We start from the raw sequence: 72089 nt of genomic DNA, 5'->3' as shown, positions 1-72089 counted from the left end.
TACCTTTCTGTCCGGCAAGTGTACCAACAAGATAATCTGTTCCAGCTCCTCTATGGTAGACTCGTTGCGTTCGAATCATTCGGTAATACGAACGATCTGGGCACACCGAAATAATCTTCTTCGAAGCTCAGGATCGTCTCTTCCTTTTCTTCATCCAAGCCTACATTCTTTAATTCCTACTTAGTGACTTTGTCTTTGGTTGATTCAACAGCTTTTTGGACCCCGTTCCTTCAGAATGAGGGGCGCTTCTTCGACCGCGAACATCTCCCTTGCCGCTGGTTGTTCACCACGGACCGTCTTTATCCCTTTCGGGGTTGGGAATTTTAACATCTGATGCAATGTCGATGGTACTACTCTCATGCTATGAATCCATGGTTTGCCAAGTAGCGCATTATACTTCATATCTCCCTCGATGACATAGAACACCGTTCACTGAATAGTCACGTCGATGTTGACCGGCAAAGAGATTTCTCCCTTAGTAGTTTCGCTTCCCATATTGAATCCGCTGAGAACCCGAGCTACTGGAACAATTTGGTTCAGCAACCTCAGTTGTTCTACTACTCTCCATCGGATAGTGTTGGCCGAACTACCTGGGTCAATCAAAATATGTTTAACTTGAGATTTAAAAATAAGGATAGAAATTACCAACGCATCATTGTGTGATTGAATGATGCCTTCTGCATCCTTATCGTTGAAGGAAATAGATCTCTCCGACACATAATCCCTGGTCCGCTTCTCTCGTACAATTGAAGCCTTTGCTCTCTTCATCATCGGTCCTCGTGGTATATCCGTTCCTCCGATTATCATATTGATCACGTGTTGTGGATCCTCGGGCTCGACCTGTTTGTGATTTTCCCTTCCTTTATAGTGTCCATTGGCTCGTTCACTCAAGAATTCACGAAGGTGACCGTTTTTTAATAACCGAGCCACATCTTCTCTCAATTGGCGATGGTCTTCGGTTCTATGGCCATGAGTATCATGATACTCACGCATCACGCTTGGATCTCTTTGAGCTGGATCAGATCTTAATAGTCTTGGCCACCTGGCATCCTTGATATGGCCAATAGCCGAGACATGATCTGTCGCGTTAATGTTGAAGTTGTACTCTGATAACCTCGGAATGTCCCCATTATTGGCTGACACACCGGCGTCACCTCTAAATTGCAATCTTCGACTGCTTGATCCGCTATCAACTCGCCTATCACCTCTACTCGAAAGATGACCAGGGCCGCTTCTTCCCTTATCCGACCTAAAGATGGATTTCTCCAGTTGAGCATACGGTCAATACCTTTCCTTTGATGGCCTTATCTCCGGTTTGAAATTCCTCGTCGGGACAAAGAAGCTATAAAAGAAAAATAAAAGAAATAACAAAGTAAACTCTTTTTGAAAGTTTCTTGGTTTTTTTGTTTTTTTTTTTGTTTAATAAGGCTACAATATTTATAAAAAAAAATCCTATGGCATAATCATCATTGACCTCACAGTATTGGAAGTACCCCCACCCCACACTTGAAAGTATGTGTTGTCCTCAATGCATGGATAATAGAGAACAAATTAAAACAAGGGTGAGAAATAATCCTTGAGACCCTCTAGGGCCTAGCTCATAACATAATCCTCAGCATCAAGGGTCAACACGACCCCACACTTAAGTCCAAACATGCTCCTCAGCTTTAACTTCGGGTACTCACACTTCCCCTAATCTGCAAAATAAAAATAAAACAAAACGTAACACTATAAAAATAAAATGAAATAAAAATTAAATACAAGCTGGGTTGCCTCCCAACAAGCACTTGACTTAACGTTGCGGCACGACATGAACCATCTTTTTCCTCCACTGTGAACTTATGAATTGTACCCCAACTTTTACTTCAAGCTTTCGGCTATGATTCAGGGTGGTGGTACATATCCAATTGAGCCATGTTCTTTTTCACCTCCTGGCCTTTTGATGAGGGATGTAATTCTGTCTTTCTAGTTTAACAAATTCAAGAATATAGGCACTTTGTCCCTCATCCCTTGATTCCACCAAAGGTTCAAATAGATTGATATTTTATCTCACTATCCAAACACAATGTGGAAAAATGATTGGAATGAGTTCCAATGTGCACAAACTCATGAATTGCATTAGTATTTAAATCCTCACATATACACAGGCTAGAGTCATTAAAAATAATACTATCTACTTCCTCACAGGACTCTAGTGCACTTGTCTCAACATTGGCATCATCAAGACAAATATGGTCTAATGATTTATACTCCATCTTTTAGCTCCTAAATTTACCTTTTAAGTTCTTTTTTAGCTATACTCATCACTAAACGTTGAGCGTTAAACGCATCAATCTTTGCACTTAAGTCCTCATTCAAGTAGCGAACAGCCAAACAAAAAATTTCAAACTCATCTAAGAACTCAGTCTTTTCTTTAGCTGTGTGAGTAAAACCCATTGAGAGTATATCATGTTGAGCAGCATATATTTCAAAGTTGTACTCCAAAGACCTCGGTAGATGTACCAGCTCCGGATCTATTGTCGTTATCGACTATCCGGGCCTCCTCTCGGCTTGGTTCGGTAGTCCGATTTGGCTTTGCCGATGCTGTTCCATCGTCTTTCTTTTGAAGTTGTGCTATAGCCACATGTTGTTCCTGCAATGTTTTAAATATCAAACGTAAGCTAATTTCATTCGCCACATCCGGCATCTTTCGAGCTTGTGCCTGAAGCAAAGTAGCTGAATTATTACCATTTAAAGGATCTGTGGCCGGAAGGGCGACATTTTACTGGTCAACGATATTCTGATTAAGGCCTTCGGTCGTGTTGACAACATTTGGGTTGGCTGGATCAGTAGGGGGTGCATTTTGGTTTGGCAATTCGGTGTTGTTGTCATTTTCAGCAACTATTTCATTGTTGTTGACGTATCCGGATTGACCACTGCTCACCATCTCAAACGGGTCCGAAACACAAACCTTCAAACAACAAGTGAAAGAGGGAGTAGTAAATTAATCACCACTATCACCCTATGCCCTACGGATGGGCGCCAAACTTTTTACCCTCGAAAATGGATAACAATAAAATTTGTAGGTGGTTGATAAGATATGTGGTTAGATCAATTTATAGCGTAAGACAATAGCAAGTAAATGATAATGTGTTGATAAATAGTAGTAAAAAACTTAAGAAACCAAGTTTGCAAACTCTGAGAATTGGTTCGGTTTTGGGATTGTCTTCTTTAACCGAGCCAATCACTTAAGAAAATTCCGCTGCCACCTTTTTAGATTACAAGTGTGAAGAATAATGAAAAGCTAACCTGAAAAAGAAGGGGTTACATCCCTATTTATAGCTAAAAATAGATGAGCCTTAGTACAATCTAAGAAAAGCCTTTCTAGAAAAAACCCTAAAATAGATAAGGCGGTGTCCGTACGGTCATTCTGACACCCGTACTGTTGTCAGCGCAAATGGTGGAACGGTCTGATGACACGTGGCCTATCCCATAACGGATACTCCTTAACCTATGTTGAGTGTGTTCGCTTCAGGCTCGGGTTTTCTGTGCCCATCAATGTACCCTCGGTTTCGACACTGAGTTGAATGAACTCACAACCCCTCGATCTCGTGCCCTTTGATGGCCAACGATCTTATTTCTCTTCGATCTCGTACCGGACTGCTGTAACCTTTACCCCAGTTCTTACCGAATACAAATTGCTTCGATTTTTACCATATACAGAATCAAAGGTAGTATTCGATAGTTGATCAGACAATCAAATAATTAAGCGCAGGATTAAATAAATAAAGCAATATGATAAACTAATTAATTGAAATCAATATTCGAATAACAACGTTCATGAAAGAACCATAACTCTAGAACGAGAAATTTAGCTCCACATAGACATCAAGGAAAAGCAACAAATCATCCAAAGAAAATATAAAACCTAGTAGTAAGGAGAAGAAAAGATAAAACCCAATAAACTCCGGCCTCCAGGGCGGCTCCTACCTTTCTCTAGGTCCAAAGTTCTAAACTCGCGGTTACAAGTTGTCCGAAGTACTTGTGTAAAAATCTGTCTTATGAACTATTTGTAGGTGTAGGAAAAAGCTCAAACGAAATAACCTAGTTCAAAATACATTAGAATATTTTTGAACTCCAGACTCGTGGCCTCGCTGAGCGAGCCACAAAGCAAGGCAGTGCCTCGCTATGGGCTTCGCCCAGCGAGGGTTGCTGCCAGGTATGTAACTTTTCCACATCAATTCCTTCTCTTTTGCCTTGTATTCTTTTAGTGGATTTTGCCTAGCATTTTCATTTCAGGTGCACTTCTCATCTCTTCAGCACAACAACTCCGTCCAATCATTTCTTATTTCTTCATGTAATCCATTCTTTTACTTTGTATAACTTCAATCATTACCATCATAATTATTTCAATATCAGCCACTTTTCCCAAATGTCTTCCACGTGACTTTTCTTTTGCCTTTCTTTACTTCATTCAATTTTTGCTCTAATATCTTCATCTGTGCAATGCTGTAGTTTCCACGTAAAGTACCTAAATTCAACAATAACATACATTTTAGCTCGATATCGAAAAATCAATATTAGTTAGGTGTATTTAATGCATTTATCCCTCCAAAGAAGATAGAAATATGGGTAAAACATGGCGGTTAGGAGTATAAATACACCTAACATCACCACCCCACACTTAAACCTTTGTTCGTCTTCGAACAAACACTAAACATACCCACTTCACTTACGATTCGCTGAATGTTACCAAATTGAACAGGTCTGCATCAAATTAAAGTCACTACGACAGTTTAAACATATATGAGCAATAATCTCAAGCACAACATCAATTTCAATCGTGCCAACGACTGTCTCAAAACATACTAACATCTAAAACTAACTCGTTCATATGAATATAGGCAAAAACGATCCTGCTGCCTAGCAAAAGAGTCAAACATGTCACCAATCTCTTACCAATTATGTGCCCTCACTTCAAAGAGAGTTGTCCAAAAAAATTCAATCAACACACAATACGGGCAATGAATAAAAAGAATTACGCTCACTCTCACAAGAAAATTCACATGCTCATACGACATACCATAGGCTTTCCTTTAATGTCATACTCTATTAACAAAAGGATATTAAGTATAGGATCAAATAGGACTTTTATGGTTGTAATGTCGGCTAAGGGGTGAGTAGGAATTATTTGGACAAATAGTGACTAACCTCTCTATGCACTTTAAGACATACACTTTATCATCCTGATGCGCTTCCTATGATTTCATCAATATTTCAACCATTCTTTTTCACTTCACCTTATGCACCCTTTAACATTAAGCACTCTCTTTATTTATGCGTACGCCACTAGCAAAGAGTAATTCTTTATTGTCCATCTTTTTTCAAGTAGAACAAAATTTATTATTATATCATTTTTTTTCCTCTTCTTATTAACAATATTCAACAAGTGCACCCTCCACCTTATTTTTTGTTTCTAGTTTCCACCTCAACTGCCCTTTATATCTACTTCCCAATTACTTTCAAGAGCAAAATTTCTAAAGTGCTTTAGGAGTTCGGGATCAAATATTACAAGTTATACCAACAAAGGGAATGGTTAAAGATGTGGCTATCAACGAAAATAGGTTAAAGGCTTAAAAGGGGTTACAAAGGATATAACATATGGGTAGGCAAATAGATGGTCAAAAGTTATGGCTAACAAAGAAATGTCTATATCATCTCCTAACTTAACACACCTAGTTTCACTTAGTAGACATACCAGGCAAGTTCTAGACATCATATGAGACATGAAACATATAGAAAAATTACTCACTACACACGGCACACTCATGGTTCAAGATGGATCCACATTGACCCTCTACTTAACAAACAATGACACGAATTCAAGTAAGCATTTTTAAACCAACAATTTTATCAAAGAGTCAAGCAGAAGAGCTTAGGTGTTCTGAAACAAGTTAGTATTTTTTAAGCACAATTTTACTTTCAAAAGTTTGAGAATTGCTCATGTTGTCAATAGTGTACCTAATCCCGAGCACCTAGCATTCAATTGGTTTCAAGGGCTCTCATCTCCACCTTCTCCTAAAAAAAAACTAATCCTAAAAATTTTTAAAAAAAATTGACCGGTTCAAAGGCCCCCCTTTGGAAAAGAACCGAGGCTATAAGAAAAATCAAGGGGTGGATAATCTATGCCTCTAATGAGGGACAAAGAAGCTATAAAAGAAAAATAAATGAAATAACAAAGTAAACTCTTTTTGAAATTTTCTTGGTTTTCTAGTTTTTTTTTTTTTTTTTTTTTTTAATAAGGCTAAAATCTTTTTAAAAAAAAAACTATGGCATAATCATCATTGACCTCACAGTATCGGAAGTACCCCCACCCCACACTTGAAAGTATGTGTTGTTCTCAATGCATGGATAACAGAGAAAAAATTAAAACAAGGGTGAGAAATAATCCCTGAGACCCTCTAGGGCCTAGCTCACAACATAATCCTCAGCATCAAGGGTCAACACGACCCCACACTTAAGTCCTGCTCCTCAGCTTTAACTTCGGGTGCTCAGACTTCCCCTAATCTGCAAAATAAAAACAAAACGTAACACTATAAAAATAAAATTAAATAAAAATTAAATACAAGCTGGGTTGCCTCCCAACAACGCTTGACTTAACGTCGTGGCACGACATGAACCATCTTTTTCCTCCACTGTGAACTTATGAATTGTACCCCAACTTTTACTTCAAGCTTTCGGCTATGATTCAGGGGTGGTGGTACATATCCAATTGAGCCTGGTTCTTTTGATGAGGGATGTAATTCTGTCTTTCTGGTTCAACAAATTCAAGAATATAGGCACTTTGTCGCTCATCCCTTGATTCCACCAAAGGTTCAAATAGATTGATTTTTTTTATCTCACTATCCAAACACAATGTGGAAAAATGATTGGAATGAGTTCCAATGCGCACAAACACATGAATTGCATTAGTATTTACATCCTCACATATACACAGGCTAGATTCATTAAAAATAATATTTTCTACTTCCTCACGGGACTCTAGTGCACTTGTCTCAACATTGGCATCATCAAGACAAATATGGTCAAATGATTTATACTCCGTCTTTTTGCTCCTCAATTTACCTTTTAAGTTTTTTTTCAGCTACATTCAACTTATCACTAAACTTTGAGCGTTAAACGCATCAATCTTTGCACTTAAATCCCCATTCAACTAGTGAAGAGCCAAACAAAAAATTTCAAGCTCATCTAAGAACTCAGTCTTTTCTTTAGCTGTGTGAGTAAAATGCATTTAGAGTATATCATGTTGAGCAGCATATATTTCAAAGTTGTACTCCAAAGATGCCAAGTCTTGAAAATATGAAAACTCCATATAAAAGAAAATACATAAAATAAAATAAAATAAAAACTTGTAAAGATAAAAAGAAAAGTCTAATCCAGAGAAACAATTAATTTCAAAGTCCCCGGCAACTGCGCCAAAAACTTGTTGCTCCCAAATGCACACGCAAGCGTACGTGGCCGTAAAAGTAATATAGTGATTTTAGAAATCGGATGTCGAACCCACAGGGACTTATGAAAAAACGTCAACTAAATTAAATGATCCGAATTATCAATACAAGAGATGAAAGCTGTAGGTAGTAATTATAATCTAACTAAAAATAAAATAAAATAAATAATGAACTTCAATCAAGAAAGAGCGGGGTTTTATATTATCGATGATATGAAATTGAGCTAGGGCTATGGGCTATCTAACAATCACGTTGTATTCTTCAATTGATTCAACTTCTTAATTTATCTAGTTTACTGATTGACAAGGTTGATATTACGACTACGATTCTCTCGAGTCCTCTAGCCACCTATTTGTATTACTTTCACACCTATATCTCTATGGTCATGAACCTTAACACAAATGCATTTATATTTCCTGTATATCAACCAACCAGGGCGAACTAAGTATATCTCTATCCTAGTCGCAAATCAGCTCCCTGATGCCCAGGGTTGAGATCCTACTCTATTTAACCCTATTCCTATCTCAGTATTCCTCTCTCGAGTTCAATCTAAGAATCAAAGATAGTATTAGATAGTTGATCACACAATGAATTAATTAAGCGTTGGATTAAATAAATAAACCAATACGATAAACTAATTAATTGAAATCAATATTCGAATAACAACATCCATGAAAGAACCATAACCCTAGAACGAGAAGTTTAGCTCCATATAGACATTGGGGTAAAGCAACAAATCATCCAAAGAAAATATAAAACTTAGTAGTAAGGAGAAAAAGGATAAAAGCCAATAAACTCTGGCCTCCACAGCGGCTTCTAGCTCTCTCTAAGTCCAAAGTTCTGAACTCGCGGTCACAAGTTGACCGAATTTGTGTAAAAACCTATCGTGTGGACTATTTGTAGGTGTAGAAAAAAGCCTAAACGAAATAACCTAGTCCAAAATAAATTAGAATATTTTTGAACTCCGGACTCGTGGCCTCACTGAGCGAGCCACAAAGGAGGCAGTGCCTCGCTTTGGGCTTCGCTCAGCGAGGGCCGTTGCCAGGTACGTAACTTTTCCACATCAATTCCTTCTCTTTTGCTTTGTATTCTTTTAGTGGATTTTGCCTAGCATTTTCATTTCAGGTGCACTTCTCATCTCTTCAGGACAACACTCCATCCAATCATTTCTTATTTCTTCGTGTAATCCATTCTTTTACTTTACATAACTTCAATCATTACCATCATAATTACTTCAATCATTAGCCACTTTTCCCAAATGTCTTCCACGTGACTTTTCTGTTGCCTTTCTTTACTTCATTCAATTTTTGCTCTGATATCTTCATTTGTGCAATGCCGTAGTTTTCACGTAAAGTACCTAAATTCAACAATAACGCACATTTTAGCTCGATATCGCAAAATCAATATTAGTTAGGGGTATTTAATGCATTTAGCTCACCAAACAAGATAGAAACATGGGTAAACCATGACGGTTAGGCGTATAAATACACCTAACATTAATCAGCTACTTTTATGTTGTCCATGCCTAAGGGAATAGGGCCAAGGATGCAGCTTCTAATGGTTCCTATGCTAGGGATACAATTACTGTACCAGAATTTAGTGCCCTTGCCATTGTGGATGACATTTGTGATTCCCTTGCTGCAGATACTCAACCTTGGAGGATAGCTTTCCAAGGTCTGGAGTGGATGATTTTGGGGTTCTGTCCCACTCTACAGTGTTTGGTAAGGAGGATTGAGGCCTAGTTGGAGTTAGGACTCTTAAGAAGTCTCCAAGCAAGGCTTGCCAACAGAGCTTTATTTTTAGATTCAGCTTTTTGGATTCCCATTCACTACAAGGTTCTATATTTTCTCCCTAATCAATTAATTTCCAACCTAATTGTAACACCCAGTACCTTTAAACTAGGCTACGTTCATGATTCGGGACTTAGAAACCAAGACGAAGTTCGTTGAATGGAGAAATCCCCTGGAACGGTAATTGTACAGGCTTGCGACCATTGTACAGGACGTACATCATTGTACGGCCCGTACCTTAGAGTCGTACATTGTAGGGGAGAAGTTAGATGATCACCGGTAATTACCATCGATGTACGGGCAACCAAGTACGACTCGTACATTAGTGTACAGGATGTACCATAAGTCCGTACTTTACTCGTTGTAAACAAATGATCACTGGAAATCACGTTAAATGTACAGCCAGCAAGGTACGGGTCGTACATTGCTCGCGTGCCAGAAACTATAAATACCTGGGATAGTTTTATTTTCCCCACTTTTCATTCTTCAAGCCCTAAGGACGATGTTCTTCGCTCCCAACTGTCAAGATACGTTAAAGTAAGTCATTCCGAGCCATTCCAAGTTAATCCTAACATGTGTCCATGATTTCTAAGTAGGAATTCATCATTCTTAATCCAAGGTTTTCAAGAAAACCCAATTAAATTGATTCAAGACTAAAGCTTTGGGATTCTTCTACAAAGTTCAGATTTTTATTACGAGTTTGGAGTGTTACCAGGTATGTAAAGCTTCTATCTACGTGCGGGAACATCTTTGTTCTTCTCCACGCCATGTTCTTCCATGATTATGCCAGAAACCATCAAAATTAGCATTTTAGCCATGTTTGATAACCCTAGATTCATGTACCAGGTTATAATATGTCTTGAATTATTATTAATCCATTATTGTGTTCTTGATACATCATTTTTATTATTGAGAATCCGTCTGTAATCCATGAAAACTCATACTTTACATTTCATGGGTTCCAAAATGCAATTTAATAAATGTTATGCTTATTTTCATGAAACATCCTAAATGTCTACTCATTTTCATGCAAGATATGTTATGTAATTACATCCATGTTATATTACACTTGTAGTTTATGTTTACAAGTCATGTTTATGAAAATCATGGGCTCAAATGCCACTTATATTCATGTACATGTTTTTGGGAGTTGCACAAATTACCGAGAAGACTCAAGTAGCCTAAAACTACGTTAGCCACCGTAGGATAAGGGTCGCTCCGCCCAGTTAGGACAATTCCTTCATGTTATATTGATTGGATCCTTTAATGCCACATTTATATCTTATACCCCTGGCAAGGTATGAGAGCTCTACTGGTCAGGTCAGATACCAGATTCCACGTACTCACATAGTGATTCATGTTGTCAGTTATATTAATGCTCTCCCTACTAAATATATATATATATATATATATATATATATATATATATATATATATATATATATATATATATATATATATTCATGTTCATGACCAGGTTTTAGTTTCAATTTCAGCTCTTATCATGTTATTTCATGTGCTATGTTTTCATTTAGTTGCTTTACGTACCAATACATTCAATGTGCTGATGCCCCTTTTCTATTGCCCGGGGGCCTGCATTTCACGATGCAGGTACGGATTTACAGGATGACGCATCTGCTCAGTAGGACATTGCACGTATTAGCTTTTGGTGAGCCCATCTTCTTCGGGGTTTTGTCATTATTTATATTCATGTCAGTTATGCAGTTAAGGTCTGTTGGGGGCCTTGTCCTAGCAGTTATGTTTAGCAGTTCAGACTCATGTTAGAGGCTTCATAGGCTAGTCAGTTCAGTCATGTTATGTTAGATATTCAGAGTCGTATAACCATCTTTGACTCCTTATTTTATGACAATCCATATTTATGTTGTAAACAAACACTTCATTTGGTATTTATGATAATCCATGTTTAGGCTCATCATGTTTAAGTCATATTCCGCCCATGCTCATGCCTCATGATGATTCAGCAAGCCATGTGGTTTGCTCGATGACATGTAGTAAGGCACCGAGTGTCGTGTTAAGTCCAGGCCATGGCTTGGAGCGTGACACGAACAAAGTCAGCATTTATGTAAATCGTTTTTTCTTTTTAGTTTGTTAAAAAAAATACTAATTCTTCTTTAAACTTTATAACAATTTAATTTAAATTTGGTATTTACCCTTAATGAAAAGCTTTATTTTCATACAAATATAATGGAATATGTAAGAAAACAAGTTTCAAAAGTTATATGATCACACAAATGTTATTGTATATTTTATATCACAAATCTCAAAAAAAAAAATCTTTTTTAAAAAAATATCATGTTTAATAAAATATGTTCACGTAAATTAAATCTAAGAGAATACTTTTTTTAATCAAAGTGACATCTTCACTTTCTAGAGCTCCGCCCCAAATAGAACAAAGAATTATTTTCCCTATTTATTAAAATCTATATAGCCGTATGGGGTAATATAAGTTGTCTGACTCAGCTAAGTTGGGTTATACAACCAAAAATTAAATTATATGATAATATCTTCGATCGGTAGCTGGTGCTTGTGGAAATAACTTAATATCCTGATTTGTTCAATCATTAGCTCTTGCAGCTACGTTCTACTTAATTACATTAACTTACATGAAGCAAATAATAAATGTTTTTTTCTTGTTAGAAGGTCGGACCATCTCCCATTTTCTTAATAGAAGGGTTAACGTGACCTAGTTATTAAGTGAATAACACCTCGAAACAAGGCAGCTCGAATTGAAAGAAGAGTCGTTGAAAATAATAGGCGGTCAAGATCAACACAAAGGGCAATCAAGTGCGATCAACCTACAAGCATACAAAGAATTCAATCACTTATTAATTAGATAATTACAAATATATTTTTTAATAAGTATTAATTGGTAATATGTTTTAAAAGGTACACAAACGTATAGGCTATCACATACTCCCTCCGTTTTAAAAAGAGTGTCTACTTAGCCATTTGTACACCACTTAAGAAAATATTAACTCCTTGATAAAAATAGATAATTTGACTAAATTACCCCTAATTAAATAGATATTGGGATTTGGTCACTTAACACATAATAGGACAAATTTGAAAAAATAAAGTTAATTATTTCTTGATTTGGCAAGTGAACACTCTTTTTGAACAAAAAATAAAGGATAAGTGGACACTCTTTTTATACCGGAGCAAGTATTAAACTATTTGATAGTGCATAATGTTTTTTACACTATTGAAATATACTCCTTATTTCTTATTCTACTACTTGGTTGGAAAATCTGATTTTAGAAGAGAAAAGAAAACAAAGAGTTGAGAAACTGTATGAACTGTTATGGACATTAATATTTTAGACTTTTTTAATTATAGTCTCTTATGCAACAAAATTTTGATTTAGAGCCTGTTTGGAAAGCCACCTGGTAATTGGAATTGGTGTAATTACTACCCTAGTAATTACACAGCCTAGTAATTACACAGTATTGGAATTACCACGACCTGTTTGTTTGTCACAATGTAATTACAGTGTAATTACAAGCGTGCTGTTTGGTTGCACATATGTAATTACACAGTTAGTTTAATTTAAAAATAAAATTTAATTATAAAAAATTTAAAATTAATATTTAAAAAATATGTATCTTTATAAATGATATTAAATTAATTATTTAATAATACATTATTTCTTGAAAATATGCTAATTAATAATCATATATTTGTAACTAATATTGTAAAAAATAATTGATATATAATTTCAAATTAATAATATTTTAATTTTAATTGATTATAAAAATTAAAAGCATACCTTTTTTGTGAGAACATCATGGGACAAAAAAGAAATATTTATAAATATAATGCCATAACACTATTCAAATATTTGACAATAATTCTATCAACTGTAAGTGAAAAATAAACAACATGCAATGTGAAATAACAAGTCAATAGTACTAAAGCAAATATTTTTAAAATCGGAAATATAACCTAAATGTAAAATCCGAAAGAATATTTTTAACAATATACTCTTATGTCAAATTCTAATATTACATAAGTAAGTTTCAACGTAACATAAGTAAATACTCCTATAATTCAAAAGAAAGGGAAAATGAGCCTGTTTGGATGAGCTTATGCCTATAAGTTGCAAACAGCTTATAAGCTAAAAAAATAAGTTGAGGCAGTCTAACTTATTTTTTTGGCTTATAAGTTGTTTTCAGCTTATAAGCTGCTTTAGATAAACTAAGTCAAATGGGCTCAATTATTTTTTTGAGCTTATTTTAAGCACAAAATGACTTTAAGCTGGCCAGCCAAACACTCAAAAAAGCTGAAAACAGCTTATAAGCCAATCCAAACGGGCTCAATATAAGTCAATAACCTCATTCACAACGAAATTCTACTTTAATAACTTCACTTTTTATATGCCAAGTTTGCTAATGACTCATTCTTTCTATTATTAAAAGATGTAGTTTCAAAAATTAGAATATTAACACCGTTATGCTAAATGAATAAAATAAAAAACTAAAAGAAATATGAGCAATTACATGGAACCACAAGAAGTAAAGGTTGGGAATGAGAAGAAATGAAATGAAATATAAATTCTATAAAAATAAAAATATATTTTAAAAAATACAAATAATTAAAAAGTAAAAATAAAAAAGAAATTAAATAATAGAAATAAAAAATAAATTATAAAGAAAAGAAATTAAAATAAAATAAAAAAGAAATTAAATAATAGAAATTAAAATAAATTAAAAAAAGAAAACAAATTAAAATAAAATTAAAAAAATAAACTAAAAAGTAACCATATAATTACAGGGTATAATTACACCCAATTCTCAGCCCCTCCTTGAGAATTGGAGAGTGTGATTATACCCTCTCAATTACACCCAATTTCCACCTAACTGTGTAATTACCTGATCAAACAAACAAGTCAAACTGTATAATTACACTCAATTACAATTACCTGGGTAGCTTTCCAAGCAGGCCCTTAGTGAATTTCGATCAATACAAGGTCTGGCCTAGACAGTCAATGCCAGTCTCTACTGCTGCATGTTCGCCTCCCTCCTCAGTGCCATGTTCGTAAATAAATCCATAACAATTGGCAAAAAGTTTACACCAACATACTCAAGCCAGCTCATACTAGGCGTTTGACAAATAAATTTGAGACTCCAATTTCTAAGTTTTGATTTGAAATTAAGCATTTGTTTATGAAACCCAAAATTTCAATTTCAAATCCTAATTCTCAAAGAAGTAGGATTTCAAAAAAATTTAAATGTAAAATTTGACTCATAAGTATATATTTTGTAAAAGAAAAATCATTATTTTAAATTTTACAAAAAAAGGATCAATTATTTTAAATTTTGTAAGAAAATGATCCATGCTTGACGTGAAGAAATTATTTATATCATGTGGGAGAGTTATATTAAATAATAGTTAGTTACTATTGTTGTTGATTTATTGAATTAGTGGGTCTTTGTAAAAGTATATGTATTTGAAAGTTTGTACAGTAACATGTAATTGCAAACATTTATTTATAAAAAGGAACATGGAGATACGTAATTTTTTAGTGCTATATCGTAGGATATCATGATACATTATTTATGAACTATAATTTACTCATTTGTTAAGATTTTATAAAAATTAATTTTTTTTTAAATTTTCACAAATTATGGAATCTTCATATTTATGGGATAAAATATAATTTAAGAAATTCAAATTATGACTGAAGTTTCAATTTCAAATGTAACACAACATTATTTCAAATGCTGATTGAAAATCATGTCCAAACATTTATTACATACACGACTACGTTCAGCTTACTCAGTCGGCCCCCACTGGTCCTCTATATTTGCGACTTCCAATATATCCTTTTCTTCTCTTTCCTTTCTGCTTACTGATTACTTCACAAACACACTGATATAGTTGTGATTGTTAAGTAAAAGCCGTGTTAGTATTAGATCTGTACACCACATTTCCCACAAAAATAAACCCTACACTGTAAGCATTTCACCTCTTCTTTTTTCGTTATGAAACAAGTAATGAGCTTCGTAATTCCTGCTTTTTTAGTATTCTCTAGTAATTATATAGCATTCAATTGTTGTATAAAGTACTTATTTTCGTCTTAATTTTGAATTATACGTTTGTGTATATAAGAGGTCGATGTTGGAATTTTCATCACTGCATTGCTATGAATTATTGTTTTGCTATCACAGTCTAGCATTTTAAACTAATTTTGTCTTTCAATTGTTATTAAGAAGTAGTACTATTTTGGTCTTAAATTGAATTTCAGCTCTTTTCTTCTTCTTTTCGTTGTATAAAACAAGCAATGAGCATCTCCCTTATCAGTAATTACTGCTTTTTAGTGTTCTCTAGTAATTACGTCATTTAATCATTGTATAAACTACTTATTTTGGTCTTAAGTTGAATTACATTTGTGTATATAAGGACTCGATGTCGGAATTTCATCAGTGCATTTTTTTGAGGATTTTTAGGCTTGAGTCAAAACTTGCTATGAATTGCTCTTTTGCTATCACGGGTCTAAGTAGGCGTTTGGCCATAGATTCCAAGTATTTTTCGCTTTGTTTGAAATTTCTGAAGTTGGAATTGCGTTTGGTTATACTTTTTGCAAAGGAGAGAAAATAGCACATTTCCAACTTGGAGTTGAAGATGAGGAGTTTCCCAAATTTGATATATCCAACTCCATGTTGAATTTGGAAATTTTATAACCAAACACTGAAAATTCTGGAAAAAATTGAATAATTCTTATGGCCAAATGGGTACTAAAACTACCCGCAAGGGTGACTCAGTTGGTTGAGCATGGGGCTTTCATAATGGAGGTCTCAGGTTCGAAACCCCCTGCCTACAACAGCAGGGGATTTGCCTTCTGGGTCGAGCTCGTCGCATGGGGCTTGCCTAGTGCGGGTTACCTCTCCTGTGTGGTTGCGTGGTTGCGAGCTATTGCACAGGAGCTGGGTTTACCCTGTGCGCACCCGAAGGGTAGCGGCTCCGGGTTCCCATGTCATAAAAAAAAATGGGTACTAAAACTGAATAGACGCGTTCAAATGATTTTATCACTTATTTTGTGGCTTAACAAGGAGAGGAAAGCTCGATGGTCAATTGTAGTAGCCTTTTTCTGGTTCTTATAGTAGTAATGCGCTTTATTCTAGCATAAGGTTGAATCAATTTCATCGATTATTCACACAGTATATATCTGTTAGCTCAACAAAAAAAAATGATTTTTACATGCTGTTTCAAAGAATTCATTTTTTCTTATGCTATAATGCGGGTTTCAATGTGTATTTTATGTGATATATGACGTTGTGCTCTCAAATTAAACTTGGTTATATATATATATATATATATATATATATATATATATATATATATATATTTGTTTCAGGTCTGATCCGAGTGACTGAAGATGGCAGAAGTGGATGCTCAAAATCCTCTTCGTGGAGAAACAAGTTGTAGTTTTCTACTACAACAGTTGCAGGCATTTTTTTATTCTGAATTTATTCTTGATATTAAATTTCTTGTTTAAGAAATAAATCATGCATTAGCACTGAGAGTAACGCAGTACTCACTCCGTCTCAAATTATCTGTCGTGATTTCTAAATAGTCGGGGTTCAGCCCTTCCCTAGGCCCTGCTACGCAGGATGCTTTGTGCACCGGGCTGCCCTTTTGGATTTTAAATAGTTGTCTCAAATTATATGTCATTTTAGAAGTTCAAGACAAAATTGATTAATTTTTCCCCATTATATCCTTAGTAGTAATTGTTTTGAAGACTACAGATACCTCAACAGAATAAATGAAGAGAAATTATATCTTAAGACATAAATGAGGGTAAAAGAGTCAAAAACCCCATCCTAATTTTCTTAAGGGGCGTGTAAAAGAGAAACACGACAAATAATTTGAGGAGGAGGGAATATTCTTTATAGTATAATGACTGATGGTTAATATATATTTTCTGTTAATGCAGCAAATATGGGATGAAGTTGGTGAAACTGATGATGATCGAGATAAGATGCTTCTTCAGATAGACCAAGAGTGCTTGGATGTCTACAAGAGAAAGGTTGATCAAGCAGTGAAGTCACGGGCTCACCTTCTTGAGGCTTTGGCAGATGCCAAAGTTGAATTCTCCAGGCTGCTATCCGCCCTTGGAGAGAAAACATGTGATGGAATTGTGAGTGGTTGTATTTCAGTTTGGCTATATTTGTGGGGGGGGGGGAACTATTTAAAATTCTTGGCTGAAAGTCATTGACTATCTTTACTATTTTTGTTGTCAATGCTTTTACTTGGGTTATCTTTACTAATTTTGCTGTCAATACTTTTACTTTGGCTATCTTTACTGTCAATACTTTTCTTTTTTGGATACTTTCATCGTACCTTTTACTCTTGCATCTTTTGAACTTGTTTTGGAAAACGCTTTTCTTGAGCCGAGGGTCTATCGGAAACAACCTCTCTACCCCACAAAGGTAGGGTTAAAGTCTGCGTATGCCCCACCCTCCCCAGAACCCACTCGTGGGATCACACTTAAGTTGTTGTTGTTTTTGTTGGCTGAAAGTCATTAGACTGTTACCTTTCTTAATATTCACTTTTTTGTTTTGGGGTTTCTTTGCAGCCTGAGAAGACTTCAGGCTCAATTAAAGAACAACTTGCAGCTATAGCACCAGCGCTGGAAAAACTGTGGAAACAGAAAGACGATAGGGTAAAAGAGTTCTTGGATGTACAATCACAAATTGAGAAGATTAGCAGTGAGATAGCAGGGACTAGTGAACAAGTAGAGAGTCCTAAAGTAGACGAGTCTGATTTATCTCTTAAAAAGCTGGATGAGTTTCATGGACAGCTTCAAGATCTTCAAAAAGAAAAGGTTTAAGCCATATTTTAGTAGGATTTATTCCTTTTTCAACTGTTGAACTAGTTCAGCCTCCAATGAGCTACTCACCTTACATTCTTGTTTAATATTGCAGAGTGAGAGACTGCACAAAGTCCTTGCATTCGTGAGCACAATACATGACCTATGTGCTGTTCTAGGCATTGACTTCTTTAGTACTGTCACTGAAGTTCACCCAAGCCTGAATGATTCTACTGGTGTACAATCAGAAAGTATAACCAATGACACACTATCAAGTCTGGCTAGAACAGTCTTAGCATTAAAGGAAGATAAGAAGCAAAGATTGCAGAAGGTAAATGTCCTTACTGTTTTAAGTTGGTCCTTTCAATTAGCCTAACACTTCATATCAAATTAGGATGTACAGTCAGTGAACTGACTAATGGACTTATATTGAAAATACCTAGACGTTATTTCAAATTCCGTTCTACTGTACTTGGATCCTTAAGTACTGGAGATTTTGTCATTGCTGCCTTGCTGGATATGGAATATGCTTGTCCATCCTCTGCACATGTACAAAATTTTCTCCTCTGAATTGTTTAATCATTATTAGCATCTAACTAGTTCATTCAACTGCCATTATATGGCTTATTTGATGTTCGACTTGCTTGCCAGTGCTGATTTGCTTCTCTGTAGTATTTCACTATTATTTGGAAATCACATCAAGATGGAATTTAAGTGAGCCCTTCAGATGTGTCTAACCAGTGGTCTCTCACGTCTAGATGATACATATTTTGATCAGTCCTCCATTTCTTCGAAATGCACTCTCTAACATATATCCCCTCTTGCAGCTCCAAGAACTTGCAACTCAGCTTATTGATTTATGGAATTTGATGGATACAACCGAAGAAGAACGAAGGTTGTTTGACCATGTCACATGCAACATATCGGCTTCAGTTGATGAAGTGTCTGCTCCTGGGGCTCTTGCTCTTGATCTGATTGAACAGGTATTTGGAGATGATATGACTTTTGAAATCCAGTTTGAGCATTTACAGTAGCTTGTCCGTAATTGTTTTTCGCTTGTTATCATCCAGGCTGAAGTGAAAGTTGAAAGACTTGATCAACTTAAAGCTAGCAGGATGAAGGAGATTTCTTTCAAAAGACAGGCTGAACTGGAAGACATTTATGCTCGTGCCCACATAGAGATTGATACTGAGGCGGCTCGAGAAAAAATTATGGCACTGATCAATTCTGGGAGTGTTGATCCTGCAGAGTTACTAGCTGACATGGACAATCAGATTGTAAATGCAAAAGAAGAGGCTCATAGCAGGAAAGAAATATTGGATAAAGTTGAGAAATGGATGGCAGCTTGTGAAGAAGAGAGCTGGCTTGAAGACTACAACCGGGTAAATATATCTTGTCTTCTTCATGCTGTCTGTTTATGCAAATATGAGATGAGTTGAACTTGATCGTTAGTATGCTACTTTCAGTGGAAACACCACATCATTGCTCTTTTACTTCTTTCTAAGACATTTCTCTGACTAAAATAGTTAAAATTCTTCTTTGCTACCATATAAATTGTACTCCATCAATTCCAATTCATGAGAGTCTCTTTCTATTTGGGGCTTTCCAAAATGTTTTGCACACTTTATTTCTCTGCAACTTTCACAACTTTGAAGAATTTAAATTCATTAAAAACTATTCACATTTTAATTTCGATTAGCTTTGATGTCATTTATTCTCTCTGTTCAACCACTAATTCAATATTTTCTTCCATCATCATTAATGTATATTTTAAGTCATTAACATCTTAAAATACCAATCACACTCAAACGCTGTCACATAAAATGAAATGAAATGGAGGGAGTAATTGAGATCACTGGGATCTATCTTGAAAAAGAATCTGGGCATTCATGGTTTGTGGTTTTCATACATATCGCCGCAAAAGAGATCAAATTGAAGAGACCGGTAAAGCTTTCTTTGATGAGAAAATAAAAGATTATTGGAAGTGTAATGAAATTTTAGCTCCTCGCATTACAAAATCTACAGTATGAAATTGTGATTGATTACTAACCATAGAAAATTTAGCTGTTGTGGGAGCAATAGTGAAAATGGGCTTACTGATGCACTCATATGTGGTATATGATAGTTAGCAGTATGGTCTATGATAGTTAGCAGTAGAAGATACTAGAAACATACGCTTCTAATTCTGGCTTCATATATACTATCTTTGTAATTTAAAAGTGATAATGAGCAAGTTTTGATTGTTAAATGTGATTCAGACCTGTAAGATTTTGGATTTTGGTTAAAATTGTGGTTCTATGCCCCTCGTTTATCAAAATTAACCCAGAGGTTGTTCTCCTGATATTATTATATTAAAATGTCATCATTTATGGTGAAACAGGATCATAACCGGTATAATGCAAGCAGAGGTGCACACTTAAATTTGAAGAGGGCTGAAAAGGCTCGGATATTGGTCAGCAAAATTCCAGGTAACGCCAAATGGTGATAAATATCCTTAGATGGAGGTGTGCATTATTCGGACTAAACTGAAAAACCAAACTGAATCGAAATTGTTTTGTTATTAGGTTTGGTCTCAGATGAAAGATTTAAAAATTCTGCTTTCTTGGTTTGGTTTCGGATCTAAAAAGAAAATAAAAACTGAAAAATGAATAAACCGAATTATTATACATATATACATTTTTTTTAATTATATAAAACACATTTGATTCTTGGTGTATGAAAAGTAAAGTAATCAACTAACATTAAATAAATAACTAGGAAAGTTATACATCTGGCCGTTTTGCAAAAATTATTAGCCATATATACAAAAAATATACACTAGTAATGTATAAAATATGTATATTATATGTATATATACATTAATATACAAAAAAAATTCATTTTCTGGCTATTATTTTGGTGGGCGGCTATGCAGTGTAAAATCCCTAAATAATACTATCCATTTAATGCTACTTGACATGTTTCTGGGATGTTATTCATACTGCCATTACCATTACAAGGATTCCTTGTATGCTGTATCTATTGTCTTAGGTTATTAAATTTACCCTTCCACTCAAGGAGCTTTGATATTGTTTGCTTTCCGGAGGAAGTCCAACAATTTAGAGCCCGTTTGGATTGGCTTATAAGTTTCTTATAAGTTGCTTATAAGCTATTTTCAGCTTTTTTGAGTGTTTGGCTGGCCAGTTTAAAGTCATTTTGTGCTTAAAATAAACTCAAAAAAATAATTGGGCCCATTTGACTTAGCTTATCTAAAACAGCTTATAAGCTGTTTTATAAGCCAAAAAAAATAAGTTAGACTATCCCAACTTATTTTTTTTAGCTTTGCAGCTTATAAGCATAAGCCCATCCAAATAAGCTCTTAAGTTTTCATCAATATTCATGCATATTGCTAAGTCTGAATATGTAATATCTTAATTTGTTAATCGACAATGTTGGTTATGTAGCTCTTGTGGACTCCTTGATTGCCAAAACAAGAGCATGGGAACAAGATCGCGACACCACATTCGCATATGATGGTGTTCCACTGCTTGCCATGCTAGACGAATATATGATGCTCAGGCACGATAGAGAAGAAGAGAAAAGAAGGTTGAGGGTAAGTGCATTATTTTTAGGGGTGAGGTCAATTGTCTGGCTAATTGATCAAGATAATCTATCTTTGACTTTTCATTAATCTTGTGTTCAAGTTCATATCCATAATTCTTATTACTATATAAAGGGCTTGTTAATACGTATGTATTTTTGGTGTTGGGCAGGACCAGAAGAAGTTCCATGAGCAGGTCAAAGAACAAGAAACACCATTCGGATCAACACCAAGCCCTGCTCGACCGCTTAGTACAACAAAGAAGGTGGTGGGTCCACGAGCAAATGGGTCAGCCAACAGAAGGCATTCTCTTAACTCACATCAAAATGGTTCCAGGTCAACAACTAAAGATGGAAAGAGAGACCACTCAAGAACGGTTGCTCCTGTGAACTTTGTTGCCATTTCAAAAGATGACGCAGCCTCTCACATTTCCGGAACTGAACGTCTTCCCAGCACACCATAGTAACTACTGAATTAGAGAATATGTGCAATATCTTCTGTTATTAGTAGTCCGGATCATGTAGCAGGATAAATATTTTGACTTGAGTAATCACATATGGAGACTGATTGTATTATAGTGGTAATAGTAGAAATTCCTTTGAATCGTTTGCATTCATCTGAGTTCTGCATCAAGCTTGTTTAATCTCTTCTACAAAAACACATACCCAGTGTAATCCCACGAGTGGGGGTCTGGCGAGGATGATGTGTACATTACCCCTACCCTGTGAAGGTAGTAAATCTGATTAGCTTTTGCCACGGGAATTTCCAATCGTTTGCTCTAACAAAGCTGACTAACCATTTTACTATTAAGCAAACGACCTTTTACCAAGTACAGAACGCCTAAGTTAGGTTTATTGCTCAGATGCAACAAGATTTTTTTTATGAAACAGCATATTTGAGCGTAAATTGGTTGGATCACGCCTATCCATCAGCCGATTAGCCTCGATGCCACACTCACTAGAACTTCTCCTCCTTCCTCTTTTTTCTCCATCTTCTTCTTCCCCTTCTTCCTCATTTGTCTAGCAATAAATTATGAGACAACAACTAACATTGAAAATTCAAGAAGACCATTTTTGGGTTTTGTTGCTGCTAAAGAAAACAAAGTGGGTCTACTGGCTTTTGAAGGTTTGGGTTGAATTTAACCGTTGAAAATGTTGAAATTGGTATTAGAACGTTTGATATTAAATTTGGAGTCATTTGAAGTTGTGTTGGATCAATTTTGAAGCCCAAAATTGTTGGTAAATTTTTTGTGCAAGTTCCGGTGATCCACGGGACTTGTGAACAACTTATTCCAAAGTTACGTTACAATTAGTGCTATGGAGCTCAAGTTTAGCGTTTTTGGTAGCCTAAATTACAATATAGATATTAATGGATTCGTCTGATCTCGTAGAAGTTTTTTTTTTTTTTTTTTTTTTTTTAATTAGCTTGAGCTTGTGTGGTTGGATTAGAGTGAGAAAGGCAGTTCGTGAAGGTTAAGACATCTTCAGACTGAGGTAAATTAGGGTTTTGATTTCAGTAAGAAAATTCTTCCAAATTAACTTGTAACATTTTATATACGGAAAAGGGCCAAACATACCCCTGTACTATTGGAAAAGGATCAAATACACCCTTCGTTATACTTTGAGTCTAAATATAGCCCTCCTGTTATACTTTGGCCCAAATATACCATTTCTGCGTTAAAATTGTTTAAGGTGGACACCAAATCTAACGTAGCATTGACAACTAAGTGAGGTAGACACCGCATGACATGCCACCTCACCACCCAACTCATTTACCCCTCTCCTCACCTTCTTCACCCACCACTATCATCTCCTCTCCCTTTACGACCACTCCCGACATTAGCACCACCGTTTCCACCTTAAGTGTTTCTCCCTCTGCTCATAAAATTGCTCACAAGCATTTCCAAGCACAAATCGACATACTGCCCACTGGATGTAGCCTACAGCATAGGGGAAGAGTCATCATCATAGAGACTATTAGACCAAAACATTGAAGATAGTAGCACTAGAGCCACATACCAAGGATATAACTAATTCCATCAAAGCATCCATTACATCAGTCCCATAATTCCACATGCTCATTTTTAAAACCTGCAAGCAAATAAGACATTCTAAGTATCATTCTTGACAGGTAAATTTTGGTTGATTTTCAGAAAAACCCTAGCTTTCAACAAACAATTCTTGATTTATTTCCAAAAAAAAAAAAAAAAACCTTTTGTTTGTATTGTTTTTTCAACATTTCAAAGCAAACCATCTCATAAAAAGCCTAAAAATCTCATTCTTTACGGTTAATTTCACAAAATCCTAGCTTTTAACATTCAATTCTTGATTTTATTTCCAAAAAAAAAAAAAAAACTTTTGTATTTGTTGTTTTTCCAACATTTCAAAGGAAACCCAACTCATAAAAATCCCAAAAAATTCAATCTTTACAGTTAAATTTTACAATATTTTAAAATAGGGTTGATGCAGGCCGAGAGAGTGAAGGTGGAGATGGTGGTGCTAATAGCGGGAGTGGTTGTAAATGGAGAGGAGATGGTAGTGGTGGGTGAAGAAGGTGAAGAGAGGGGTAAATGGGTTGGGCGGTGAGGTGGCATGTCACGTGGTGTTCATCTTACCGAGTTGTCAATGTCACGTTAGATTTTGTGTCCAACTTATACAACTTTAACGGAGAAAGGGTATATTTGAATCAAAGTATAACAAGAGGGTATATTTGGACCTAAAGTATAACGGGAAGGGTATATTTGGACTCAAAATATAACGAAGAGTATATTTGTCTCTTTCCTAATAATACAGCGATATATTTGGCCCTTTTCCGTTTTATATATATAGGGGTAACATATATGCAAGGGCACAAGCGTATATGAAGATACCGTAGGTTGTATGCTGGGGTGTTTTTGTTTGTCAAGTGCGTAAATCTTTCGTCTCTCTAGAAACTTTGGGATTAGATCAAATTATCATTTTTTTTTGTTAGAAAAGGCGGGTTCTCCTAATTGAAAATATTATTTTTGTAAAGTGGGATTTTCTTATTGAAAATGTCATCCTTGCTAACGTTGTTAGTAGAAGCGACGTTATGTTTACTAAAAATGTAGTATTTGTTTGTCTTCCTGTTAGACGAGATGTCTCATTTTCATATATGCGAATCAAAAACCGAATAAAGAACGGAAAAGGTTCAAATGTACCCATGAAGAAAGGGGTGAAACATATCTCTGTTATACTTTCGGTCCAAATATACACCTGTCGATAGGAGTGTTCATGGTTTGGTTAAAAACCGATTCAAACTGAAATCCGAACCAAACCGATTAAATAAACTGACATTTTTTTGGATTTGATTTTAAATTTTTAAAAACCGATAATATTTGGTTTGATTTTGATTTTATTAAAATAAAATCGAAGAAAAAATCCAATCGAATCGACCAATTATATACATAACTTTTATAATTATATATCTAAATAATATATTAAAAATCGAAATTAACATGAAATTCACAAAGTTTAATCACATTTTTTCCTTTCATTAGGATTTACCAATCTTTCTTGTGCCTAGGGCTGTTCACGGTTTTGGTTAAAACCAAAACTAAATCGAAAATTTAACCAAACTGAATAAAAAAAATCGACATTTGGTTTGATTTGGTTTTAAATTTTAAAAACGGATAATATTTGGTTTGGTTATGGTTCTATTAAAAAATAATCGAATAAATAACCAAACCAAACCGATAAATTACATACATAAATTTTATAATTATTTATATGTATAATATTAGTTTTTCATAAATAATTATAAATATTTATACCTTTTAATCACTAATTTGATTTTTGGTCTACTTATTTCACATGATTGTTTAAGGCCCATGTTTTTAAGCATATGTCCAAGCCCATGTGTTTAAGTCTTTTAAGTCTTTTAAGTGTTAAGTGTAAACCTACTAACAGAAGTTCACGTTAGAGTCTAATGTCTTTAACTTAAATTTTTAACCTTTCTTTGTCAGCCATTTGATTTTAGGTTGTTTTTTTTTTTTTTCGAATTTATACCTTTCTTTTTTCTTGTCTGAATGGGTCCTAAACTCCTAATATTTTTCATATGAAAAGGACAGAGGTTGTAGATTGGGAGGTTCCTATAGAAGATACTTTAGTAACATCAACATTTACTGCAACTCAAGCACATGGTAATGCCCTAATACTTCTTCCGTGGGTATCCTCCTAAAAAGCAGAAAAGAACAACTCCTTGTAGTCGAGATCCTAGCCTTGAGGATAATGATAGAAAAACATCTGAAGTTTGGGATCATTACACAAAGTTTTTTTAATAAAATGGGAGAAGTGAGGGCAAAATGCAAGTACTGACCCAAAGTTTGGGATCATTACACAAAGTTTTTTTATTTCATATATTTTCATTTTAATTTTAGGTAGTCTTTGTGTTTAATTAATATGTAAGTTTGTAACAACAACTAAAAGCTCCTATCCTCTACTTTATTTCCAGGTATGTGTATTAAGATGACAAAAATGGTGCAGCTACTACTGAGTTAGTTTTTAACTCTATATGTAATAATTTAGCAACTTTGGATAACTTGAGTACTACACTATCACTAATAGTGAAAATGTTTCTATGATGTATGTTCCGCCTTAAACTATAAATGAAAGTTATCGTTTGAACAAAAAAAAAAGACATGGCTTTTTCAACTTTTTAATGTTTTACTGATAAGTCTCATGGCTGCTAGTCATAAACCGAAAAGTTGAACCAAACCGACAATAACCAAACTGGTGGTTATTATATTATTTGGTTTGGTTATGGTTTTAGACATTTAAAACCGACTAAATTGGTTTGGTTATGGTTTTAATCAATAACCGACCCAAACCGAACCATGAACACCCCTACTTGTGCCATAGGAAAATAAAGTTTCAATAATCTTTAGTTTTTGAGTATTCTAACTTACATATAATATATCATAAGACACTATATAGTTAAATATCTTTGACTTGTTCAGAGTATATTTTAACAAAACGATGTTACATTTACCAAATAAATATTTTATCTCTTTATTTTTTTTTTAATGTGAAGAAATAAAAGTAGAAAAAAGAAGGAAAACATATATTTATGTATTGTTAAAAATCAAATAGCCGAACAAAAACAGAACAACCAAACCAATAAGTGTATATATTTGGTTTGGTTTGGTTTGGTTTTGGTTTTGACCAGAAACCGATCCAAACCGACTTATGAACACCCCTACTTGCTGTTATACTTGTGGTCCAAATATACCCTTCCGTTATACTTTGGCACAAATTTGTCCTTAATTCTAATGGAGAGACACATGTCAAGCTCAGAATCAAATGATTCACCCCTAATTTTAAATACCCGATTTCTTTAAAAAAATCACTCGTTTAATCCGACCTGATATATTTTCTTTTCATTTTCTTCTTCTATTAAGACCCAAATATGAGTTTTTTTGTAAACTTGTAAACAGTAATTACTACCTCATCAATTTCTCAATCTTAGTTCATCACTTCATGTCAGCTAGAATCTAAAAGTGAGATTTCAGCCTACAAATTAACCTTTCATCAATGTTGGAAATATTAACAATATTAATCAGTAGAATGAATAAAAGGATAGAATCAATTTATTGAATTATTGGTGCGTCGTGGCAAGCCACTACTTTGAAAGCGATTTCAGCCCCACTTCAGTGCAAATCGTTAAAGGCCGGTTACTCCCCAAGGTTCCACAACACTCCCAAACATTACTGATTGGAAGTTTAGAGTTGCACAAATACAATTGCCCAGAAACTCATGAAAAACTAATATTTGAGAGAAAGGAAATTATAGTATCTGATATCTCTCCATCAAAAGAAAGGATGTATGCTTATATAGGTGAAGGAAATCAAGAGTTACAATGGTGGTCAAAGAGGACTTAAAGAGCCATTAACTTGGCCACTAAACAGAATTCATATCAGCAAATTCACTCAACAATTAAAGGAAAATTGAAGAGTCGGTTACAACTTACAAATATGAAATAATGACTCATTATATAAAATAAAGCCATACTTAATGTCAAGAGAATGAATCAAGACATTTTTTATAGTAACCATTGCATTAACAATGTAGGCATTCTACAATGCATATAAATAATTCCAACAATTCCCCATCAATGCAATAGTAAAAAATAAGTAGGCGTTTGGACATGCGATTTCATCTTTGGTTTCATCTCATGAAATCCCAAATTATCCAAAAAGGCATGATTTGGGATTTGAAATTATGATTTCAAAAAGTATAAATGTAAAATTTGACCCATACATTTATATTTTGTAAAAAAGACCCATAAGTTGGTAGATATATTTAACAATCATGTTTACCAATAATAAGTTGGTAGATATATTGTTCGTACCATGTGGGAGGATTATATTAAAGAGTAATTACATTATTATTCATATTAAATTTTCCTTTTTATTGAACTAAAGCTTGATCAATTGATGTTGTATTTTTTAGAAAAGCCTTTTAGTAGCGTATTAATTTTATTATGAACTATGATTTACTCATTTGGTAAGATTGTATAAGAATTGGAAAAAATTTGACCGGTTTTCACAACTTGTGGGGTTTTTATGTTTATAAAAAAAAACTGCAACTTAAGAAATCCAAATTGCATGTCCAAACATGATTTCATCTCATGAGATGAAATCATGTCCAAACGGCTCCTAAGAATAATTTCTGGGCATAAGGAAGGAACATGTGCTTAAGTGTTAATATCTTTCGATTTGAATTAACACGTAGTGAAATGAGACTAATATCCACAAAATGAAGTACTCTTGAACTGAATGGATATAAGTTGAGACCCCCACAACACATATTATATCCTTAATTTTATGAAAACTCCGCGATACTAACACAATGCTTTTGTGGCCATGCACTAGACCTCGAGTCTCATGAACAACCCAAGTTTTTCATAAAGGGCGGCAAACATTTACAGTTACGTAGGTGATTCCATCAAGTCAATCTTCAACATAGACTACCATAAGGCTATGGAATCATTAAGAGAAAAAATAAGCTCAACCTTTCTCATATCAAGCAGTGAATCTATTCATACTTCTCAATAGCATTACCACAAAGGGTTATGGGAACATTAAGAGTAAAACTCAAGTAAATCCATCAAGTGCCTCTCAAAAGCACCAATCCATCAAGTCCGTCTCAAAAGCACCACCATAACGGGCTATGGATTTAGAGTAAAACTCAACCTTACAAAACACTACAACACTCCATAGGGATAGGAAATTTAGTGTATATTGACAGCCTATCTGAATTTGTTTGATCACAAACAGGTATCCATCATATTACCTCAATCCATGGGCTTTAACCTACCCCTCTCGACGTTTCAAGGATTATTATTTTTGCCAAATTTTTGGTTAAAAGATCCGTCAAATTTCTCTCAAACCTTACAAATTCCAAGCTTCAACAGTTGCTTGACAACATCATGTCTAACGCAAATGTGTCCCTTTTTCCATTTTACGCACTACTCTTGGCAGTTTTATGTCACGATCCAAATCGGAGGGCCATGACGGGCACCTGCGCCCTACTTGCCGAGCACTGCTAATCGTGCTCTCATATCATAATCATAAACAAGGATGGACCACTAGGGTCGTCTGATGGAAACCTGCTAGATCATAAGAGAAAGATACTGAAAGGGAGCGAGCCCAAAAGACATACATATATAATCATACTGAGCAAGACTGTACTAGTCGACAAGGCTATTTTAGATCCTTATACGACAAAGGATAGGCCGACAGGGCCATACGACATCTATTTATACCATGACTGTGTAACGACCCTTCCAGTCATTATGGGAAATGTAGGATCACCCCACCAAATATAACCTTTCCAAGGGAAGAAAAAACCAGTAGAAACTCAATTGTGTGAGCTTATGAGCTGAAACTTGACTTGTTTGTGGTTGTTACTTGATTTCCTTGAGTCCGTCGGGGGTGACGTAGAAAATTAGAACTCTGTTGGGAACTCTGAGGCCACGGGTGGATTCTTAGGGAGACTTTATGTTTATGTACATGTTTGTTTTGTGTTTTTGAGGCCTCGGATGAAATGTTAGATGATAAGAGAAAAAAGTCGAGCTCACTGCCCAAAATGAACCGCTGCGGCGGCTTGACCGCTGCCAGCGGCAATCCATGTCCTGGGTGGCCGCTATGGTGGGTTGTGGACATCTATGGCGGCACCGCTATAGCGGTCAAATGGGACCACTGCAGCGGCGTAGTGATCGCTGTAGCGGTCAATGGAAACAGTAGCCCGATTTTAATATACTTAGTCTCATATTCTCTATTCACAAAACACCAACACACTTCCCAAAAAGCACCTAGGGTGAAATTCCAAGCTAGGTCAAGAAACACTTGAGAGGTAAGTTCCATCTATTCCATTCTATCATTCATTTCTCCCTCAAGATTTTTATCCCCTTAGTGGGTCTTTAATGGTAAAATTGAAATAGGAACCCTAGAATATTAATAAACCTTCTAAACTTGATGGGTTATGGTTATTATCACTTAGTTGTCATCTAAATGCTTGGGTTAGTTCTCCTAATCATGAATTGAATACTTAGAGACATAGACTAAGTGAATTGAGATGTAGGGTTCTATAAAAATGGTGTCTTGACCACATAAACTGCTTGTAGTGGAAATGTTGATAGGATATGATTATGAATTGATGATTAATGATTGCTAGGACCCTTGATAGGTTTCTTAACACCTAGTAAATCATCCACTCCTTGGAGTGGGGTAAAGGGAAGGGTGTTCTTGCATGGGTACTTGTGATTTGAGTAATTGTGATTCATTGAGCCTTCTATTTCTAGACTTTGAGCGTTCTGAGGCTTTAAGGAAAGGAAAGGCTGTAGCGGAGTGACTTGCATTGTCCCAGCTCTACATTGAGGTAGGTTACGGTCTACTTGAGTTAGACTTTTGTTAGTTGATTGTATGTTTGTGAATTCTTTAGGAGAAAGCATGTCTAGTTTTCATGCATGATATTGTGTGGCTAAACTCCTTTGTGATTATGATTGAGTGATTGTGTAGGCTTCGTGCCACTATTCCTGTGTGTTGATTCTGCAGTGGATGTATTGTGACGAGAAGCTAATATGATCTTCTTGACGGTAATGTGACATGGAATGATGATTTGAGTATTGATATTGAGAAGGTAAGAAACACTGTTCTGTAAAGAGGTATGGAAAGGAACATATGTGACCTAGATTATGGGCTCATGGTTCGAGGTTAGTTCCAGAAACGAGAGGTACGTTGATATGTCCAGCATTCGAGGTTCGTTCCGGAGCAGAGGTTTGTGCTCGGGTCCAAGGAGTATTCCGGAAAAGTGGTACATGGACAACATGGGTCCTCTGCAGGTCATGACTACTGAGCAATGACATCAGTTAGCATATGTGTACAGTAAGTGTGGTCATTTTGGTAAACTTATTTCCGTTGTGGCTTACGTGATTGTGATTCTTGACATTCTTAGTGATTTGATTGTGATTATACTTGGTTGACTTGCTGTGGTTTATTAATATTCATGTCAGTTGACTGGCTTGTTTATTCTATTAATTTTATGAAATATGCATGATGCTAATCTTAGTCGGCCTATGATATCTACCGGTATATAGTGTTTGTACTGATACTACCTTGTTGCATTCTTTTGAGTGCAGATTATGATACAAAGACAGCTCCATTTGCACCAACCGAGGTGGTCGTCAGGCAGGTAGAGGCGGACAGCAGCCCGGCAGGGGCGGGGCTCAGACTTGTAATAGTAATCTCGGTGGTTCACAGGTGACGGGAGGGCGCAATCATTTATATGCTTTTCCAGGTAGACCCGAGGCTGAGGCCCCCGATGCAGTTATCACAGGAACTATCTCAATTTAGGACCGGATGGCTTTTGTTTTGTTTGATCCGGGCTCTACTTTTTCTTATGTATCTACCTATTTTGCTGTGGGTCTGGATATGATGTGTGATACCCTGGATGCCCCTATTTATGTATCTACTCCTGTTGGGGACTCTGTGGTAGTGGATAGCGTCTACCCTTCGGGTGCGATTACTTTCATGGGGTATAGTACTTGGGCGGATTTGATGATCTTAGACATGGTAGATTTCAATGTTATATTGGGTATGAGTTGGTTGTTCCCGCATTATGCTATACTAGATTTCCATTCTAAGACTGTTACACTAGCCATGCCCGGGGCACCTAGACTCGAGTAGAAGGGTAACATTAGTTGATAGCATCCATGGTAGCTCAGAATTATTGAAGGACGTGGATGAAGATTTGGAAGTTCCAAGAAGACCCATGACAAGATCTCAAACGAGGAAATTGCAAGACAAGCTTAATGGGTTGCAATTAACAATTCAAAAATGTCTTGTGATGGAAGAAGAGCTCCAGCCCAATTCAGATTTTTTCCTCAAGTCTTACACTTATTTGGAGGCCCAAATTAAAGTCCAAAGTGAGATGGAATGAGGCCCAAATCAGCCCCAAAAGAAGAAGTTTCCAGCAGCCCAAAATTAGCCCAAATATTATTTTCTAGAATAAATATTTAATTGTTGTTTTAATCTATGTTGACTTGCATTGGTCCAAGTGTGGGTAGTCTTCTAGGTTGTTTTAATCTATGTTGACTGCCTTGGTCCAAGTGTGGAAGTCTTCTATGCTTCTAGGGAAGATAATTCTCATTTATTTCTATTTTGACTAGCTCCTTCTTTACAACTATATAAAGGGGTGATTGTCATTCATTGTAGATCAGATTTTGAAGAATATATTATATTGAGAGTTCTTTTGAACCTTTGTGGCATTACTTTAGGATTTATCTTTCAACCTAACTAGTTCCTAGTTCAAGGTAGTAAGATAATTTCTTCCTTCATATCTTTGATTTCTTTTTGGTATTCTTTCGAAGGCGGTTAGTTCTAAATACTAATTGTTGTCTTAAGTTACTCACAAAGCGGTCAGGATCCTAATCTACTGTTTTTGATTTGTTATCTCAAGTAAAGACGTTAGATTTCTTCCTATAAATCTATACGTTGTTACTTGGATCTTGTCAAGACTTTAGAACTAACGTTCTTGGAAATTCGTGGATTGTTCCTTCGAATTTCCCATATCTTTTATTTTCTAGTTTTTAGACTCTTTTCTATATTTGCTTCCGCACTTCTTATATTTTAATTATAAATTTGGGATCTCCCTAACCTCGTTGTTATCAAGTGGTATCAGAGCGGTTCTATCAAGATTCCGTTCTTGATAATCTTGGGAATTTCTTGGAAAAAAAAAAGGGCAACAGTGGACGTGAATTTATCCACTCCTTATGGAATTTTGATTGCAACAGTGGACATGAATTTATCTTCTCAACCAAGGGCTGTGAGCGTAATTCTTTCAAACCCAGCTATTTACATATTCTTAAGATTGTGAGCGGTTCCAGAATTAGGCTGTGAGTGTAATTCTTTCAAACCCAGCTATTTACATATTCTTACTACTAACAGTTGTTTTAGTTCGTGGCATTTTCTCGAGGGACCAAGGGCACGTGATCGTGGAGTTAACCTTTTTCAAAGTGGATACGGACATTGTCACCCGTTATCGATTTAAATTCCTCGACTTTATCATCATTTCATACATATTTATTTATTTCAAGTCGCTAACAAGTTCTTTTTAGAATGTGGTATTTAATGAGATGACGGGATCGAAATCTTGCATCATATGTTAAATCGTGGGGACAATTGTAGATTTAACTTCCGTCACAACGGGACATGGATGTGGAATTATATCTCTCCACGAATGGTTTTGTGGACGTGGGTATAAACGTGGATATACATTTCTACATTACAAATCATATATCTTTCTGCATTATGAGATTGTGGACGTGACATGGATTTATCTTTCTCGCATTATACAATTTGTGAAAGTGGACGTGGATTTAAATTTCTATGCTATGAATCTTGTGGACATGGACATGAAATTCTACATTATAAAATTTGTAGAAGTGGATGTGGATTTATATTTTTACCGTGGATGTGGACGTGGCAGTGGATTTATATTTCTTACATTATAAAATTTTGTGGAAATGGACGTGGATTTATTTTCTGCATTGTGGATATTGTGGACGTGGAAGTGGATTTATGTTTTTACATTATAAACATCGTGGACTTGGATTTATCTTTCTTGCATTATAAATTTTGTGAAAGTAGACGTGGATTTATCATTTTTCGCACGAATGACTTCGTGGATGTGGACGTGGAAGTGGATTTATATTTTGACATTATAAAATTTGTGGAAGTGGAAGTGGATTTATTTTCTGCATTATGGATATTGTGGACGTGGACGTGAATTTATCTTTTTGCATTATGAACATTGGGACGTGGACGTGGATTTATCTTTCTTGCATTACAAATTTTGTGGAAGTGGATGTGGATTTTTATTTTTGCACCGTGGAAGTGGATGTGGATTTATATTTTTGCACCGTGGAAGTGGATGTGGATTTATATTTTGTACCGTTGAAGTGGATGTGGATTTATATTTTGTACCGTGGAAGTGGATGAGGATTTATATTTTTGTACCGTGGAAGTGGATGTGGATTTATATTTTGTACCGTGGAAGTGGATGTGGATTTATATTTTTGTACCGTGGAAGTGGGTGTGGATTTATATTTTTGTACCGTGGAATGCGGACGTGGAAGTGAATTTTTTTTTCGCCCTTAAAGTCTGTGGAAGTGGATGTGGATTTATATTTTTGTACCGTGGAATGCGGATGTGGACATAGATTTATATTTCTACATTATAAAGTTCGTGGAAGTGGACGTGGATTTATGTTTTGCATTGTTGATTTTGGGCATAAACATGGATTTAAATTCCAGCACAGTGAATTCCGTGGACGTGGATTTATTTTTTCATTATAGATCTCGTGGATGTGGATGTGGAAGTAGAATTATCTTTTTGCACTTAAAGTTTGTGGAAGTGGATGTGGATTTATATTTTTGTACCGTGGAATATGGACGGGGATGTGGATTTATATTGGGCATAGTGGATCTTTGGACGTGGACATGAATTCATTTTTTCTACATCATGAGTTTTATGATGTGGGCATGGATTCCGTGAATGAGGACGTGGATTAATATTTACGCACAGTGAATTTTGTACATATGGGCTTGAATATGGTCATAAATTAGACTTCCTCATAAGTGGGCGTCATCATGCTTTTAGCTTTCCTTGAAAATAAACGTGGATGTGGATTTAGCTTTCGTTAAAGTGGATATCAATGTCGACTTAATTCTTCTTCAAGTGGAAGCCATAAATTTAATTCCTCTCCAAAGTATGTTGTGGATTCAACTTTCGAAACAGGGGTTACAAGTGTAAACTTCTCCAACCCTATCTTATTTACACATATATTTCTTTATTGCTAACAATTTTTTTTAGCTTGTGGCTTTTGACAATATTAAAGTTGGCATCACACATCAACTCGTGGAACTATTTCTTCGGCAGCGAACTGGGGAAATTTGGTTGGGAAGGATAATCAGACTTCCCGACAAGGGTCAAGGATCTACCTCGAACACTTGTCTCCAACCCCAAATATTCCGCTTGCATTCCAGCACACTCAATTTTTCAGAATTCTCGAGTTCTATCATAATACCCAGTGTCATCATAATTCGACACTGGGACAATTTTTGCAAAGATTCGCGCCAATCGGAATTCGTTAGTCATAAGGTGTCGTAGTTATCCCAGAACTACACACGGCCTGATTCTCATGCAGCTCGAGATATGTAGGCAACTCGGAGACCGGAGTTCGATCATAATCCTCTCAAATTTCCTTTAGCCGGGACAAAATAGGCTACTGAGTCAACGTCTTTGCCCGAAAATTGTTTTCATCATTACCGGGCAAAGAGGGACAAGTTGTTGACACCCAATTTTGTCCCGCCTCTCCTCCGAAATACCTATTTACGCTTCTAATATTTTTGGAAAATTAAAAAAAATATATTTATATTTTTTTCTATAATTATTGGCCTCTTATCAATATCGGTGTTTCATTATTCTATTACAGTTATTAGTTCAAATACGAGCCCAATTCACCCACAATATTTTCGGATTAATCCAAAACAATTTTCATAGGCCACTACCCATTTTAATTCACTCCAACCCAATTTTCAGACCAGTCCACATTTTATTCCCAGCCCACGTCTTCAAACCACCAGCCCATTATTTTAAACCAATACCCAGCCCCTTCGTTTTTCCTCAGCCACGCCGCCTCCCCCCCCCCCCCCCCCCCCCTTTCTCTTTCTTCACCGCTCATTTCTCTCTCTTCTCTCCACCACGCCGCTCCCCCCACTTCCGTTTGTCCCCCACGCCTGTCTCTCTCACGCCTCTGTCCCCCACTTTCCCTCTGTCCCCCACGCTCCTCTCTCTCTTCTTCACAAGCAAACCCTAAAAATCCCCTATAAATAATCCTGTCTTGAAGTCGTTTAGGGGGTGGGAATTCGGAGAAATTGCAGAAATTCCCCCATAGACAATATTAGTTCCTTTAGCAGTATTGTTTGATATCGAGTCGAAATCCACACCATTTTTGTTCTGTTTTGCCCTTGGCATCCGTTTGGATTCAATCAAGGGTATACAAATTCGGGATTCGCAGTGTTCGAGGTTATATCGAAACCTTCGCCTCACTTCGCTGCACCCGAAGAAGGTAAACTCCTTCCCTTAGCTGTTTCTGTCTGTTTAAATTATTGTTCATACCGTTCATGCTATGAGTTAGTCCTGTGTTAGTAATAAGCTTGATTAGGATAATTATGTTGTTTGTTAGTTTAAACCAGGATTGTATACGTTAAAAATCAGTCGGGTTTTAGTGGTATCTTTATCATTTGTAAAGTTTAATCATGTTTAAGAATATTTAATTCCTGCTTATTTGTTAGCTGGGGTCCTGTTTAGCCGCGATTAAGTATGTTGAGTAATCCGTTCGACCGATGTTATGCCTACTTCAGCTTCTGTTTAGCATGTTCTTAGTTTAAATCATGTTTAGCTATGCCTCTCTATTAGGTGCTTAATGATTCAATCCCTATTATGTTGAGAACGTGGTGTGAGTAGTAATACATCCCCTATTAGACTCCATGTATATTTTAATCCATTAGTAATGACTATTGCTGTAGGTTCGAGGTTTAATACTAAGTATGCACATAATTGATAACTCATATAGGTTGGATTTTATGTTGCTAAAGAAAATGGAGACAGCTCCATGATAGTTCAAGTAAAAAGGGAATAGGCTATTATTGTTGTAGCCTTGTGTTTGCATACAACTGTATGTTGTCCAGAATCACTTTGTTAGCCTGAATTAGAATCTGACTAAGTTGGGTCAAGGTGATTATGTGTTGTCTTAGGCTTCAATAATTCTTAAACATCCTGGAAGCTGGATAATATGTAGCTATAACTATATAAATTGGTGAAACAGAATCCTTTTGTTTAAATTTGGTGCACTGCTTAAGGAAGATGATTGTCCAAGTTAGTTCCTTTATTGTTTTCTTTCCCAAATAATAAGTCTTTTCTCAAACATGAAGCAGTTCAGTTTTCTGTCTAAGTTTGAATTTGGATAAATTGGTTTTCTTTTATTCTCTCAAGACTTTTCTAGTTGAAATCTGAGTTCTCCATTGAAATTCCCAAATGGTTTTGACATGTGCACGGCTTAAGATTACTGAAATGAGAAAATGTGGAAAGTATTCTAATTGGTAATCCCACTCCCAAATCCCATAAAATTTCTAAAAGCATATTTCTAGTTCAGTCCTCTTTAAGTGACTGTCGATCTTGATTTGTATGAAAGGTCCATTCATCTTTTAAAAAATGTAATTTCAAATGGTCTGATTTCATAACTTATTTAAGGGCATCATATCAGTCTGTTTAATTTATTAAGGGTTAGCAATTGTCAAGTTTAATTGCTGATTACATTTGTGTGTGAAAAGTTTATCGAATGATTGGTAAGGAAGAGATCATTAGTTCACCAGTTCAGCTATGTTCCTCCCTCTGTTTGGAATCCTTGGATTATACATGAAGTTTTATGTTCGTGTAGCATGTTGCACCAATGCTAGTCTGATTTGTTCTGGATTTCCGAAGTCCATAACCTTTGTTAAGTGTTGAATTTGTCTCACTAATATGAAAAATTGAAAATCTATCAAATTGAAGTAATTGTAAATAGTATTTGAAGATCTCTGATTCGTGAAATTTGTTCTCCATGGATTTGAGATTAATATACTTTGAATGTCAAGTTTCTTCTGTCTGTGGTATAAATAATGTATGACATTGTTCATTCGTGTTCTGAGATTATTAAGTTGTTACAAAGTGAAGATGTAACTTGGTGCTAAGTTGTTACAAAATGAAGATGTAACTTGGTGCTGAACTCTGGAAATAGCCCAACTATTGAGGATAGATTGGTTTTCAGTATTCAAAGTCAATAGCTGCTATTATGGTTGTGGGAATTGTTAGGTGTTTTAAATTTCTTGTATATTTGAACCTGTACCAATAGATTGTGATGTAAAGTAGATGACCTTTATTCCCCATAAAAGACCATTTCTGTGGTTGTACATTATTTGTCGCCACAATATTACTTGCTGAATCTGTTGCATATTTATTGAAGACCAGAAAGAATATCTTGGATTTGCAAATATATCAAACAAAGGATTTCTCTGTCCTTGTAATGCGTTAATATGAATGAAGGAAGTATATATTCTATTATCCTGCAAATTACAGTAATCAGCAGGGCCTAAGTTTATTCAATGAGATGAAATAGATCGCATGGGCTGCAGTTGTTTCTTTATTGTTATCTTATTTGGGCTTGAACATTTTCTCTAAGTGTCCTTTTATTGTGTTATGTGTTAATTCAAGTTGTATACTTAGTTTCTTTATTTGAGCCTTAGTCTTTTATTATATACTAATCATTTTCTTTCGCTTTATGCATGACCACCGCATACGAGACTCGTTCTTCTTTCGCATTCGATGTTGGGCCAAGGCCCAACGAAACATGACTCCTCTCGTGTCCCACCCCTGTCCGCAGCCAAAATAAGAAGCACAAACGTTCTGGGCCAAATCCCAATAGCCAAGCACAGCCGCAGCAGTCTAAAAAATGACCCGGCCGAAGCCCAATAACGGGCAGATCCGCAGCAGTGCCCTAAAAAAAAAGATGGGCTGAGCCCATTCGATTTTATTTATGCCTCTATTTTATTTTTTGTGCAGTTAATTTGTATTATATGACTAACCCTTTATTTTATTTTGTTTTCTTAAATTAGACGAACCTTAGTGAATTTAGTGGGTTAGTTCTAGTATTAAGGGTAGTTAATCCAAAGGAAACTAACAGTTTATTCCCTGGACTTCCCTTTTTTTCTATAATATTTATCCTAAAATTATTTACATTATCTATAATATTTATCTTAAAATTATTCATAATATTTACCTTTGCTAGAATCATTGATTTTCAATAGTAAGAACACGTGTGTTGAGCTAGAGAATTACTCTTTGTTCATTTATTACCTTAGAGATTTGATATACCGTGGATATGAAAAATATATATATAAATTTAAGTATTGCAAGTTTGATTTAGTTGCGCATTGTTTTAACTAAGCATAGTTAATAAAAGATAATAAAAGGGATAAAGGGAACTCACATTAGTTATCCCTAATTGATTAACCTAAGTTTGGCCGGATAACCGTAGTTAACGGATTCTAAAGGATGCCTAACCCCTTCCCTTTAGGATAATATAGAACCCTTACCTAGAATCACACTGATTAAGCAGACTATTAACGAGGTTTAGCTAGCTTTACCTTAGTTAATAAATTAGGTGTCCTAATTCACCGTTAAATTAATTAGGTGGCGACTCCTTAAAAATAAGCAAAAAGTAGGAATCTCCAATATGTTGTACTCTAAATTTAACCCGTTTAAAATGGGGTAAGACATGTGGAAGATGATAACATTAATAGCATAAAGATGAAGATGCCAACTTTCAAGGGGACAAGAGATCCAGACTTGTACCTTGATTGGGAGCGGAAAGTTGAAGCCATTTTTTATTGTCACAACTATTCTGAAGCTAAGAAGGTAAAGCTTGCCGTTGTTGAATTTTCTGACTATGCTTCTATTTGGTGGAAAAAGCTTACAAGGGATAGACAACAAGATTGAGAACCACCCATTGCTACTTGGGCTGAGATGAAGAGAGTCATGAAGAAGAGGTTTGTGCCTTCCCACTTTCAAAGAGACCTACAAATGCGTCTTCGAAGATTGGAGCAGGGAACCATGACTGTTGATGAATACTTCAAAGCTATGGATATGGCTATGATCCAAGCTAATTGTATGGAAGATGAAGAGGCCACTATGGATAGATTTCTTAATGGTTTAAATAAAGAAATAGCTGATGTAGTAGAGATACAACAATATTTAACTTTAGATGAGTTAGTGGATATGGCTGTAAAACTAGAAAAGCAAATTAAAAGAAAGCAGCAAGCTAGCTCGTGGAGGAGTCGGCCAAACACCAATTCAAAGAAGCCATGGCCGAAACAAGATGTGACTTCTAGGCCTCAAGAAGGCAAAGGGAAGGCCAAAGTAGATGACAAAGAGGGAGGTAAACCTTTTATCCCTAAATCACCAAAACCTTCTAGTTCTATTCAATGTTACAAATGTCATGGAAGAGGGCATATGATGCATGAATGTCCAAATAGAAGAAATATTCTCATGAAAGAAGATGGAGAGTATGAGAGTGAAAAAAGTGAGGTAGAGGAAGAAGAGGGAGGTGCGAGTGAAGATGACGTAGAGTTGCCTAATAGTGGTTTTGTTGGGGGTAGCTAGGAAGATTCTTGATGGAGAAAATGAGAGTAAAAAAAGTGAGAATGAGGAAGAAGAGGGAGGTGTGAGTGAAGATGATGTACAACTTCCTTTTAATGATAGTTTGGTTGCAGTAGTTAGGAGGATTATGGCTATCAATTTGGGAGTCAATAGTGAAGAACAAAGGGAAAATATATTCCATACTAGGTGTGGGATAAGGGGGAGAACTTGTTCTATGATTATTGACAGTGGTAGTTGTGCTAATGTAGTGAGTTCACACTTGGTAGATACATCAGGGCTTGCATGCATGAAACACCCTAAGCCCTATAGACTCCAATGGTTGAATGATAGTGGTGAACTGAAAGTCAACAAACAATGCATGATTTCATTCAATGTTAGCAGGTATGAGGATGATACTCTTTGTGATGTCATTCCTATGCAAGCTTGTCATATCTTGCTTGGTCGTCCATGGCAGTTCGATAGGAATACTTTTCATGATGGAAGGAAGAACAGATATTCACTTGAGCTTAATGGCAAGAAGTATACTCTTGCACCTTTAACACCTTCTCAGGTGTTTGAAGATCAAAAGAGATTGAGGGAATCAATGGGAAAACAAAGGGGACAGAAAAAAGGTGAGCTTGAGGGAAAAGAAATGAAAGATGGCCAAGAGAGAGAGAGAGAAAGAGGGCAGCAACTTAAGCAAAGAGGTAAAAGAGGGTTTGAATAGAAAAAAAGAAAGTTTTGGTGAGAGGAAAGAGGCTAAGGGAAAGAAAAAAAAGAGTCTCTATATAAAAGCCAAAGAGTGTTTGAATGCAAGAAAAGAGGGACTGCCCATAATACTACTTACTTACAAAGAAGTCTTGATTAATTCTGAGCTACTAACTTTTTCTTTGCCAAGTAGTGTTTTTTCTCTTTTGCAGGACTTTGATGATATCTTTCCTGAAGATATTCCTAAAGGTCTTCCACCTTTGCGTGGAATTGAACACCAAATTGACTTTGTGCCTGGTGCACAGATTCCAAATAGGCCTTCTTATAGGAGTAATCCTGAAGAGACAAAGGAGTTGCAAAGGCAGGTTGAAGAGTTGCTTAAAAAGGGGTTTGTGCGAGAGAGCCTGAGTCCTTGCTCAGTTCCTGTTCTATTGGTGCCCAAAAAAGATGGATCTTGGAGGATGTGCGTGGATTGTCGAGCTATCAACAAGATTACGGTAAAGTATCGTCATCATATTCCTCGTCTTGATGACATGTTGGATCAATTGCATGGGTCCAAAATCTTTTCTAAAATTGATCTAAAAAGTGGTTACCATCAGATTCGAATGAATCCTGGCGATGAATGGAAAACTGCTTTTAAGACCAAATATGGGCTTTATGAGTGGTTAGTTATGCCTTTTGGCTTGACTAATGCACCCAGCACGTTCATGAGATTGATGAATCATGTTTTTAAGGATTTTCATGGAAAGTTTGTGGTGGTTTATTTTGATGATATCTTGATCTTTTCTAAAACTCTAGATGAGCATGTAGAACACCTAAAACAAGTTTTTGAAGTTCTTAGAAAACAACAATTGTTTGCTAATCTCAAAAAGTGTTCCTTTTGTGTGGATCATGTGGTATTCTTGGGTTTTGTGGTCAGTTCTAAGGGAGTTGAGGTTGATGAAGAGAAAATCAATGCAATCAGAGAGTGGCCTAAACGTAAGAGTGTAACTGAGGTTAGAAGTTTTCATGGGCTTGCTAGTTTTTATAGGAGATTTGTTAGAGATTTTAGCACCATTGCTGCTCCTCTAACTGAAGTTATCAAGAAAGATAAGGGTTTTACATGGGGGAAAGACCAAGATGATGCTTTTAACTTGTTGAAAGAAAAATTATGTTCTGCTCCTCTTTTGCAATTACCTAATTTTTCTAAGTCTTTTGAGGTTGAATGTGATGCTTCTGGAAAAGGAATTGGTGCTGTTTTAATGCAGGAGTCCAAGCCTATTGCATACTTTAGTGAAAAGTTGAATGGAGCTACATTGAACTACTCAACTTATGACAAAGAGCTCTATGCTTTGGTAAAGGCTTTAGCTACTTGGCAGCATTATTTGTGGCCTAGAGAGTTTGTGGTTAAGACTGATCATGAATCCTTGAGATATTTGAAGAGCCAAGGTAAGCTTAATCGTAGGCATGCAAAATGGGTTGAATTTGTTGAAACTTTTCCATATGTGATTGCTTACAAGCAAGGAAAGGAGAATGTGGTTGCTGATGCACTGTCAAGAAGGTATGTCTTAGTCTCTACTCTTACTTCTAAGCTGATGGGTTTTGATCAAATCAAGGGCCTTTATGCTAATGATTCTGATTTTGGCAAGGTTTTTGCAGAATGTAAGTTGGGTCCTTATGACCGGTTTAATCTTCAAGATGGATTTCTTTTTAAGGAAAATAAATTGTGTATCCCTAATTTCTCTTTGCGTGAATTGTTTGTTAGGGAAGCACATTGTGGTGGACTCATGGGACACTTAGGAGTGCCCAAAACTTTGGATATACTTGTTGAACATTTCTTTTGGCCAGGCATGCGAAAGGATGTTGAGAAAGTGTGCTCTTAATGTCTTGAATGTAAACAAGCCAAATCGAAAGTGTTACCACATGGTCTTTATACTCCTTTACCTGTTCCCACTTCTCCTTGGCTTGATATTTCCATGGATTTTGTGTTAGGTTTGCCTAGAACTAAGCATGGTAAGGACAGTATATTTGTAGTGGTAGATAGATTTTCAAAAATGGCTCGGTTTATTCCATGTTTGAAGACTAATGATGCATCACATGTGGCTGATTTGTTTGTAAAAGAAGTGGTTAAATTACATGGTATACCTAAAACTATTATTAGTGATAGGGATGCTAAGTTTTTAAGTCACTTTTGGAGGGTTCTTTGGGGAAAGTTGGGAACTAAACTACTATTTTCTACGTCTTATCACCCGCAAACTGACGGGCAAACAGAAGTAGTTAATAGGACTTTAGGGAATATGTTGAGGGCTGTTCTAAAAGGAAAATTGACATTTTGGGAAGAACATTTGGCCATGGTAGAGTTTGCCTATAATAGAACTGTCCATTCTTCTACAGGTAAGTCTCCTTTTGAAGTTGTTTATGGCATTAATCCCCTCACCCCCCCTTGATTTACTGCCTTTGCCTACTGATAATATTGTTAATCTTGATGGTAGGAAGAAGGATGAAATGATGAAGAAGATTCATGAACAAACAAAGCTTGCAATTGAGCGGAAGAATGAGCAGACTACCTTAAGGAGAAATAAGGGGCGAAAACCTGTTATTTTTAAGCCCGGGGATCAAGTATGGGTGCATTTCAGGAAGGAAAGGTTTCCTGCCAAAAGAAGATCCAAACTAGACCCAAGAGGAGATGGTCCATTTGAAGTCCTTGAAAAGATTGGAGACAATGCTTACAAACTTGATCTTCCTAGTGAGTATCAAGTTAGTGCTACTTTCAATGTTTCTGATCTTTCCTTATTTGATGCAGGTTTAAATTCGAGGACGAATTCATCTCAAGAAGAGGGGAATGATAGCATCCATGGTAGCTCAGAATTATTGAAGGACGTGGATGAAGATTTGGAAGTTCCAAGAAGACCCATGACAAGATCTCAAACGAGGAAATTGCAAGACAAGCTTAATGGGTTGCAATCAACAATTCAAAAGTGTCTTGTGATGGAAGAAGAGCTCCAGCCCAATTCAGATTTTTTTCCTCAAGTCTTACACTTATTTGGAGGCCCAAATTAAAGTCCAAAGTGAGATGGAATGAGGCCCAAATCAGCCCCAAAAGAAGAAGTTTCCAGCAGCCCAAAATTAGCCCAAATATTATTTTCTAGAATAAATATTTAATTGTTGTTTTAATCTATGTTGACTTGCATTGGTCCAAGTGTGGGTAGTCTTCTAGGTTGTTTTAATCTATGTTGACTGCCTTGGTCCAAGTGTGGAAGTCTTCTATGCTTCTAGGGAAGATAATTCTCATTTATTTCTATTTTGACTAGCTCCTTCTTTACAACTATATAAAGGGGTGATTGTCATTCATTGTAGATCAGATTTTGAAGAATATATTATATTGAGAGTTCTTTTGAACCTTTGTGGCATTACTTTAGGATTTATCTTTCAACCTAACTAGTTCCTAGTTCAAGGTAGTAAGATAATTTCTTCCTTCATATCTTTGATTTCTTTTTGGTATTCTTTCGAAGGCGGTTAGTTCTAAATACTAATTGTTGTCTTAAGTTACTCACAAAGCGGTCAGGATCCTAATCTACTGTTTTTGATTTGTTATCTCAAGTAAAGGCGTTAGATTTCTTCCTATAAATCTATACGTTGTTACTTGGATCTTGTCAAGACTTTAAAACTAACGTTCTTGGAAATTCGTGGATTGTTCCTTCGAATTTCCCATATCTTTTATTTTCTAGTTTTTAGATTCTTTTCTATATTTGCTTCCGCACTTCTTATATTTTAATTATAAATTTGGGATCTCCCTAACCTCGTTGTTATCATTAGTCCCCTCTCTAAGAAAGTAATATCCTTTGTTCGTGTTAGGAAGCTAGTAGAGAAGGGTTGTCTAGCTTAGCTGGCACATATCCGTGACACCAGTGCAGATATTCCATCCCTTGATTCAGTTCCAGTGGTATACGATTTTGCGGATATGTTCCCCACGGACTTGCCTGGTATGCCACCGGATCGTGACATTGACTTCAGGATTGACTTAGACCCAGGGACTTGTCCTATCTCTATACCACCTTATAGGATGGTGCCAGCAGAACTCAAGGAATTGAAAGAGCAGTTGCAAGATCTTCTGAGTAAGGGGTTTATTCGCCCGAGTGCCTCTCTGTGGGGTGCTCCTGTGTTGTTTGTTAAGAAAAATGATGGGTCCATGTGAATGTGTATTGATTACCGTCAATTGAATAAAGTAACTATCTGAAACAAGTATCCCATTCCCCGTATTGATGACTTGTTTGATCAGTTACAGGGAGCTTCTGTGTTCTCTAAAATTGACTTAAGGTCAGGGTACCATCAGTTGAAGATTCGGGCAGAGGATGTTCCTAAAATCGCTTTTCGGACCAGGTATGAGCACTATGAGTTCTTGGTTATGTCTTTTGGGCTTACAAATGCCCCAACTGCGTTCATGGATTTGATGAATATTATATTTAAACCCTATTTAGACTCATTCGTAATAGTGTTCATTGATGATATCCTGGTGTACTCTAGGAGTAAGGAAGAGCATGAGAAGCATTTGAAAATTGCTCTGGGGTATTGCGAAAGAAGGAGCTGTATGCTAAATTCTCCAAGTGTGAATTCTGGTTGTCTTCTGTATCTTTCTTGGGGCATGTTATTTCGAAAGAGGGTATTATGATGGATCCTCAGAAAATTCAGGCAGTCAGGGAATGGCCTAGGCCCACATCAGTGACCAAGATCCGTAGTTTCGTGGGTTTGGCTAGCTACTATCATCGGTTTGTGAAAGGGTTTGCCTCTATTGCTTCTCATTTGACCCGTTTGACTCAGAAAGAGGTACCATTTTAGTGGTCCGACGAGTGTGAGGAGAGCTTTCAAAAGCTCAAAACATTGTTGACTACTACACCGATTCTAGCATTGCCCGTGGAGGGCAAGGATTTTGTTGTTTATTATGATGCTTCTCGTGCTGGTTTGGGTGCTGTTTTAATGCAGGAAAAGAAGGTGATTGCTTATGCTTCTCGGCAGTTGAAGGTGCATGAGAAGAACTATCCTACTCATGATCTAGAGTTGGCAGCGGTGGTGTTTGCATTGAAAATCTGGAGGCACTACTTGTATGGTGTCCATTGTGAGGTGTACACAGACCATCGCAGTTTGCAGCATGTGTTCACTCAGAGGGATCTGAACTCTAGGCAGTGGATATGGATGGAACTGCTGAAAGGCTATGACATCACCATTTTGTATCATCCTGGTAAGGCAAATGTGGTGGTTGACGCATTGACCATTGAGCAGGAAGTCGGCTAGCACGGGAAGTTTGGGTCGTTTGATTTCTTCGGAGCGTCTGTTAGCTAGAGAGGTTCAGACTCTAGCTAACAGTTTTATGAGGCTAGATATTTCTAACACAGGTGAGGTGTTGGCTTGTGTTAAGGCTCGGTCGTCATTTTTTTAGCAGATTAAGGCTAAGCAGTTTGAGGATGCTAAGTTGTGTAAAATACGTTATAAAGTGTTGCGTAGTAAGGCTAAAGAAGCCGTGATTGATGAGGAGGGATTGTTGTGAATCAAAGGGCGAGTATGTGCCACGTATGGGCGACTTGATCAAGACCATTCTGACAGAGGCTCATAGTTCGAGGTATTCTATCCATCCTGGTGCCACTAAGATGTATCGTGATTTGATGCAACATTACTGGTGGACTGGGATGAAGAGTGATATAGTAGAGTTCATTGCGCAGTGTCTGAATTGCCAACAGTTGAAGTATGAACATCAGAAACCTGGGGGTTACACTGCAGAGGATGCTCATTCCTGAGTGGAAGTGGGAATGGATAGCCATGGATTTCGTGGTGGGTCTTTCGAAGACGCTAGGGAAGTTTGACTCTATGTGGGCTATTGTTGACAGGTTGACTAAGTCTGCCCATTTTATTCAGGTGAAGATAACTTATGAGGCGGAGAAATTGGCTAAAGTCTACATTCGTGAGGTGCTTAGACTTCACGGGGTTCCTATCTCCATCGTGTCCGATAGAGGCACCACGTTCACATCCAGGTTTTGGGAGAGTTTGCATAAGGAGTTGGGTACTGTTATGCCCTATTTTTAACGGATCAAAACTAGTTCATAGCTTATGACTGTGTTTCCTCTAGTTTTTCAAATTTTCAGAGTCGTCACCTAATTTTAGGAAATATTAGGAAACCATTTGTAAATAATGTAAAACTCCACTTTTAGTCTTTGAAACCTATGAGATTCTAGGTAAGAGTTTTATTTACCCCGATGGGAAGGTGTTAAGCATCCCTCAGAACCTATCCAAAGACAGTCTTTAAACTTAGTATATACATTAGAAAGGGACTATTTAATCTATTTCTTATTTTTATCATTACCTATTTTTTAAAGAAACGCGAAATGAGACTTCTTCTTATAGTAAAAAAATAAAAAGATAAAAAAAAAAAATCAAAAGATATTATAGCTATGTAAATAAATGTATATTCATAAAAGAGAATAACTACTGATAATGTATGCATGAAAATACGCATATGATGTACATAAAAATGGCCTAGGTAACGTAGAGTAAGAAGATATATACTTTTTAGGAGAAAAATAACGTATTTATGCAATATGTATATCATATTTAAAGATGGTATATAATGTACACTTTCAAAAATAACTATTATGATTGTCTATATATATAATTTCATTAATATTAGAAATAATAGTACCAAGGTTAGAATTAATAAGTGAGCGCGTTCGGTTGTTAAGTGAACAACAAAAAGAGAAAAATAAAGAGACCTCTAAAAATAAAGAAGTTGAAGAATTAATAGACCAATTAACAAAGGTAGAAATAACACCTCAAAAAGAAAAAGTCAAAATAACTAGAAAAGCACAAAAATGGACCTTCTTCCAATTAGATCAAGAAACGAAGGAGGATCAGAAAGGCAAGAAAACCAAGAGTAAGTTTCAGATAATCGGGGGGTACATTTCCTGAACTTATTTAATTGTATGAGACAATACACAGTAGACACAAGCACAGGAAAGGTACCCCCCACTCTGATACCCAAGCAGACCAATTAAGTAGGAAAAGATAATAACCTAGCAGACCAATTAAGTAGATTAAAAATCACATCTAACTGATTTTCTATTTGAACAACATGAGACCATCAAGTTCTCAGACAGCAGACAAGGGAAAAGGCATAGCCTCAACCCAAGACACTTACAGACAAAAGGTACTAGGTAATTTTCATTTTAGACCTACATCTGCAATAGACAAAAACTCCTTAGAAAGAATACATTTTGGAACCAATAATTTAGTATTTTTTCCGCCATCTAATTTAACTTTTAAGGTATTACCAGAATATGTAATAGACAAACAACAGACATGTTTAGTAGACAATTTATGGATATCACATAACAAAAAAGACTCTAGTCATTTTGTAGCCACTCTAAATGCACTTTGTCAGTATTTTATAGACAAAAATCTAGATAAGAAATATAAATTTTAGGTTGTAATCCATGGTAGAACTAATGGTATTTTCCAGACCTGGATAGAAGTTTTAGATTCTATTAAAGATATAAGAAAACCTCTTTTTAAAGGCTTTAATGATTTCACTGCGGCATTAGACTATGCTAGAGGAGGGTTGGGTCCAAACCACTATATTTCTCCAGCTCTCAGACAAAATCCAGATAGAACCCCTCAGTACATGTCCCGACCTGGCTAGGGGGCCGCAACGAGCACCCGGTGCTACCCCACCCGGGCACCCCCCTTACCGTACATAACATAACATCTAGGTGAACCATAAGTCAATTCGTGCTTTTTCTTTTTATCGTTAATCATATTGATCCCATTAGACGACCATCATCATTTAACATATCAAAGGCATCTATGCCACATCATAAGTACAAGGCCGACGAGGTCAACAAAAGATATACAAAACATGGGCCGACATGGCCGAACATCTCTACCCACATACACATGACTACGAGCCTCTAAGAGTATGACATATCGTATGAGCGGGAAAGGACCCCGCTATGCCCATAATTATATACACAAAAAAATAAGTACCCAAAAGCTACGACTTCGAAAGAAATGGAGCTCTGCTATGCAATCTCTGAATAAGCAGGTATGGATCAAGTCTGTCTCCCTATGCACCTGCGGGCATGACGCAGCGTCCACAAACAAAAGGACGTCAGTACGAAGAATGTACTGAGTATGTAAAGCATGATCAACATCGATATATAAACATAATGAACAACGTATGAAATAGCATAGGAGGGGAGACAATAATATCATCGTCATAGTACTTACCTGCCTTTCGTAGGACTTTCCAATTTTTCATACGTATTAGTACACCTACGTCGTCATCCGTATTCCATAATAGTACTCGTACCATACTTGTGCTCATATTCGTATACATGTCCTTATTCGTATTCTTATACATAGTCTTATCACATTCATATTCACATTATATACATAGTCATTTCATATACATAGCATTTACATAGCATACCCGACCTCACAGGATCGGTGTTTCATACATACTTGGCCAACCAAGGCTCAAGGTTACTCATACCTGGCCCTACCAAGGCTTCAGGGTTATCCGTACCCTCTGCAGAGGTGTGCGCCCGTTACGTAATCGTATACATACTTTATACATATTCATATACATATATCCTACCCGGCGTTATAAGCTCGGGGTATCATTATAGCCTTTCATAGGCACATGCAAGTATAATAGCCCGTAGGCGCCTTTAGCATCATTATTATTATCATCGTCATCACTATCATCGTCATTTTGGCTACATCTATATCTTATGCTTACTCGTCATATGGGGTGCGTAGTACAATCGTAGCACATATTGAGGATCGTGAGCTTATGAGCTCGGAGTGTCAATCATTTGAATACAACATACTCATATAGAGGAATTCAAAATTTGGCCAAGAACCATGCCTTATGAAAGAAGGGTTAGCCTTACATACCTTTTCGTCGAACTATTCTACACTTGCACGTTCCCTTCCAATGCTAGCGTTTATACCTTCATTAATATCATAACAATGGCCATTAGTCATTCACATTATCCACATTATCTAGATTCCTCAATTTGCCTCTAATTCACCCACATTCATGGTCATAACACCCAACTTCGTCCATTCGTCTAAAGTGTCTAGTTCATGATCTTAATACCATTTATAACACATTCATATCACAACACAACAACATTCATAACTCATTTCAAACTATTTCTCAAAATGTCACTATTCATCATTCATGACCTAGTTGACCACAGTTTCCACAATCCATGTATTTTAATTCTCCAATACCTTAAACATCTTGTAAAAATCATGAATCTTACCATAGAAGTCGTAGGAACAAGCTTTGGTTGATAATACTCCTCTTTGAGCAAAACCCTAGTTTTTCTCCATTTGGATTTCTTGACTTGGATGATCCTTGATGATTCCCTTATCCTTGATTCACTTGTCTTAATGTTATTGATGGCTTATAATCCTTGAAAACTCATATAATAAATGTAGAGAGAAGTTTTAGAGAGAAGTGGTGTAATGTTGTAATGAAATAAGACAAGTCTTGATCCTCATATTTAATGAATTGAAAAATCTATGCTAGGTGAACAGTGGTCGTCCATAGAGGTTTACGGCTCGTATTCCACTATACGGCTCGTCCTTCATGGGCGTAATTAACCAATTCTAGAACCAGAAGCAGGGTTGCCTTCATAGTGGTTTACGACCATGGTTTACGGGCCGTAAATCACTTTACGGTCCGTCCACCAGGTCGTATTATACCTTTTCCTCAGCTGGCAGAAAGTTGAAGTTTGGCATGCCAGTTTACGACCTGGCAGTTTACAGACCGTATACCAGTTTACGGTCCATATTTGCACTTTACGACCACTGGGCAGAAAGCTGAAGCTTTTGCATGGCAGTTTACGACTGCCAGTTTACGGACCGTATTGCACTTTACGGTCCGTATTTTGCGATTTACTACCACTGGGAAGTTGCAATTCTGCAACTTCCCATATTTCTTAGACTTCTCATTTTAATCACCCCCGTCCATGCACATGCATTGCTCACCTTGTATCTCATCTTAACTTAGCCAACTTCCTCGTCTCACATCAGATACTTTCGAGATCTCGCCTAAGGTCATCAACGTCGTTTCTTGCTCATAGACATCGTGCACTCATATTCATCACTAGTTCATTCTCTTGCGTACCAACGAAAAATTTTCCGAGATGTAACAGTACAATATACAAAAAGACACATACAATATGATTTTTTGTGATCACTGCTCTACTATGACTGAGACCGTCAGAAGACTTAACCAGCAGAAAGAGACACTCATCCAAGAAAAAATGAAACTCTTGGAACAAGCAAGACTGTTAGAACAAAGACTACAAGCAGTTAAGTTCGAATTAGTACAATCCCAGAGTTCTCCATCTCAGACAAAAATGGATGAGACGGGTGTGCATTCCCCGATGAATGCAAATAGATCCACTGTATCGGATAAATATACAGCTAGTCCGGTTCAAACGGTAGCCGGTAAAGACTCATCAAATCCGTTGATGGCTGTCACTTTGCCAAAAAGTGAAGATGAGGGATGTTCATCTCTCCAGACAAGATGAAGACCACCAAAGACACTGACGCAAGGAGCTACTTCTACCAAGAAAAGCATACTTGCAAAAAAGAAAAAAAATGACAACATAGAAAGTATAGTTAAAGAGACTTTGGAAAGATTTTTCCAAACAAGACAAGTATATAATCAAGAATCCTAGTCCAGAATTATCTCCAAGTCCAAGGATGTCACCAGTCCATAGTTCAGAAGAAGGAGATATGGTAAATTTCCAGAATAGTGCATTTCAAGATTCACAAGACCCAAATGACGACGATTCGGGAATGAGTTTTGATTCTATTGTACTACATAATTTAGACACATAAAGTATATATATATATATGTGTGTGTGTGTGTGTGTAAAGGAAATAATCAGACAGAAGTAGTGGAGGAAATAGTTATGATAAGACAAAAGACTTAAAGATTCGTTGAACAAAAGCAACGACTAGAAGACATTTGCAGAAAAAGAGAGCTTTATTAAAAGTAGCTTTAATAAAGCAGCCACAGTAAATGGACAGATCAGCTAACAGATAAGTAAATAAAGTTTTCTTTTGAAAAAGTTTACGTGACGATGGGGCCCAAAGAGCACCCGGCTGAACTCAAAAGATTCTTCAACATTTTGAAATCCGGAGTTAAAGTCCACCAGACGCCTATAAATAACAAGAGCATCAACCACCTCTCTATAGAAAACTTCCATATTCCCCTTCTCTTTCATCAAATGCTCCAATCCTTTGCCCAATCAAAAAAACGGACTAGTTGTATCTTTATCCGATACAGTGGATCTATTTGCATTCATCGGGGAATGCACACCCGTCTCATCCATTTTTGTCTGAGATGGAGAACTCTGAGATTGTACGAATTTGAACTTAACTGCTTGTAGTCTTTGTTCTAACAGTCTTGCTTGTGCCAAGAGTTCCATTTTTTCTTGGATGAGTGTCTCTTTCTGCTGGTTAAGTCTTCTAACGGTCTCAGTCATAGTAGAGCAGTGATCGCAAAAAATCACCTTGTCTGTGTCTTTTTGTATATTGTCTGAGAGCTGGAGAAATATAGTAGTTTGGACCCAACACTCCCCTAGCATAGTCTAATGCCTCAGTAAAATCATTAAAGCCTTTAAAAAGAGGTTTTCTTATATCTTTAATAGAATCTAAAACTTCTATCCAGGTCTGGAAAATACCATTAGTTCTATCATGGATTACAACATAAAATTTAAATTTCTTATCTAGATTTTTGTCTGTAAAATACTGACAAAGTGCATTTAGAGTGGCTACAAATGACTAGAGTCAAGTCTTAATAGTAATCTACGATGATAGATGGTTAGACATGAAGAAGTCAATAATCGGAATAACAGAGGTAGATATGACAAATAATGGAGGAATTTTTTATATTAGTCCAGACTTTATCCCGTATTTTTATACATTGGGACATTTTAAACTAAACGCGACAAGTTAAAAACAAGACTAATTTAAGGTACGAAGTAGAGACTTTAACTTCCGGTTTCGTTTCAAGTCACAAGTTGCCTATAAATTTTGTTTGGTATAGTAGTATTAGTGGAAAGTTGGGATTAAATTAACCATGATTAGATTATTAAGTGGGATTAAAAACTAAATCAATCCATTAAACAAAGCCAAGTGTGGCCGTGTATGTAATGTGGAGATGGTCAATGATAATTGACTCAAATATTGAGTGGGACACATGTCCAACCCATGAACATCATATATATAGTAAGAATGCTGATTCATTCATCACTAACCAAACCATTTTCATCTTCACAAAGTCAAGAATATTATAGATAGAGAGAGAAGGTCTCGGCTAGAGCTAGCCGAGAATGGGGTTGTGCAATTGATCAAAAAAAAATAATAAGTTTCTCAAGAAATTCAACTCCCTTGAAGGTGTATAATAACGTGTAGCATTCATTGGAATAGAAAGAACGAGTGTTAAAATTCAAGAAGTGAATTTGAGGGGCTAGCCGATTGAAGGATTGAGTGACAAGGTAAGAATTGATCAATTTTCATATATTTTATGGTGAATTGAATGTATATGATTGTGCATGTTGGTATTGGACTGTTGTTGTTGAAGTTGAAGTGAGCCGTGTGCTATAGGCTTATATGGAATAATGCTTAATCTTCTTGTACATGTATTGAGAATGGATTGAATGTGTTGTAGTATGAATAAACGAATGAAAATCATGAAGTTGTTTTGGTTATGTTGAAGCCGTGTAGGGGCTGGTTTAGAGGGATCAATGGACTGTTTTATGTGATGCTTTAGTTGTTGTTATGGACATTGTGGTGCATTGGAGATATTATGAATATGTGAGTTAAGGTGTAAAAGAAATGATATATGTTGAAATGGGAAAAACAGTCCAAACCGTGGACTGTTTTACATAAAAGGAGGGGCTAAATTTATTTTGAATGTTGATTGTTGTTATGGACGTGTAGTGAAGATGAAGTTAATGATTCAAGTTGAAATTGAAATGGTTAGTGGGCTGTTGTAAGAGTTAATATGATGCTAAAATAATTCTAATAATCGTATAAATAATGTTGCTAAACGTGTTGTTGTAATTGTGGTTGAAGTTGGAAAATTGCGAATTGTAAATGGTAACGTTGTGTGTGCTGTTTTGGCCGTGAATAGGGGACTGTTTTGAATAATATACGGGTTGTCCGAAGTTCCCTCGAAACATGTTTAAATAATCTCGGGTTGGTACATGAAAGCATGACTAGCAATATTAGCTTGGAGTACTAGTTGGGTTGAATGCGAACGAAACGTCGTCTAAATGTTAGAAAGGGATTATTAACGTTAAAATACGTATTGAATTCCCTCGTGGACTAAGCGTAACTCTTGATATCTTGATATAGGATAAGGTACTATTGGGCAGCGAGTACGAGTTATAATACGACTAAACGCTAAAGGTATGTAAAGCCTAATCCTTCCTTCTTTTGGCATGTCCTAGACGTAAGTAAGAAATGATATGAGCCTTGGGGTAAACTCTACTCTCTAGTTCCAAGCATGACTTATGATTATATTCATTCCTTAATGTTATTGTCACGAGCCTACTATATGATTGACTAACAAATGATGTATGGAAATTCCTACTCTTAAAGAATTGCATAATTAGAGTCCTACTTGACCTTCAAAAGCTATATCATGTCAAATTGATACATGTATATGAATCCTGAAACGTTCCTTGCTATGGTTTGTAATAAGATTTAGAAAGAACTGAATATGATTATTATCCTGACACTTGAAAGCTGATTAGTTACTTATCTATTGAGCCTCCAAAGATGTTTTGCATGTATGTGGTTGCTTATTATTCTGCTCGTGCTTACCGTTACATCCTTCACTGAGTCCCGTGCCAGGACACGTTTTCGTGCGCATATTTACTATATTACTCACCAAGTCCCTCACTAGAGGGCCGGGACACGTTATATATATACATGATGATATGATGACATGATGATATGGGGATGGCGGCAAGGATGGCATATGATCATTATTTCACCGAGTCCCTCACTAGAGGGCCGGGACACGTATATGTACATGTTTATAATGCTATGATTTTAATTACCGAGCCCCTCACTAGAGGGTCGGGACACGTTATATATGTTATGTACAGAATGATTATTCAGCTTTGACTACTAAACTCTATATTGATATTGGTATGAGGTTGATAAATATGAATTATGTTCAAAGGTAAGTTTTATGGATTTCTGTTTGTTGCATTAGATCCTACACTCCTTGTCTCAGTATGATTCTATTTTCTATATTCCACGCTTCACATGCTCAGTACATATTCCGTACTGACCCCCCTTTCTTCGGGGGGCTGCGTTCATGCCCGCAGGTACAGACGCTCGTTTTGGAGATCCGCCAGCCTAGGATATCTATCCAGCTACTTTGGGAAGCTCCTTTGTTCCGGAGCCTAGCTTGTGGTATAAATCCCTTTTGTTGTATATATATGTGTTTGTTCGGGGTACGGCGGGCCCCTGTCCCGTCATATGATTCTGTCATTACTCTTAGAGGTCTGTGGACATTTGTGTGGGTCTGTATATAGTTGTTGTTTCGTTGTATGGATATGACTTATGTTTGGGGCGTACCCATTCGTAGTGGAAGCCTTATCGGCTTGCATATATATATATATATATGTTTGGGATGTTGCGTGTAGTGGCAGCCTTGTCGGCTTGCGTAGATATATATATGTTTGTTGTTGGAAATTGTAACTCCTCAGGAGACAGGTGGCTATGACATGCATATATGTGACAGCTTTAAAATAACGTCTTGCCTTTTTATACAAATAAGCTCTCGATATGCTAGTTGTAAATGATTATAGTTAACAGGTGATATGAGTGTCCAACTCGGGCACTAGTCACGGCCTACGGGGTTGGGTCGCGACAAAAGTGGTATCAGAGCGGTTCATCCTCGGAGTGTCTACAGACCGTGTCTAGTAGAGTCTTGTTTATCGATGTGTTGTGCACCACATTTATAAACAGGAAGCAATATTATCAGGATAATTCCTCCCTAATGGATTGTTATGTTTACAGTGATGCCTCCAAAGAAGGCGAGAGCCGCCCAGGATAATTCCTGGGTGTCATCTTTCTTTCTTATTCTAGATCGTGCGATAGAGCCATATTATCAGGATAATTCCCCCCTAACGGATTGTTATGTTTACAGTGATGCCTCCAAAGAAGGCGACAGCCACCCAGAAGGGCAAGGCCATAGCTGGAGAGACCAGCCAGACCCGGAGGATTACTAGGGCTTATGCCCAATCTGAGCCTGAGATTAGACTCCAGTCAGCGATCTCCGCTACCCTGCCATTACCAGCGGAGCCTAGGGCAGCAGCAGCTGCAGATCGGGGGACGGCTCCACCGCTAGCTTCTGAGGTTCCAGCACCCGAGCCTCCATCTCCCCAGCCAGGGGCGGAGGACAGGGCTATGAGAGACGCAGTCCAGTTATTGACCAGGTTAGTGTCGGGGCAGGCCCGCAGACACGGATTGGGAGGTGATTATGCGGACAGACATGATAGTTTGAGGGTCCGTGATTTCTTGACTTGTAACCCCCTAGAGTTCTATGGGTCAAAGCCAGTTGAGGATCCACAGGATTTTATTCGACAGATGCTGCGTACGTTGCGAATAATTAAAACTTCTGAGACTGAGTCGGTTGAATTGGCTTCATATCGGTTGCGTGATGTAGCGGTTAATTGGTATGAGTCCTGGGAGTTGTCTAGGGGTGAGGATGCCCCTCCAGCAGTATGGGACGAGTTCGTGGAGGCCTTTCTGGGCCATTTTCTGCCTCCGGAGATGAGGCGGGCCAGAGTGGATAGATTTTTACACCTGAGACAGGATGGCAGAAGTGTTCGAGATTATAGTCTCGAATTTGATTCGCTGGCTAGGTACGCGCCCACTATTGTAGCTGACATGGCTGATAGGGTACATCGTTACGTGATGGGGCTGGACAATTACTTGATTGATAGTTGTATGGCAATGGCTTCCCAGCCCGATATGGACATTGTTCGAGTGCAGGCATATGCGCAGGGAGGTGAGGACCGACGTAGAGGGCGTCGAACTGATAGAGAGCATGATAGGGGTTAGCACAAGAGATTTGATCAACTGGGTATTCTGGTGAGTTTCGAGGCGGGCAACCTCAGCAGCAGCATAACAGATATCCTTCTCAGCCGGCATGGAGTGCACCGCCACGATTCACCGGTAGGAGGTTTGACAGCTGGTCAAAGCTCCATGACTTCAGGTTTCCAGATGCACAGGGATTCAGGCCAGACGAGGCCATCTATACCTCAGTGTCCTCGATGTGGCAGGCGCCATCCGGGGGAATGCCGTCGCATTACTGGTGCTTGTTTCTCTTGTGGCCGTCAAGGCCATACTATGAGGGAGGGTCGATTTGGGGGTAGTGCAGGTGGCGCAGCTCAGCCTACTGGATCAGTTGCGGGTTCATCCTCTTCGGTAGCTATGCGCTCTATGGGGCAAGGTATTCCGACACCAGCAGGTCGTGGCAGAGGCCGTGGTGGAGTTTCCAGTTCTAGCGGTCCTTCGAACCGCATATATGATTTAGCTAGCAGACAGGATCAGGAGGCCTCGCCAAATGTGGTATCAGGTGTACTATCGATTTTCTCCCGAGATGTATATGCATTGATAGACCCAGGCTCCACGTTATCATATATTTCTCCCCTTGTTGCTAGTAAAATTGGGATAAAATCTGAATTTATAGAACCATTCGAGGTAGCTACACCAGTAGGGGATTTTGTTATAGCAAAACAAGTGTATAGAAACTGTTCGGTGGTCCTATGCGATCGTTGCACCAAGGCAGATTTAATAGAGCTAGATATGACTGAGTTCAATGTTATTATGGGGATGGACTGGTTAGCTTCCTGTTATGCTAACGTTGATTGCAGAGGTAAAGTAGTTCGGTTTCAGTTCCCGGGGGAGCCAATTATAGAATGGAAGGGGAATACAGCATCGCTGAGGGGTAAGTTTATTTCATACCTCAAGGCAAGGAAAATGGTTAGGAAGGTCTATATTTATCATCTGGTTCGTGTGCATGACTTGAAAGCAGAAGTACCGACTCTTCAGTCAGTCCCAGTGGTTAATGAATTTCCAGATGTATTCCCAGAGGAACTTCCAGGTCTTCCTCCTGAGCGTGAGATAGAGTTCACTATAGATGTATTGCCAGACACTCAGCCCATATCTATCCCTCCTTACAGAATGGCACCTGCAGAATTGAAAGAATTGAAGGAGCAACTAAGAGATTTATTAGAGAAGGGCTTCATTAGGCCCAGCACATCACCGTGGGGAGCGCCGGTATTATTTGTAAGAAAGAAAGATGGGTCGCTGCGGATGTGTATTGATTATAGGCAGCTGAACAAGGTGACGATAAAGAATAGATATCCCCTTCCCAGAATTGATGACCTGTTTGACCAGTTGCAGGGCGCTAGGTGTTTTTCGAAGATAGACCTGCGGTCACGTTATCATCAGGTGCGGGTAAGAGAGGTGGATATTCCAAAGACTGCATTCAGGACCCGATACGGGCACTATGAGTTTAGGGTGATGTCTTTTGGGCTGACCAATGCTCCAGCAGTGTTCATGGATTTAATGAACCGAGTATTCAAGCCGTTTCTTGATCTGTTTGTGATTGTATTTATTGATGATATTCTGGTTTATTCGCGATTAGAAGGGGAACATGCAGATCATTTGAGGACGGTACTTAGGATACTCCAGCACCAGAAGCTATATGCTAATTTTTCTAAATGTGAATTCTGGTTAACGTCAGTAGCGTTCTTGGGGCATATTATTGGAGCGGATGGTATCCGAGTAGACACACAGAAGATTGAAGTTGTCAAGACTTGGCCGAAACCTACGACACCTACTGAGGTACGTAGTTTTCTGGGGCTAGCAGGATATTACAGTAGATTCGTAGAAAAGTTTGCTTCGATTTCAGCGCCTTTAACAAGGCTGACACAGAAGGCAGCCAAATTCCAATGGACCGATGCTTGTGAACGGAGCTTCCAATTGCTGAAGGAAAAGTTAACTACAGCTCCAGTTCTAACTCTTCCTGAGGGGCCAGATGGCTATGTTATTTATTGTGACGCTTCAGGTGTTGGGCTAGGTTGTGTATTAATGCAGCATGGCAGAGTTATAGCCTATGCCTCCCGGCAACTCAGGAAGCACGAAAGAAATTATCCTACCCATGATCTGGAGTTGGCAGCGGTGATTCATGCTTTGAAGATATGGAGACATTATCTATATGGCGTACATGTTGATATTTATACAGATCATAAGAGTCTCCAGTATATCTTTAAGCAGAAGGAGCTGAATTTGCGGCAAAGGAGATGGCTAGAGTTGCTAAAAGATTATGATGTTGATATTCTATATCACCCAGGAAAGGCCAATGTCGTAGCAGACGCACTCAGCCGTAAATCTATGGGTAGTTTGGCAGCTGTACCCCCAGGGCAGAAAGAGATTGTTACACCTCGGAAAATTTTCCGTTGGTACGCAAGAGAATGAACTAGTGATGAATATGAGTACATGATGTCCATGAGCAAGAAACGACGTTGATGACCTTAGGCGAGATTTCGAAAGTATCCAATGTGAGACGAGGAAGTTGGCTAAGTTAAGATGAGATACAAGGTGAGCAATGCATGTGCATGGACGGGGTGATAAAAAATGAGAAGTCTAAGAAATATGGGAAGTTGCAGAATTGTAACTGCCCAGTGGTCGTATTGCAAAATACGGACCGTAAAGTGCAATACGGTCCGTAAACTGGCAGTCGTAAACTGCCATACAAAAGCTTCAGCTTTCTGCCAGTGGTCGTAAAGTGCGAATACGGACCGTAAACTGGTATACGGACGTAAACTGCCAGGTCGTAAACTGGCATGCCAAACTTTAACTTTCTGCCAGCCGAGGAAATGGTTAAATACGACCAGGTGGATGGACCGTAAAGTGATTTACGGCCCGTAAACCATGGTCGTAAACCACCATGAAGGCAGCCCAGCTTCTGGTTCTGGAATTGGTTAATTACGCCCATGGAGGACGAGCCGTATAGTGGAATACGGACCGTAAACCTCCATGGACGACCACTGTTCACCCAGCACAGATTTTTCAATTCATTAAATACGAGGATCAAGACTTGTCTTATTTCATTACAACATTACACCACTTCTCTCTAAAACTTCTCTCTACATTTATTATATGAGTTTCCAAGGATTATAAGCCATCAATAACATTAAGACAAGTGAATCAAGGATAAGGGAATCATCAAGGATCATCCAAGTCAAGAAATCCAAATGGAGAAAAAACTAGGGTTTTGCTCAAAGAGGAGTATTATCAACCAAAGCTTGTTCCTACAACTTTTAAGGTAAGATTCATGATTTTTACAAGATGTTTAAGGTATTGGAGAATTAAAATACATGGATTGTAGAAAATGTGGTCAACTAGGTCATGAATGATGAATAGTGACATTTTGAGAAATAGTTTGAATTAAGTTATGAATGTTGTTGTGTTGTGATATGAATGTGTTATAAATGGTATTAAGATCATGAACTAAACGCTTTAGACGAATGGACGAAGTTGGGTGTTATGACCATGAATGTGGGTGAATTAGAGGCAAATTGAGGAATCTAGATAATGTGGATAATGTGAATGACTAATGGCCATTGTTATGATATTAATGAAGGTATAAACGCCAGCATTGGGAGGGAACGTGCAAGTGTAGAATAGTTCGACGGAAAGGTATGTAAGGCTAACCCTTCTTTCATAAGGCATGGTTCTTGGCCAAATTTCTAATTCCTCTATACGAGTATGTTGTGTTCACATGGTTGACATTCCGAGCTCATAAGCTCATGACCCTTGATATGTACTATGATTATACTATGTTCCTCGTATGAAGAGTAAGTCTATAATATAGATGTAACGATAATGATGAGGATAGAAATGATGATGAGAGTAAAATGAGATTAGAGATGCTTACGAGTTATGATATATGCATATGTATGCCTATGAAGGGCTATGATAAGACCCCGAGCTTATGATGCCGGGTAAGACTATATGTATATGACTATGTATAGAGTATGTATACGATTACGAAACGCGCGCACACCTCTGCAGATGGTACGGATAACCCTGATGCCTTGGTAGGGCCAGGTATGCCTGATCTTGAGCCTTGGTTGGCCAAGTATATATATAAAACACCGATCCTATAAGGTCGGGTATGCTATGTAAATGCTATGTATATGAAATGACTAGGTATATAATATGAATATGAGTGTGATAAGACTATGTATAAGAATACGAATAAGGACATGTATACGAATATGAGCACAAGTATGGTACGAGTACTATTATGGAATACGGATGACGACGTAGGTGTGCTAATACGTATGAAAAATGGAAAGTCCTACGAAAGGCAGGTAAGTACTATGATGTGGCATAGATGCCTATGATATGTTAAATGATGATGGTCGTCTAATGGGATTAATATGATTAACGATAAGAAAAGCACAAATTGACTTATGGTTCACCTAGATGTTATGTTATGTACGATAAGGGGGTGCCCGGGTGGGGTAGCACCGGGTGCTCGTCGCCGCCCCCTAGCCGGGTCGTGACAGAGATAGTCCATGAGGTTTGTCAGTTAGCTAGTCTGGGAGTTCGTTTGACTGATTCTGATAATGGTAGCATTTTTGTGCGAGGTGTTGCTGAGTCATCTATTGTGGACGAGGTAAAGAGACGCCAATATGAGGATCCTATTCTTGTACATTATAAAGATACAACACTTCAGAAGGACGAGACCCCATTCAAGATTTCATCTGACGGGGTACTACGATACAGAGGCAGATTATGTGTACCTGAGGTTGCAGGATTACGACAACAGGTTATGGGGGAGGCACACTATGCTCGTTATTCTGTTCATCCAGGGTCAACAAAGATGTACCATGACCTCAGATGCATGTATTGGTGGGATGGCATGAAGAAAGATATAGCAGAATTTGTTGCCCAGTGTCCGAATTGTCAGCAGGTTAAGGTCGAGCACCAGAAGCCTGGGGGACTATTGCAGGAGATGGAGATTCCGACTTGGAAATGGGAGGTAATCAATATGGACTTCGTCACAGGTCTACCTCGCACTCCACGGAAATATGATTCTGTGTGGGTCATCGTTGATAGATTGACGAAATCAGCCCACTTCCTTCCAGTCAGGACTACATATTCAGCTGAAGATTATGCCAGGTTGTATCTTAAGGAGATAGTGAGACTTCATGGAGTTCCCACAGCTATCATCTCTGATAGAGGAGCCCAGTTTACAGCTAACTTCTGAGATCTTTCCAGGAGGGACTGGGGACACAAGTGAGTCTCAGCACAGCGTTTCATCCTCAGACTGACGGACAGGCCGAGCGAACCATCCAGACATTACAAGACATGTTACGGGCCTGTATTATTGATTTTAGAGGTAGCTGGGATGATCACTTGCCGCTTATTGAGTTTGCGTATAATAACAGTTACCATTCTAGTATCCAGATGGCACCGTACGAGGCTTTATATGGCAGAAAGTGCAGATCACCTATAGGTTGGTTTGACGTTGGCGAGACTAAGTTGATAGGCCCAGATATGGTGCAGCAGGCTGTCGATAAGGTGAAGTTTATTCAGGAAATATTACTGGCAGCCCAGAGTCGGCAGAAATCATATGCAGATAACCGACGGCGACACTTGGAATTTCAGGTTGGTGACTGGGTGTTCTTGAAGGTGTCACCCATGAAGGGGGTCATGAGTTTTGGCAGAAAAGGGAAGTTAAGCCCGAGGTACATTGGGCCTTATCAGATTTTTCGCAGAATAGGCCAGGTTGCCTACGAATTAGACCTACCATCTGATCTAGAAGCAGTACACCCAGTTTTTCATGTGTCTATGCTTCGCAAATGCATTGGTGACCCCTCCAGGGTATTCCCTGTGGATGATATCCAAGTAACAGAGGAGCTATCATACGAGGAGAATCCTATAGCTATACTGGATCGTCAAGTGAGGAGATTGCGCACCAAACACGTAGCTTCTGTTAAAATATTGTGGCGAAACAGTAACAGGGAGGAGATGACTTGGGAATCTGAAGATGAGATGAAAACGAAATATCCTCACTTGTTTACGACGATTACAGGTAATCTAAACCCCATTGCTTAGTTGTGTTAATTGTCTGCTCAATCTATATGTTAGCGATAAGGAAAACCCTTCCCAAGACTCTTGTAAAACCCGACGGGATAAACTGGACATTCGAGGACGAATGTTCTAAAAGGGGGAAGGATGTTATATCCTGTATTTTTATACATTGGGACATTTTAAACTAAACGCGACAAGTTAAAAACAAGACTAATTTAAGGTACGAAGTAGAGACTTTAACTTCCGGTTTCGTTTCAAGTCACAAGTTTCCTATAAATTTCGTTTGGTATAGTAGTATTAGTGGAAAGTTGGGATTAAATTAACCATGATTAGATTATTAAGTGGGATTAAAAACTAAATCAATCCATTAAACAAAGCCAAGTGTGGCGGTGTATGTAATGTGGAGATGGTCAATGATAATTGACTCAAATATTGAGTGGGACACATGTCCAACCCATGAACATCATATATATAGTAAGAATGCTGATTCATTCATCACTAACCAAACTATTTTCATCTTCACAAAGTCAAGAATATTATAGATAGAGAGAGAAGGTCTCGGCTAGAGCTAGCCGAGAATGGGGCTGTGCAATTGATAAAAAAAAAATCAGTTTCTCAAGCAATTCAACTCCCTTGAAGGTGTATAATAACGTGTAGCATTCATTGGAATAGCAAGAACGAGTGTTAAAATTCAAGAAGTGAATTTGAGGGGCTAGCCGATTGAAGGATTGAGTGACAAGGTAAGAATTGATCAATTTTCATATGTTTTATGGTGAATTGAATGTATATGATTGTGCATGTTGGTATTGGACTGTTGTTGTTGAAGTTGAAGTGAGCCGTGTGCTATAGGCTTATATGGAATAATGCTTAATCTTCTTGTACATGTATTGGGAATGGATTGAATGTGTTGCAGTATGAATAAACGAATGAAAATCATGAAGTTGTTTTGGTTATGTTGAAGTCGTGTAGGGGCTGGTTTAGAGGGATCAATGGACTGTTTTATGTGATGCTTTAGTTGTTGTAATGGACATTGTGGTGCATTTGAGATATTATGAATATGTGAGTTAAGGTGTAAAAGAAATGATATATGTTGAAGTGGGAAAAACAGTCCAAACCGTGGACTGTTTTACATAAAAGGAGGGGCTAAATTTATTTTGAATGTTGATTGTTGTTATGGACGTGTAGTGAAGATGAAGTTAATGATTCAAGTTGAAATTGAAATGGTTTGTGGGCTGTTGTAAGAGTTAATATGATGCTAAAATAATTCTAATAATCGTATAAATAATGTTGCTAAACGTGTTGTTGTTATTGTGGTTGAAGTTGGAAAATTGCGAATTGTAAATGGTAACGTTGTGTGTGCTGTTTTGGCCGTGAATAGGGGACTGTTTTGAATAATATACGGGCTTTCCGAAGTTCCCTCGAAACATGTTTAAATAATCTCGGGTTGGTACATGAAAGCATGACTAGCAATATTAGCTTGGAGTACTAGTTGGGTTGAATGCGAACGAAACGTCGTCTAAATGTTAGAAAGGGATTATTAACGTTAAAATACGTATTGAATTCCCTCGTGGACTAATCATAACTCTTGATATCTTGATATAGGATAAGGTACTATTGGGCAGCGAGTACGAGTTATAATACGACTAAACGCTAAAGGTATGTAAAGCCTAATCCTTCCTTCTTTTGGCATGTCCTAGACGTAAGTAAGAAATGACATGAGCCTTGGGGTAAACTCTACTCTCTAGTTCCAAGCATGACTTATGATTCTATTCATTCCTTAATGTTATTGTCACGAGCCTACTATATGATTGACTAACAAATGATGTATGGAAATTCCTACTCTTAAAGAATTGCATAATTAGAGTCCTACTTGACCTTCAAAAGCTATATCATGTCAAATTGATACATGTATATGAATCCTGAAACGTTCCTTGCTATGGTTTGTAATAAGATTTAGAAAGAACTGAATATGATTATTATCCTGACACTTGAAAGCTGATTAGTTACTTATCTATTGAGCCTCCAAAGATGTTTTGCATGTATGTGGTTGCTTATTATTCTGCTCGTGCTTACCGTTACATCCTTCACTGAGTCCCGGGCCAGGACACGTTTTCGTGCGCATATTTACTATATTACTCACCGAGTCCCTCACTAGAGGGCCGGGACACGTTATATATATACATGATGATATGATGACATGATGATATGGGGATGGCGGCCAGGATGGCATATGATCATTATTTCCCCGAGTCCCTCACTAGAGGGCCGGGACACGTATATGTACATGTTTATAATGCTATGATTTTAATTACCGAGCCCCTCACTAGAGGGCCGGGACACGTTATATATGTTATGTATAGAATGATTATTCAGCTTTGACTACTAAACTCTATATTGATATTGGTATGAGGTTGATAAATATGAATTATGTTCAAAGGTAAGTTTTATGGATTTCTGTTTGTTGCATTAGATCCTACACTCCTTGTCTTAGTATGATTCTATTTACTATATTCCACGCTTTACATGCTCAGTACATATTCCGTACTGACCCCCCTTTCTTCGGGGGGCTGCGTTCATGCCCGCAGGTACAGACGCTCGTTTTGGAGATCCGCCAGCCTAGGATATCTATCCAGCTACTTTGGGAAGCTCCTTTGTTCCGGAGCCTAGCTTGTGGTATAAATCCCTTTTGTTGGATATATATGTGTTTGTTCGGGGTACGGCGGGGCCCTGTCCCGTCATATGATTCTGTCATTACTCTTAGAGGTCTGTGGACATTTGTGTGGGTCTGTATATAGTTGTTGTTTCGTTGTATGGATATGACTTATGTTTTGGGCGTACCCATTCGTAGTGGTAGCCTTATCGTGTTGCATATATATATATATATATATATGTTTGGGATGTTGCGTGTAGTGGCAGCCTTGTCGGCTTGCGTAGATATATATATATGTTTGTTGTTGGAAATTGTAACTCCTCAGGAGACAGGTGGCTATGACATGCATATATGTGACAGCTTTAAAATAACGTCTTGCCTTTTTATACAAATAAGTTCTCGATATGCTAGCTGTAAATGATTATAGTTAACAGGTGATATGAGTGTCCAACTCGGGCACTAGTCACGGCCAACGGGGTTGGGTCGCGACAAATTTAGCAGAATTTGGAAAACATATAAAAATAGGAATACAGACTAAAGGATACGAAGAAATGTGTAATGGTAATAATTTATTAATGTGCAGAGAATTTTTAGGAAAAATGACGAATAATAGTAATACTAAGTTTAAAATTAAAGTAGAAGATGTCGTAGAATTAATGGGAAATAGAGGAATAAATTTAATTAAACCTATAAAAATAAATCCTAAAGAATACACAGGGTTAGAATGGAAATTAGAAGACTTTAGTAGAAAGAAGATTCTACAGCCAGAGACACACCTAATGTACACTAATTCTAGAGGAGAGACATCTATAAGATCTACCAATTATAATTATACATCACAAAGAGACATAGAAGAAGAAAGTACTCTAGATGAAAATGAAACTACTGAGTCAACCCTTTTGAACATAGAATTAATACAAGAAGAATTTGAAGTAGACATGGCTATAGAATAAGCAAAAAGACTTCATAGAGAAAATAAAAATATAAACTTTAGATGTAAAGGATGTAAGTTAGGAGATCTAACAATAGAAGAAACTATAAGTCACTTTAAATTATGTGAAGCTAGAACTGATAATTGGGGATATAGAGTAGAACATATACACCAAAAGAAATCAGACTCTTTCGATAAAATATTAGAAGATATACAAGATAGTGATGAAGAAATAGAATTAGACTCAACAATAAGCCAAAAAGAATTAATGGAATCTAGTGCATCTAGTTCTAGTCCATTTCAAAGAACAACAGGAGAACAATACACAGTAGAGACGAGCACAGGAAATGTACCTAGAAGAAGAGGTTTTAGAACAGCAGGAGAACCTATAGACAATATAAAACCATCAGGGAAAAGAATGCCTATAGAAGAACCTATTATTCTCCAAGAAGGAGGTAATAAAGGAAAAATATTAAATATAGCAGCTCATGATCCACAAAGATGGAATTCAGTAATAGACCTTTGGAAAGGAATAGTAGTAGCAGACTATATAAAAACTTATAATGATACAGATGCTGAAACTATGTATAAATACTTAGAAACATTTTTAGGAGAATCAGCTAAAGCACTATACGAAGCATATAAGGAAGATTTTCCGATGGAATTTCAATACTTAGTATCCATGGGAGCAAATCCATACAATTTTACTAATAAAATACATACTTTAATTACAGGAGAAGATCCAAATAGTGGATTAGTAATACTACAAAGAAATGCTTTAATTAAATTAGAGCTGTTAAGTATGAGTAGCTGGTTTCATATTAAAAAAATGATTATTTTTATTATTGTACAATTAGTGGAAACGTTTTTGACCAAGAACTAGGAAAGAAATTATTTAATAAACTGTCAGGAGCTCTAGGAAGAGAAATAGAAGACAGATGGAATAAAAGAGACGGAGTAGTACTAAATCCTAATTTAAAATGGTCAATAGGACATAGAATACAACATATAATGGATATACTACAAGAAAAATGCACGCATATACAAATACAAAAATAATTAAAACAAAATGAGATGAATTTTTGTAAAAGCATGGTATACACTACTCAGAGTTACGATAAATACAATTATAAAAGAAAAAGTATAAGAAACACAGAACCCAATATAATAGAAACTACCCTCAATACAATAGAAAGAAATACTATCTTAGAAAATCATCAGCCAGTAAACCCTATTTAGACGGAAATAGACATATAAGAAACTACAGAAGAGATAGAAATTATAAAAATAAACTGAAATTTTTTACTTGTGGAAGTGTAGAACACTTAGCAAATACATGTCCAAAAAGAATAAATAATAAGGCACGAAATTCACAGCTAATTGAAGACTTTCAAGAGACCTTAATAAATGTAGATGAATATATGTCAGACACAGAAAGTATATACTCCATAGTAAGTGTAGATACTGAAGAAAAAATTAAAACAGACCCATCAGACTCAGAAGCAGAAGAATTAATTAATGAGATAGGATTAGAAAAACCAGACCTAGAACCAATTCAAATGGCTAATTTAGCAAATATATCAGAAGACTGTAGTCACGACTTTGAAAGAAATAAATGATTTTTTTTAATCTGGACTCTGTCCAGTCACGAATCTTGTTATACTGTTCATCTCTTTCTCTTAACCTTTGTTCTTAATAACAGTCTTCTTTAATCACACCCCAGTAACCACGGTCAACATTTTCCTTTATCATTTGGACATTAAAGCGGCCTCTTTAAAATCTAGGAATTTGCAGGTTAATTCATCGCGGTTATTAAGAAGTTAAGAGAATAACCATATACTAAGAATAACAAATTCATGATGACAAGGAAATTACTTAAACATAATATTCATATAATCACAAGATAATTTACATAATTGGGAGATTAGTACAGAAAACATAGTAAATAACTTATATGGTTTGAAGAAGGAGAGAGGTTTCCCTTTCGGGGAACCCCAAAAACTATTTCACACTAGGGGGTAGGTATTAAAAACTTAATACTTTTTTACAATAGGAGTTTATATTACAAAGGTTTTTGACTGGGCAAAGGATTAGAGCATTTGATGAAAGAGAAGGGGAATATGGAAGTTTTCTAGAGAAAGGTGGTTGGTGCTCTTGTTCGTGATAAGAGCAAAACAGTAAAAACCCTGGATAGAAATTTACTACCCCCTCTCTTCTTTCTTTTGCAGGTTTGTTTGGTCTGGAGTAGAGATCGTTTTATGTCTGATTCTAGTTTCAGTTTTATGAGCTTGTACTGGTGTATGAGTAATATTTTTTAGAAAAATTACTCCATCTCTTGTAATCATGCAACTTCCATTGTTATGTACCATAAAGTCTAATTCGATGACAAATTCTATATTTTATTCAAGTCTCTTACCCATATTTTATCCATTTTATAACTAGGTTTATCAAATTCTGAACAAGTGTTGATAAAGCTAATGTATGCCTTATGAACATAATGTTTATATATATTATGAGTTCCATCCATTTGCATGGCTGCAACTGGTTTGTCTAGAACTTTTATTAAATTTGGTGGAATCAGTGTTTTAAAAGGCGAGGGCGTAAGGCGGGGCGTTTTACGTCTGCCTCAGTGAGGCGTAAGCCCCGAGGCATGGGGCGTAAGCCCCATGGGGTTTTAATTTTTAGTATTTTATAAAATGATATAATTATAATAAATACTTTTAAATAGGTGAAATAGCATAAAAATTTGAAGAAAACTATAAATAAGTGATATATATATATATATATATATATATATATATATATATATATATATATATATCCACCCCCACAAAAAAAACTAATTAGAACAATCTATTATATGTTACTTACAAGTACAAGTGACTGCTCATTACTTTTTTGAAATAGTAGTAAACAAGATAAATAATTGGAAAAGAATATATATTAGGCATTCTAGCAATAAAAAAAGATCTTGACTTTTAAATTTAATGTTTCAGTTCCTTTTTAAAACATTTGAGTAATTACATGTTGACTTTTGAAAATTTGGACATTATATTAAAGACTTATTTAACAAATTTCGTTTTAGTTTGAAGAAGTTTTCTAGGCTTACGCCCCAACACGCCCCAACAAAAAGAACTCGCCCCAAACGCCCGGGCGTACGCCCCGAATTGCTGGGTGTACGCCTTTGGAGACTTTCGCCCCGACCCATTGCCCCGGAGCTTTTTTGGTACGCCCCGCCCCAGGGCTCGCCCCGAAAACGCCTTTTAAAACACTGGGTGGAACTATTTGTTTATTATTATACATTTAGTACATCCCGGATCAACTAATGCTAATGTCTCTATTTCATAGTCATCTATTTTAATTCTTGCAAGTATTTTTATTGTTCCTAAATTTTTATCTTCATTACATACTAGGGCTCCATGGTCTTCTATACTCATTAGTTCCGCTGTTGAATCTTCTAGTATTGTTCTTAGCAGTTGTATATTAGATAAGCCTATTTCTTCATCTTCGCTATCTGCTTCTTTTTGTTTTTCTTTTTCTAATTTATATAACTTGGTTTCTAATTCGTTCATTCTAGTTTCTAATGTCATTATTCTTATACTAATAGTAGGGTCTTCTATTTTTTTTATGTCTTTCTTCTTTGTGTATATTTGTCTTAAATTCTTTTTCTATACACATGATACATCCTTCTATAAAATAATTTTTACATTTTGCTCTTTTATCTCTACTAGAAAACCATTTACAAGAGAAACATGCATTACTATCTAAACCTTTATTTCTTTCGAAGTTGTGACTACAGTCTTCTGATATATTTGCTAAATTATCCATTTGAATTGGTTCTAGGTCTAGTTTTTCTAATCCTATCTCATTAATTAATTCTTCTGCTTCTGAGTCTGATGAATCTGTTTTAATTTTTTCTTCAGTATCTACACTTACTATGGAGTATATACTTTCTGTGTCTGACATATATTCATCTACATTTATTAAGGTCTCTTGAAAGTCTTCAATTAGCTGTGAATTTCGTGTCTTATTAGTTATTCTTTTTGGACATGTATTTGCCAAGTGTTCTACACTCCCACAAGTAAAACATTCCAATTTATTTTTATAATTTCTATCTGTTATGTATTTTCTTATATGTCTATTTCTGTCTAAATAGGGTTTTCTGGCTGATGATTTTCTAAGATAGTATTTCTTTCTATTGTATTGAGGGTAGTTTTTATTATATTGGGTTCTGTATTTCTTATACTTTTTCTTCTTATAATTGTCTTTATCGTAACTCTGAGTAGTGTATACCATGCTTTTACAAAATTCATCTCATTTTGTTTTAATTGTTTTTGTATTTGTATATGCGTGCATTTTTCTTGTAGTATATCCATTATATGTTGTATTTTATATCCTACTGACCATTTTAAATTAGGATTTTGTACTACTCCGTCTCTTTTATTCCATCTGTCTTTTATTTCTCTTCCTAGAGCTCCTGGTAGTTTATTAAATAATTTTTTTTCTAGTTCTTGGTCAAATGCGTTTCCACAAATTGTACAATAATAAAAATAATCATTAAAAAAAAATTTAATATGAAACCAGCTACTTATACTTAATTGCTCTAATTTAATTAAAGCATTTCTTTGTAGTATTACTAATCCACTATTTGGATCTTCTCCTGTAATTAAAGTATGTATATTATTAGTAAAATTGTATGGATTTGCTCCCATGGATACTAAGTATTGAAATTCCATCGGAAAATCTTCCTTATATGCTTCCCATAGAGCTTTACCTGATTCTCCTAAAAATGTCTCTAAGTATTTATACATAGTTTCAGCATCTGTATCATTATAAGTTTTTATATAGTCTGCTACTACTATTCCTTTCCAAAGTCTATTACTGAATTCCATCTTTATGGATCATGAGCTGCTATATTTAATATTTTTCCTTGATTACCTCCTTTTTGGATAATAATAGGTTCTTCTATAGGCATTCTTTTCCCTGATGGTTTTATATTGTCTATAGGTTCTCCTGTTGTTCTAAAAACTCTTCTTCTAGGTACATTTCCTGTGCTCGTCTCTACTGTGTATTGTTCTCCTGTTGTTCTTTGAAATAGACTAGAACTAGATGCACTATATTCCATTAATTCTTTTTGGCTTATTGTTGAGTCTAATTCTATTTCT

General features: G+C 36.8%; 1 protein-coding gene and 1 pseudogene across 1 annotated transcript; both read left to right on the top strand.

The window, feature by feature from the left end:
- The first annotated feature begins 15060 nt into the window (after positions 1–15060).
- Positions 15061–22301, top strand: LOC132636318 (65-kDa microtubule-associated protein 1-like). Its single transcript, XM_060353135.1, has 10 exons — positions 15061–15250; positions 16653–16745; positions 17232–17435; positions 17874–18122; positions 18223–18438; positions 18935–19090; positions 19178–19489; positions 20488–20575; positions 21551–21699; positions 21860–22301. Exons 2-10 carry the CDS (start codon positions 16674–16676, stop codon positions 22148–22150), a joined length of 1737 nt encoding a protein of 578 aa, XP_060209118.1. The 5' UTR covers positions 15061–15250; positions 16653–16673; the 3' UTR covers positions 22151–22301.
- A 1848-nt stretch (positions 22302–24149) lies between these two features.
- Positions 24150–44380, top strand: LOC132637718 (uncharacterized; annotated as a pseudogene).
- Positions 44381–72089: the final 27709 nt, after the last annotated feature.

The sequence above is a fragment of the Lycium barbarum genome, chromosome 4 (assembly GCF_019175385.1).
Source record: "Lycium barbarum isolate Lr01 chromosome 4, ASM1917538v2, whole genome shotgun sequence".
Lineage (NCBI taxonomy): Eukaryota > Viridiplantae > Streptophyta > Magnoliopsida > Solanales > Solanaceae > Lycium > Lycium barbarum.
This window is presented reverse-complemented; position numbering and strand designations above follow the sequence as displayed.

Excerpts from the sequence above, each read along its gene's own strand:
- LOC132636318 (XM_060353135.1), top strand. The coding sequence starts at position 16,674 with ATGGCAGAAGTGGATGCTCAAAATCCTCTTCGTGGAGAAACAAGTTGT. Across the intron at positions 16,746-17,231 it reads TTCTACTACAACAGTTGCAG|CAAATATGGGATGAAGTTGG; the intron begins GCATTTTTTTAT and ends CTGTTAATGCAG. Across the intron at positions 18,123-18,222 it reads AAGATCTTCAAAAAGAAAAG|AGTGAGAGACTGCACAAAGT; the intron begins GTTTAAGCCATA and ends TTAATATTGCAG.